At 34.8% G+C, this 70,662-nt stretch overlaps 7 protein-coding genes and 2 non-coding genes across 17 annotated transcripts in view; 5 read left to right on the forward strand and 4 right to left on the reverse strand.

The window, feature by feature from the left end:
* The window catches only part of LOC142614296 (aluminum-activated malate transporter 12-like), a 4,262-nt gene extending 2,675 nt beyond the window's left edge, over positions 1-1,587 (forward strand). The window contains exon 6 of the mRNA XM_075786886.1: positions 970-1,587. Within this exon, the coding sequence (XP_075643001.1) occupies positions 970-1,587 (618 nt within the window). The remainder of the gene's footprint in view (positions 1-969) is intronic.
* A 6,900-nt stretch (positions 1,588-8,487) lies between these two features.
* On the reverse strand, positions 8,488-8,559 carry TRNAC-GCA (transfer RNA cysteine (anticodon GCA)). Its single transcript has one exon. It is a non-coding gene; the product is annotated as a tRNA-Cys (tRNA).
* A 2,770-nt stretch (positions 8,560-11,329) lies between these two features.
* LOC142613051 (uncharacterized) lies at positions 11,330-12,830 on the forward strand. Its single transcript, XM_075785234.1, has 2 exons — positions 11,330-11,537; positions 12,127-12,830. Exons 1-2 carry the CDS (start codon positions 11,366-11,368, stop codon positions 12,645-12,647), a joined length of 693 nt encoding a protein of 230 aa, XP_075641349.1. The 5' UTR covers positions 11,330-11,365; the 3' UTR covers positions 12,648-12,830.
* Positions 12,831-15,165: 2,335 nt separating this feature from the next.
* On the reverse strand, positions 15,166-18,139 carry LOC142613962 (NAC domain-containing protein 71-like). Its single transcript, XM_075786485.1, has 4 exons — positions 17,326-18,139; positions 16,453-16,730; positions 16,008-16,328; positions 15,166-15,920 (listed from the first exon to the last, which is right to left on the reverse strand). Exons 1-4 carry the CDS (start codon positions 17,480-17,482, stop codon positions 15,639-15,641), a joined length of 1,038 nt encoding a protein of 345 aa, XP_075642600.1. The 5' UTR covers positions 17,483-18,139; the 3' UTR covers positions 15,166-15,638.
* Positions 18,140-32,510: 14,371 nt separating this feature from the next.
* Positions 32,511-39,608, forward strand: LOC142614031 (protein ABCI7, chloroplastic). Its single transcript, XM_075786554.1, has 4 exons — positions 32,511-32,578; positions 33,480-34,440; positions 38,368-38,627; positions 39,042-39,608. Exons 2-4 carry the CDS (start codon positions 33,568-33,570, stop codon positions 39,355-39,357), a joined length of 1,449 nt encoding a protein of 482 aa, XP_075642669.1. The 5' UTR covers positions 32,511-32,578; positions 33,480-33,567; the 3' UTR covers positions 39,358-39,608.
* A 5,882-nt stretch (positions 39,609-45,490) lies between these two features.
* Positions 45,491-54,175, reverse strand: LOC142613385 (signal peptidase complex subunit 1-like). 9 transcript variants are annotated; one of them, XM_075785728.1, is made up of 3 exons: positions 54,048-54,175; positions 52,725-53,006; positions 45,719-45,980 (listed from the first exon to the last, which is right to left on the reverse strand). In XM_075785728.1, the coding sequence occupies exon 2, from the start codon at positions 53,004-53,006 to the stop codon at positions 52,725-52,727; it is 282 nt and encodes a 93-aa protein (XP_075641843.1). In that variant the 5' UTR covers positions 54,048-54,175; the 3' UTR covers positions 45,719-45,980. The 9 variants fall into 9 exon arrangements, with proteins under 9 accessions (XP_075641836.1, XP_075641835.1, XP_075641843.1 ...); XM_075785723.1 differs by lacking the exon at positions 54,048-54,175 and adding an exon at positions 53,441-53,654; XM_075785724.1 differs by lacking the exon at positions 54,048-54,175 and adding an exon at positions 53,441-53,654 and having other exon boundaries at positions 45,722-45,972.
* Positions 54,176-56,325: 2,150 nt separating this feature from the next.
* Positions 56,326-56,457, forward strand: LOC142614341 (U6atac minor spliceosomal RNA). Its single transcript, XR_012840418.1, has one exon. It is a non-coding gene; the product is annotated as a U6atac minor spliceosomal RNA (small nuclear RNA).
* Positions 56,458-56,528: 71 nt separating this feature from the next.
* Positions 56,529-58,955, forward strand: LOC142613228 (pentatricopeptide repeat-containing protein At5g46580, chloroplastic). Its single transcript, XM_075785474.1, has one exon. It carries the CDS (start codon positions 56,603-56,605, stop codon positions 58,748-58,750), a length of 2,148 nt encoding a protein of 715 aa, XP_075641589.1. The 5' UTR covers positions 56,529-56,602; the 3' UTR covers positions 58,751-58,955.
* A 445-nt stretch (positions 58,956-59,400) lies between these two features.
* LOC142613227 (protein phosphatase 2C 29) lies at positions 59,401-67,515 on the reverse strand. Its single transcript, XM_075785473.1, has 4 exons — positions 65,469-67,515; positions 63,049-63,162; positions 61,712-61,976; positions 59,401-60,089 (listed from the first exon to the last, which is right to left on the reverse strand). The coding sequence occupies exons 1-4, from the start codon at positions 67,410-67,412 to the stop codon at positions 59,965-59,967; spliced, it is 2,448 nt and encodes an 815-aa protein (XP_075641588.1). The 5' UTR covers positions 67,413-67,515; the 3' UTR covers positions 59,401-59,964.
* Positions 67,516-70,662: the final 3,147 nt, after the last annotated feature.

The raw sequence follows: 70,662 nt of genomic DNA on the forward strand, positions 1-70,662 counted from the left end.
TCATTTTTTCTTCGTTTGTTAGTTGTTACTGATGTGTTACTTTTTTTTTCCTTAATTTTTTTTTCTTTGTTACTGACGTGATGGTTTTCATTTTTTTGTTTTTTTTTTTCTTCTTTTCTTTTGTCTGAACGTAGCTTCTTTTCTTTTCTTCTTTTTTATTTTCTTTGACTTTTTTTGGATGCGTAGGTTTTTTTTTCTCATATGTTTATTTTCTCATTATTTTTGGTTTTTTTTTAACATTTTGTTATGTTTTTTTATACTTTAATTAATGTCTATCTATACATATTTTTTTTTAAAAAAAATATAATTTGTTACCTTTTATTTTAATTAATAGGGACATGATGGTCAATTTATACAAATTTTATTTTCAACAAAACAAAAAAGTTTTTCATTTATCCACTTTTCCACCCTCCCAACCAAACACAAATGAGGGAAACTAAAATATTTTCTATTCTCTCTGCATTTTCTATACTCCTACTTTTTCATCCTCCCAACCAAACGGACCTTAAGTATAGTGTGTGAAGCTCTCTTCTAGAGACTTGAACTCTGTCTCTTACTTTCACACCCCACAAGTACTTATACTTGTAGAGTGACCATCACACTAAAACTATGCGGTGGTCATTTTAATTTATGTAATTTTAATTTCTAGAAAGAAGTTTTCATAAGGTTTCATTCTGTTATAACTAAAAACTTTGAATTACCTGTCGTATAGTTGTCAAAGATAGGAAAACATAAATTTACCCAAAAAATCTAATTGTATTGTATTTAATGTCTGACTGTCCATAACAAATATCTGATTATTTTGTTATATAAAGGCAACTCTTGTGGTGACAATAAATACGATCCCAACAATAACTGTGTTAAGAATTATGTTTGATATAATCAGGACAATTGATGTTTCTTTTTTCTATAATAATTGTGATTTCTTCTTAACTGATCTTTTTTTTTTGGTTTTGTTATTCTGGCTAGACCCCGCAATCCGCGCGAACCTTATTCAAAGACCCTTGCAATAGACTTGCAGGGGAGATATCAAAAGTGCTAATGGAACTTGCCAATAGCATAAGAAATCACCGCCACTGCTCTCCAGAAATACTCTCTGATCATCTCCATGAAGCCTTACAAGACCTTAATACCGCCATAAAATCCCAACCAAGGCTGTTCCTTGGATCCAACAAAAACCAAGCCACCAACATGCTCGCTTTAGCAGCTGCACAAGCTAGCCAAAAGCATGAAAAGGCCCCTGGAGTCTCATTATCAAGTGTGAAAACTGACAGTTCTGCATTGATGGAATGGAAATCCAGAAGGGCTTCTGATTCTAAGGAGGCTGAGAGGAAGGTCTTAAGGCCACAATTGAGTAAGATTGCAATGACTAGCCTTGAGTTTTCGGAGGCACTTCCTTTTGCTGCTTTTGCTTCTTTGCTAGTAGAGATGGTGGCAAAACTTGACAATGTTATTGAGGAAGTTGAAGGATTGGGGAGGGCAGCATGCTACAAAGAGTACCAGCCTTGTGACGAGGTTGTTGTGACTTGTGACAGGAAAAAAATAAATGTTTCTCAACATCATGTGCAACCCGATGGGGCAGATTAGTGGAAAATGTTTTAGGTGTTAATAAATTCTTATCGGTTGCTGCAGTTTTAGTGTTAAATGAAAAGATGTTCTAGATGTCTTTTTAAGATTTGATATTGACTCATATGAGAGCATGTTTGAGTCAAAATAATACAAACTTTTGATTTTTCAGTTTTACATTACCTAGTGATGATGATTTGAACTATGAAAAGACTTTCTTTTGTCAACTGTGCTTTCTTTTTCACTTTAAGACTCTAAACTTAGCATTGAAGTGAATACTCTTTTTTTAAATAAAATAAAATAAAAGCATTGAAATGAATACACCAAAATTAAAATTCCAGGTTTCTGATTATCAATAGATCCTTATTTTTTGTTTGGGGTCTTTTTCCAATTATCCATTTATTTGAACTTGATTAGGCTTTTTTGCTAACCCAGATTTAATTAGTTCGAAGATCCGAATTTGTGACTCACTTCCACGTGATGAGGGAGGCTAGCGGTGCATCTTGACAATATGTGGTGCTCCATAAACCTACAAAAAATAGGAAAAATTTGCAACCAGTTAAGGACGAAACCAGGATTTAAACTTAGAGGGGGTCAAAGTTCTTTGTTCAAAGATTTTAAAAAATTGAAATATCAATATTAGAAGTTGACAACAAGGTATTATTAGCATTAATTTTTTAATTATTTGAATTTTTTATTTTGAAAAAAATATAAAAATTGACAATTTATAATCAAGAGTTTTGTAAATTGTAATTTACAACTATGTTTTTTGTTGGCTTTAATTCTGTGTTAAATTTGATTGTAATTATGTTCAATCATTTCCCTGTATTTTTGTGGAATTTAGTGTAAGGATTGTGTGTGAGAGTTTGGTGAAGATTCTGTGAAAATGAGAATTTTGCAACTAGCTCGCGAATGTCAACCCACAAAATAGGCCATGCAAGAAACACATGTTGAAATTTGAAGAGTTTTTGACATGCTAGATTTCACAAATCTTTCATGACTTATGCCAACTTGCGAGTGAAATATTCAAACATTGTAGTGTACCATTAATGACAATCAAAATCAGGTAGTTCAATATCAAAATCAGGTAGTTTAATGTTCAAATATTGTAATTTCATTTCTTTATTAATGAAAATAATGGGGATGTTACTTTCATCAAGAAAGAAGAAAATAGCATAAAGCTGATTAAGAAGTAAATAGCGAGCATAGAAAAGCAAGGCAACGGAATTGTACCGTACCATGAGCAATAAATAAGGCTTATAAGTCTTAACCCAATGTAGCAGAAAGTCAATGACAAAGAAAAAGCCTTTTCCTAGGAAACTTGGGAAGCTAGCTGGCCACAAAATATTTGGTCGCAATTTGCTCTTCACAATCAAATAACACAGAGTTATGACTAAGCGGCTCATGTGTGATAAATGCATTATTTTTCTACCAAATATTAAAAGCAGTTTATTAGGAATGGAATCAAATTTAAACTTAGGCGTTGAAGTTCTTTGTTCAAGGATTTTGCAATATTGAAATATAAATATTAGAGGTTGAAACAATGCATTATTAGTATTCATATATTTTTTTTTTAAATCACAAATGACAATTTATAATCAAGAATTTTGTAAGTCGATGACACGTTCTAATATTTTCAAGGTCTGATCAAGATTAGTCCGATTCTTTATTCTATAGACATTATAAAAAATTATGTACTCTTTTCACATAATTCTATAACTAATAATTTCATAGTGCTATATATATAGTTAAAAGATTCTTTAAAAAAATATACAAAAAACTATAGTTAAAAGTTCAAATCTATGTCAAGGAAATAATATCATGCATTAATATTTAGCGTAAAAAGAGGTAATACAATTATTGGTGTCTTGGTAAGGTTGAGAGTTTTTCCTTTGAAAAATTGCAAGTTTAAAAAAATAGTAAAAAAAAATTAAAAAAAAATCTATTAAACAATCACGTGATAATGGACGGTAACTTTAAGTCTTTAATTAAGTAAATAATAAAAATTTTCTCGTCATTACATTAATTTAGTTAAGTCACAAAATTTATTACCAATAGACTAATCTCACACATGCTTTAGTGGCAATTTATGTAAAGCACAAAACAATAGATTGTTGTTGTTTCACACATGTATTACCATTTATGCATGCATGCCAAGTGTGTCCCAAAGTTAATAAAACCTTATAAAAAATTGACCATTTTAAAAAATAGATAAATTTTTTCCACTGCTTGAATTAAAGATACCAACTGATCCAAGTTGTTGGTGATTAATTGGTGTGTGGATGGAGCAATCAACAATATAAGAGTTGTTTCTATGTCTATAAGGTAAAGTCATTTGAGAGATGCATAGAGCTCTTAAATGAAAGGGAAAAATTAGGTAAAAGTTATGAGTTCAAATATTATGTCTCATCAATTGTGCTCTACTTCATGCTCCACCAATAAAACTTGAACAGCTGATCTCACTCATTAAATGAGATAACTCTGACTTTAACACTCACGTTACTCACGTTACTAGCGTTAACATTAGAATCCCTTTCTTTTTTTCTTTTTTTTCCACAGCTTTTGTTTCTTCTCTCTGTTTCCAGCTTTTGGTTTTTTTTTTTTTCTCTCTCTTCTCCATGTGGTTGACGTTAACAAGAAAGGGACTTTGAGTTTTGTCTCTTGCTGTAGCTTTTGTTTTTGATTTGGACTCTTCCCTTTTTTTTCTTTTTTCTTTTTTTGGTAAACTTTGGACTCTTGCTATAGCTTTCTCCCAAAGTTTTAGTCTACTGCCACAGAGGTACCTTTTTTTGAAATTCTTAAATGTTTTGTAATCTTAGTGACTAAAGTATTGGACTATTCTTTAGGCTTAATAAAGTATTGGACTATTCTTATTTGACTATTCTTGTTGGCGTTCAACTGTGACTATCTGAATACTCACAAACCTACTATACTTTGGCATCAAATCCGTCAAGCTCAATACCTTACCTTTTATCAGTAATTTTGATTCTAGTGGTTGTTTTTTTTTTTTTTTTTTTTTCCTTTAATACTATGAGTTTAAAGCATAATGTTTCTGTTTCTGTAGAATTGGTATGGTTTCCTTGTTTTTGTTTATGTAGAAACTGTTTTTCCTGCATATAATTTTTTGTTCCTGTAGAATAGGTCCGGTTTCATCAAAAAAAAAAAAATCTATTGAGACATATTTGAACTTATCTCAATTGAAACGCAAAACCAAAACATATTAGTTCGAGCATTCCCAGCAGATATCCATTAATCCAGTTAGTTCTTATCAAATAGAGTTTAATAAAATAATGAAATCCGAAATTTAAATAAAATGTTATCTATATATTCAAATCAAATTGTAATCTCTACAATAAGATATATACCAGAGAGCTTCTATGGAGGAACTTCCCGTCCCAGTCACTCATATAAGAATTTCAACAAACATTTAAGAATTCCAACAAAAAGTACCTCTGTGGTAGTGGAGTAAAACTTTGGGAGAAAGCTGTAGCAAGAGTCCAAAGTTTACCACAAAAAAAAAAAAAAAGGAAAGAGTCCAAATCAAAAACAAAAGCTGTGGCAAGAGACAAAACTCAAAGTCCCTTTCTTTCTAACGTCAACCATATGAAAAAAAAAAAAAAAAAAACCAAAAGCCGGAAATAGAGAGAAGAAATAAAAGCTGCAGAAGAAAAAAAAAGAAAAAAAAAGAAAGGGATTCTAACGTTAACGCCAATAAAGTGAGTAATGTGAGTTTTAAAGTCATAATTATCTCATTTAACAAGAGAAGTCAGTTGTTCAAATTTTATTGGTAGAGCATTAAGTGGAGCACAATTGATGAGACAGAAGATTTGGACTCAAAAGTTGGAGTCCAAATCTTTTGTCCCATTTTTCCTGCTCCATTCTATACTCCACGAATAAAAACTTGTCAAATGTTCACCTAAAAGTTATTGGGTTTTTGTGATTTGTTTTGCTAGGATTTGTAACTGATTTGTTGTTATTGTTTTTACTTAGACCAAATTTATGATTTGTCCAAAAAATATCTTATTATTTGGATATGTGTTTTTTTTTTTTAAAAGATTTTTCTTGTTATCTATTTTTTAGATTTATGGGTCATCTTGTCAATTTTTTGGGGGAGGGGGCCCAAGTATATAAATTTTAGAGCTAAAAATAAATTTTGAGTGTAAATATATATATTATGAGATTTTTTTTTCAAAGGCTGGGGGGAGGGGGGGCATGGCCCCCCTTAGGCCTAAGGCAGTTCAGTCCCTACAGCTAGTTCTTACAACTTGGAGAATTGGGTGTTGGCTTCAAAGTAAAAGGGAAAATGAGGTTTCCCATTTCAGGATAGTGTGATGAAGAAGAAAAGGCCATTCCTTTTTGTGCATTTCAGAACTCATATATGCATCTTAAACACCTACTGAATGTAACCAAAGTATTTTGGGTGTATGGGAACCAAGAAGTTTCAAATAAGTTAAGGAACACATTTTAGTCAACTAAGTTCAAATTCACTTACATCAATCCATGCAAAATTGTGTAAAAATATATGATTGATATAGTAACCATGTGTTTCTAAAAAAAAAAAAAAAAAAAAGAAGATATAGTAACCATGTAAATTTACACTATACATTTTGCATTTAGTTTTTTATTCTTTTTTTACATGTTTCGAGGATGAAAGAAGAGAATAGATGGAGATTGTTGTGAATGAAGAAAAAGAAAAAATTTTAAAAAAATCAAGAAAATTTGACATTTTAATGAAATATAGTTTAAAATAAATAATATGATGTAGGGTGTTTTGAAAAGTGAGTATGTAAAATAGAAAGAAAAAAAAAAGTAGGTTTTATGGTAAAATAAATGAAAATTTTTGCACAAACTAAAGCAAATTTACTTAAGTTTAGTTTTTAAGAAAATTCTAAGACCTCATAATAAATCACAACTCTTCCACAAATGTCTATGTGGCAGATTGTAAGTAGTAAATTAAAAGTAGTAAATCCATTAGGCACGGAGCTAGGATTTGGAGTTAGGGGGCGATTTTATTGTTAGCTATATGCAGTAGTTTCGACTTTTGGCTCTATTGCTTAGCCGGCGAAGGTTTTATTTTATTATTATTTTATGCGTGTGTAGAGTGTCTTTTGTTGGTAAGGACAAAATTATTTTGTTTAAAATTTTTTTAAAGGCAAAGTTATTTGTTTTTGGTAAAATTGGTTGATTAGTCTCAATTTTTTTAAAGCTTTGCTATTGCTTATTGATAATTTTTGTTGTTGGGCTAATATTTTGGGCTTGTTTTTTTTTTTTTTTAGATTTTAGATCTATAAATTTTTTTTATGAACTTTAAAAGGAGAAAAATACTAGATCTACAGATTTTTGTTGTGATTAGTGGTTATTAGTAAGTAAAAAAGTGATGTAAGTGGTAGATCCAGATGCATACTAGTAAGAATTTGCTACCTCAATAGTCTGTAAAAAAAAATTGTAATTGTAGCATTTCTCTTATAATGATAAAAAAAAGGGGTATAAAATGTAATTTTATTGAATGAAGTCACTAAAATTAGTACTTAAATATATACTTATATAATTATATTATTTAAAAAAATATAGGGGGGGGGCGGGGCATTGCCCCCAATCCATGAATGGCCCCGTCCATGAAATCCAGGTAAAAGTGACGTAGAGCTAGTTAAAATCTAGTCACATAAGATAATTGCCTACCACATGGGATAATCGCGACGACTCTAGTTTAAAACTTGGGAAAATTATACTTTGTCATCCTAAACTATGCACTAAATTACACTTTGTACTTTAAACTATTACACTTATCACACTTTGCATCCTAGTATTATTTTTGCTGTTATATTTAACAAAATCTTGCTGCATGTGACAAACACATGCTTCTTGCTTAGGTGGAATAAAGTTAAAAGACTGAAACACCCTTCCTCAAAATCAATTAAAACAAAACCCAAAATAACTTTGTTCCACCTAAGTAAGGAGCATGTGCTTGTCATATGCGGCAAGAATCTGTTAAATATAATAGCAAAAATAACATCAGAGTGCAGAGCGTGATAAGTGTGATAATTTAGGATGCAAAGTCTGCAATCGGATAGTTTAGGGTGCAAAGTGTAATCTAATACATAATTTAAGGTGGCAAAGTGTAATTTCTCCTTAAAACCTTGACTCAAATGAGTGGCCGACTAAAATGCCTTAAAAATTACTTTCATAAAAGGAAAGGTCCTCACTGGAATTTGCTGGAGCCAAAAGCTCCAGCAGCTCATTCTTAGGTGATACTTGAGTCTTGACTTGATGAAAGTAAAAAAAGATGTAACAGCAGGTAATGCTTGGTTTTCATGAGTTCTTTGTTTACACAATATAAGGATCCATCGGTCTCTCTTGCTAGACCTTTTAAGGATCCAAATTAATGTAGAATTACTCCTTTATGCCCTCCAATCACGCTTTTACCCTTTTCCTTTTGCTGATTGCTTTCCTTTTTGTGAGCTTTGGTTCACATGGTTACAAACTTTAGCTGACTTTCCTTTAATTTATTTCTGTTGAAGTAGTTTCAGTGAGCAACCACAGGTTGATTTTTTTTTTTTTTTTTGCCACTATGCATCTTTGGTGTAGTGGTCACTCTACAAGTATAAATACTTGTAAAATGTGGGGAGCAAGGGCTGGGATTCAAGTTTTCAGGAGAAAGCTTCACACACATATACACTTAGATTGGACTAGATTAGAAATTCTATATTGTATAAATAAAAAACTTGATTTTTTTTATTTTTTGCTTCTCATGTGTTAACATGTGTTTGTAGTCACGGGTTGGGCTTCAAAAAGAAGGGGTTTTGGTCTAATTTATGGGCCTTGGCCACGTTGCTCTACTGCCCTAAAACAAAGTCATACATGCAGAAATTCTAAGCAAGTCGCGTAAAAGAAATTAAAGAAAAACAATATTTACACAAATTTAGGGCCCAACCGGGTTCGAACCGGTGACCTCTTGATCTGCAGTCAAATGCTCTACCACTGAGCTATGGACCCGTCGGTATCAAGACTCCGCAAAGATTATATAAATTCTAAAGCCTATACGTGTCAACTCTATGGCAAGTGTTTCGGCTAAGGAAGAGTCCAGGATGACCCTGAACTTTGTAAAGCCCTAGCCACCAAATTATTAGAACAATACATCATGAAACAAGTTTATGAATATAAGAGTTTATTCAATCAAACATAGAGTATTGAAAAATTATTTTAAAAAAAAAAAAAAGTTACCAAAAAAACCACAATCTCAAAGCACAAAACAGAAACCAAAAGCATCAGAAGCTGCAGACAAACATAACAACAGCAAATGGAATTAAGCAACAATATCTCATCTTTCCAGGGCGTAGTCAGGACTTTTTACTTAGGTAAACCGAATTACATATTTATACGTTAGTTATAATTTATAAATATATGGTATACAAAATAATCTAATTTAAAATATAATAATATTATTTTTAAACTCAAATCAATGTATACAAATTGTCTAATTGGCTATAAACATGTACCAATTTTTTTAAAAAAGAGGAACTTAACATATCCTGTGAAAGTTATGCTTGATGTTGATCCGTCATAGTATAAAATTAATTCATTATTAATTCTATGTGAAATTTCTTAGCAAATTTCTTTTCAAACCTTAAAATAATAATAATAAATCTCATCTCTATGGCAACTTAAATTCTCTTCTAAAAATAAATCAAGGTTAGCGCAACTTATTAAGCACCTAAATCCAAAATTAAAGATAAAATTATTTGGAGAAAATATGAGATGATGAGAAAAAGATCACATATGAGATGATGGTCACTCTATGAGTATAAGTGCTTGTAAGGTGTGGGGAGCAAGAGCCGGGGTTCAAGCCTTTAGGAAGGAACTTCACATACATATACAATTAGATTAGGTTAGAGTAGAATTTCTATTTTGTATAAAAAAAAACTATGTCTTAGCATCAACCCATTCAATCCACCCAAAGCGTTCAACCCATTTTGTCCAGCGCCAACACATATGGATATGATATTGATTTCCAATCTAGTTGGATTATAAAAGAGAAGGGACGGGCTTGGTGGCTGGTTGAACGCCAAGACCCAACCCAATTTGTCTATGTTTATATTAATTGCTCTTTAGTCTTTATCTCATATATATATATATATGTATGTGTGTGTATAAATTTCAAGATTACACATGCTAATGTGAAAAATGAATGATATTGTCCCTCTATATTCGTAAACATACATAGTGACATGAATATGGTACTTATAGTTTCTTTATTTTTGTGGAAAAGAAGTTAGAAAATACTCATCAATTAAGCCGTGTTTATTTTGATCTATGGAAAAAATTTATCCAAAAATGGTAAAATAAATTCTAAATGTTAGTTTACAACACATAACTAAAATTAACCCCCTTTTTTAGAGAGTTTCAATCTATGGTGTCTACTTCTGATGATACATTTTTTATTATCAAATTAAAACATCAATCTGTTTTTAGTGTAGGCAGGGATTAAACTCTAAATATCGCATTCAACCATCAGAAACTTTACCAATTGAACTAATTGAAATCCACTAAAACTAACCCAATTAATCCACTGAGTGACAATTGCTCAAATTTTCAACCGACCTACCATTTTGGAAGTTGGTGGGTTGATGGAAATTTGGTTGAAATTTTTTCCTTCAACATGTTGAATTCGACCCACATATAATTTTTGTTAAAAATATATCTCTATTTTACCTAATATTTAAAAGTTTTTGAAATGAATGGTAATTTATTAAGTTAATTTATGGGCTTAAACTTGTAAGACCTATATCTATTGTTCATTTTTAAAAATATAATGGACAAAATTTAGTTATAAAATTGGTTATAGTCTAAAGTTATAATATTACTCAATATCTTTTTATTGGAGGTGAATTTTGACAAATTCACTATTAGATTACATCTTCTTCTGATATCCTTTATGCTTGCAAAATTTCTAGAAAATTAAAAATCAATAGCTATGTCATCAATAAATTGTTTAAATTACAAGTTTTTGTAATTTAAAATTATGCATAAAATATTAGTTTATACATCATATAATAAATAATATCTAAATGACACAAAATTTGAAATGTGTATAATGAGAGTAAAGAACATGCAATTCAACAGTTAGATGTTCAAAATATGTAATAATATTTATTTTATTGAGTAAAGTTGTAGTATTAGGTTACAACTAATTTTGTAGCTAAATTTTGTCCAAATATAATTATCATTTTTAATTAATTAAAAAATAAAAGAAAAAAAAAAAAAAAAAGCTCCAAAAGTACCTTTATTTTTGCTTAGGAAAATGGACACGGTTTGTCTCTAGTGTCCAATACTCCTCCCTAGGAAAACAACTGTAGAATTATTGGATGCGGGAACAATTAAAATGTGCTTAATTTTATCCCCGAGCATAGCACTATAAACTTAAATAAATCACTTATGAGATTGGGTTTTTGGAAAATCTTGATGGGTACAACAAAGTCAAGCTTGAACAAAATCAATTCACTGCTAAGCAAGTGTCATTTGCAAAATCTGTTAAAATAATGTATTGTGGCTTATTAGCCTAATCATAGGGCCCAATTAACATCAAGATTTTCATTATTATCTAGATTAGCACAACATAGGCAACATAATGGGACCTTTGGGCTCAAGGGTACCAGTTTGATCGAGCCAATAGCAAAGTGACATATGTCCTTAATGGGTGGACAAGGTTTAAGGATAAGATATTGCATTTGATGATGTGTTTTTTGAGGACCGTAAGTGGAAAGTGAGGTAAATGGATTAGTCATCTACAGTCTACAGATTGATGGCTTGTTGTTGCATCTCAAACACCATATGTTATGGGAGGAACAGAAGCCCATATAGCTTATTTGGTTGGAACATAGGCAAGAAAAATTTTGATGAGAGGCCACAGACCACGTACCATGATATCGATCTTCCTTTCTCACTTTCTTTGGTTGATAAAACATTCCTAAGGGGTACTCTCTCTCTCTCACAATTGCTATGCGCATGCATTACTAAGAACATAATAGATAAGTTTATCAAAAAAGAAAAGAACATATAGAGAATCTATTCATGTGCATCTGTTTTCATATTAGTAGTCTCAATCTTTATGTCCTTTCCCAGATAAATAAGGATTAGAGTAGAATTTTGATAAGACTTGGAATCATGAGGCGCATTAGAGAGTAAACTGATCAAATCACATTGTCTTGGCTTGTTCCCTGTTTTATTCTATATGTTTTGTATGAAAAGGTATTCTGAACCCTATTAGTAAATCTGGCAAAAAAGAAGACTATAAACTATGACAATTCTCAATTCTGCCACATATTTGGACAAAACTCAGTAAGCTAAAATGTTTAATACGCGTCCAAGAGTCTTGTAACTAAAATGTTTAATACACGTCAAGGGTCCTATAGCTTAATCAGCACCTTTTGATGTTTTTTACAAAGACCTTTAGGGTTCAAGTCACCCCACTTTTGCGATTATGGAACTATAAATTTTTTTTATTAAGAAAAAGTATTAATAAGCTACAATCACTGACCTAAATTTCTGATTGATTATGATCAGGGAGGGACCTCAAATGCTGCTACAAGGCCACCATTGATGGGTTTAGCGCGACTAGTTTCCACAGTTTTTGTGACTTTAAGGGACCATGTGTGATAATTGGGTACACAAACAAGTCCTTCAAGTTTGGTGCATTTAACCCTGAAGGTTATAGAAGCACAGATGATTATTATGATAGTTTTGATCCATTCCTATTCTATTGGGCGGACGATGAGAAAATTGAACCCATCATTCTACCAAAGATAGGAGGCAGTGGTGCAGCACTTTTTGATTATTCTCGGGGTGGGCCCCAATTCGGGGCCGATGGGCTGCTCATTGGGCCTCCTCTAGCCCCGGTTATGGGTGGCTTTGCAGGGCCAGACACCAATTCAGGCATTGGTGATCTGAGGCAAGCAAAATCTAGATTAGGATTGTCATATGCTAAAAGGGAAGATGGGAAGGAGTCTCTTTTTGGAGATGAGACTAAGGCTACCCTTGAAGAAGTTGAAGTTTTTTGCAGTCCTCAAATTGCAAGCTTATACTGAAGTGCATGGAACAAGAGTAAAAGTTTCTACAATTTTTTTTGTTGTTGTTAAAGCGTCCAGATTTCTTCTGAGTACTATTCTTAGGCTCTTGATTATAGGTACATGTTTCTTATGTAGCAGGTCATGTCTTGTAACATATATGGTCAATCAAAAATCATTTTAGCCACCTTATTCTTCTCAAAATATGTGAAAAGAGTTGTCAAGTATACCGAACACCTACATTACTACTTTTTAACTACATATGCATCAATAAACTTCCATGTCACACTTTTTTTCTTTCTTTGTTTCATTGTCAATAGAGCATAATCGTTAAAGGGGTTTTATTAATTACCAAATTATTTGTTTGCATAGTGAGGAAAAGCAACATACATATGCATTCTGTACTTTTAAAGCCAATAAGTAGGTGTCAAGGGTAAAAGTAGTAGGGGGCGGGAGAATATATGTCTTAGAGAATTGCATAGTGTTGCATGAAAAGAATGTGGACTGTGGGGCATATAGAAAGCAGTCACACAAGTCAAGATTCTTGCCAAAGTGAGGGAGGGGCGGGGAACAATTTACAAACTTTGGCTAAGAAATAAATTTTTATTGAATACTAGCTAGCTACCACTTTTTTATGGCCTTGTTGAAGCATTGCTGCTACACATTTGCCCTCTAAATTTGAGCAATGTTCATAATGTTAAAGAGTCACAATTCATTCATTTCATTGGTTATCCTTGCGACTGAGTATCAGTTTCTCAAAGAATGTTTTGTGTTAGTTTATTCCTAGAAGCAATTCAAGATAGAATCTAATAGAATGGATTACTTCAAGCTTCTTCTGCCTTTCTTTTCAAGTTTGGTAAGGAATAAACGTGGGAGTTTAAAAAGTTGGTACTTAGTCATGAAGCTCTTTGCCCCAGTAATTTAGGAGGGTTCTCTTCATAATGACATCAAATGTATAATTGTTTGAGGGTTTCTCTGTGAAAAAAAGTGGTTTCATTAACAAAATATACAAATGTACCAAGAACCAACAGTTACTAGAAAGTAGTATCTTCATTCTTACAAACATGACCCTGACATAACAGAAACACAAACCATAAACAAGAAGACAAATTTTCTTCTTCTTTTTCCTTTTTTCTTTCAGCCTTAAAATTAAACTGCATCAAACTACAATATATCGGCAAAGACTATCAAAGCTGAAGCTGCCAATTTGCACACAACTCTGTATTCACTCAGAGTCTTCATCTCAATCTCTGCTTGCAACTCATTTTATTTTCTGCAATAGGAATTGCTGCAATATGAATTTGGTCTTCAATGTTGTTTTCTTCTGGCCAAGAATCTTTTCTTGCCAAGTATGGCTAGCAAGCCAACAGCACTCCAGCTTACTTTGTTCTGATATGAAACAAAGTGAGTCTGATCAATCCAAATCATAGGCTTGAACAGGTTATTCTATCAAAGGCAAAACTCTTTTACAGATTTGTTCTGATATGAAACAACCAAAAAAGATGTGATCCCTTATCCCCAACTCCCTTTTGCAGAAGAGAGTCCCTCGGTAACCCCACTGGAGCTGTCTGTCTTTTATGGATAAGGGATAACTTGTTTTTTTATTATTAGCCTATCAATAATGCAATGCTTTTTTATAGCTTTAGAACACCAGACAAGATGGTTTTACTGTTCTATCACAAGAAGCCACCGCCTATTGCTTCCCATGTTTAAGAGATGCTAAAAGAGGGAAAGTTTCTGATGAATGCCTCATTTGATGCATCTTAATAGAAAATTAAAAGATAACTGGAATTTGATCTGTCTTGAGCAGCTTCCACTCAGTAGTGAAAGTTTTTAATAATCTACCAATATCTCAAGTGACCCCACTAAATTAATAGGAAACCAACAAAAAGCTCAAGAATGTGTCTAAAAGCAACTTCTAAATGGAATGGCTTATCAGCATGGATTTAAAAGTGAACTTTACCCTTAGCTTTAAAACTAAAGAGAACATTACATTTCAAAAAATTCAAGCAACTTGACAAACACAGTCATTAAAGAAAGCTACTTTGGCAATTGAAAGTTGTGACAGAAGCTCTCTTCAGTTCACATGCCCAACTGCCTTTTCATTTGTTCCTTGCAGTCTTGCAAAATTAAACATCTTCAGCTCATCAATCCTACTAAGTTAAATGGAGCAAACATTACGATCCAAATTAGAAGGAAACATCTAGGCATCAATGTCTAATATACACTGAAGCTATCCTCTCTAAGAATATCTGAACAAATTTGAACCACAGGGAACATACTATAGAGATGGTCACTTCAATATAAAGTATGTGTTCATTGCAACAGGAATACAGAACACTATGCATGTCCAAGCACAAAGATGAGTAGTTATTCCATTAGCATACAGTATTAGAAGGGAATTCCTGCATTAAGACGCTTCCATATGAACTAAGTAAAGAAAAAATGTAAGTGTTCTAACACGTGTGTGCATATATATATATATATATATATATATAGAGAGAGAGAGAGAGAGAGAGAGAGAGAGAGAGAGAGAGCATACACCAGAGAATAAGAAAAATTTATAAAACAGATTACTAAAAGTAAACCAACTTCCGGTGCAATCGATAAAAGTGATTATCACCAGGGGGTACTAGCTTACAACAGAAACAAGACATTGAGGACAGACATGCCTACTAAACCAACCCTGGTAAAAAGCATAAGGAGGACTTCTACAGCAAGCCCTTTCTGCTTAATATATAAGAAAGGGTTACACATTATTTTCCATTCCAAGAACCAACATTAAAAGGCGTTGTCTCAGATACCCTTCTAGATGATAAAAATGCAAGGTACTCATAGTTGATAAATCCTACCCAAGGCAGGTCCTGCGTAACAATCACCAAGTCATCCTCTTGCAACCATAGATCACTAAGTTCCCCCTAACTCCCAACTCCACTTGCTTGTCAGAAAATTGGAGCTTGGTCATTCTAATATTGCATTGAAAATAGAGCTGCTATGATCCTCCTATCCTTTTCAGTAAGGATGTGGATATCTTAGTGAATTGGTCTGGTCATAGCCTTCATATGGCATATGTTCATTGCCAAAAAGGTCCATGTAGTTTGCATGTCCAGAGTAAGGTGACATGCAGCCAATTCGACTCAGATCCTCAGCAACTTCAATTTCCCCTGTGAAATTTGAATATGATGAACTTGGAGAAATTTCTTTATATTCATATGGCAGCCAATTAGTTGTTGGGCCTGGAAACTGATACTGTGGAAAGTATTCAGATACAGCAACTTGTACTTGTGGATAATCCTGCAGTAAGCCAAGGTGATATGTTTCAAGAACTCTAAAAAATATGAAATAATTTACTGAAGTTCCTTTATTCCTAAAATGCAATACCTTTGATGAATCAAGAATTAGTTCAGGTGAGACCCAGAAACTTGTGGGATTGGTCTCCACCAAGGAAGGCTCATATTCTGCCATTGGAGTAACTTCATGTGGAGGGGTGATAGGGCTAGAATATTGACTCTCATTTTGCAGGTAACTTGCTTGAGACGAAATGTCATTGGAGATGCTGATGGGCTCATTCGAGGCTCTATTAGAGGTGAAATCCACATTGCTCGAACTGCTTCCAACCCTCTTAGCTTTTGGCTCTCCGTGATCATTCATCTTCTGTCCATTCTCATTCTTCTTTACAACACGGCACAAAGCAAAAGGTCCCTAGAGAGAATAACCAAATAGAATATAGGTCTCTCAGACTATATAAGGCAAAACAAGCACATTTTTCCAAACAAACTTGAGGCACATTTAAAGTTAAACCATTACACAAGTCCATAGATTTTACCTGAAAACTTGATGATCCTAGTGAAAGATCATCAGAGAGGCGATACTCATGCATTACCCAGTCTGATCGATCTCCTAAAGGAGCCCGTCCACGATAGAAAACTAGGGTCTTGCGATACCCAGTCACAGCATCCTGACAGACAACCTTCCGGTCTTTCCCAGTGGCTTTCCAGTAGCCAGCTTTGGTGGCTCTATTTGTTCTTGAGCCATTCGGGTACTTCCGATCCCGGGGACAGAAGAAGAACCACTCCATATCTCGTTTTGGAAGGAATGATTTCTCTGCAGTCCACAGCTTAGACATTAGATTTGAAACCTCTCAGAACAATCAAGTTAAAAGGAAAATGAAAGAGAAATCAATTGGAGGAATAATTGTTCTTTCAGTGCTTTCCTTTTCACCATATTCTTTGGAGATTAAAGAACTCCATATGAACCGGCTTTTAGAGGATAAAAGTTAAAGTCCCCATGAGAAAAAGAATTTTTATAACAGGATTTAGTCATAAAGAAGAATGATTAAAGAAATCAAATAAACAAAACAAACAGAAAAGTACTTTTCCAGCACTAAAGAATTCTCAGTTCACATTGGCATAAAGTTCAATATAATAAATCCATCACTAACCACATACACTCTACCCTGGGTAATTTCTAGAGCACCAATGTATAGGTTGATTTTGCATTGGTCCTAACTTGTCAACAATCTCCTACTCAAATCTAACTTTAATTCAAACCAATACAGATGGTTATAATGATTGTTTTCACATTCACTTTCAAATTCTCACTCATTAATGCTCATATTTTAAACAGAGATGATGACAACAAAATTGGTATAATGTAAAACTGTGAAACAAAACTTCAATTAGACTGATTTGAAGTGTACCTGGCAACTCCCATGGATCGAATTTGTACAAATCGACTACGGGAATAACTTCGAGCTCAATTTCAAGCCCCTCCACTTTTCTTCTCAGGTAATAGCCCACCAATTCCTCATCAGTTGGATGGAAACGAAATCCGGGTGGGAGTGATGCCCCTCCCATGATTACACTCCTCTAGACTATCAAATTCTCTAAAAGCAGCCAAGCTAGAAAAAATAACAGATGGCAAAGCTTGCAAATTTAGGCACAAATTCTCAGAACTTTGTTGTTATGTGCCTACACCTATTAAAAATCTGGAAGATCCAAAAATAAAAGCTTTTTTCAACAATAAATTTCTTGTCAAAAGCCGAGTAAAACGTCCATAGAATGCATCCGTTGAACAACGGAATCATTGTCTGTAGGATTCAAGCTTATGATGTGGTGCAATTGTAACCCCCACCAAACCCCTTAAATAGTACTCACAGAACAAAGTTGAAATGAACAAAAGCTTAAAACTTTAAGCAATACCCAGAAGCTGGAACTGCTTAAATTCAACAATTACACCTCCAATTCAAAGTTTTGAAACTGAGAATGATAAAGAACTTCTACCAAAAAAAAAAAAAAAAAAAAAAAACTAGTTAGAACTTCCAAAATTGGAACCTATTCAAAAACCCAGAAGCTAAAACCATTCAAAATAATTTTTTTTTTTTTAAAAAAAACAAAAAGGTGTTTTGAATGTGTGGGGACTACAATTGATGGAAAGTTCAGCAGTGTGTTCCAAGAAACAAAAAAGAAAAAGAAGAAGAAGAAGCGGAGGAGGAGGAAGAGGAAGAGTAGAGTAAAAACTTGAGGCAAATGGGGTGTGCTATATATAGCATATTGGGGGAACCAACAGTCCAAAAATACACACCGAAAGTTTTGAGATTGCTTGTCTCAAGCGCACCCAAAATTCCAAAGGTGTGGCCCCCATAACTCGAACTCAGTTCACACACAACAGTTTTAGTTACTTCGCGCCAAACCAATTTATGACCGTTGCTTCAATGGCTTGACTCTTGAGTCTAGTTTGTGTGTTTGGCTCTACAAGAAATTCTGATACATAAATACTACATTCTTCTAGCACCCATACTTTTTGTTTTTCTTTGGCTAGTAAAAGGGGTCAAAAGACAATATTTCATGAGTCACTTGTTCAATATTCCAAGTACTACATTTATGAAAAAGAAAAACAAATCATATAATGATGATCCTTTCTAAAACCAACCAAAATTTTCCCATGATTTTTTTATTGCCCACAGGTTATATAACAATGATGACCATCCAATGCAATTCAATTTTCTACTCCTTTTTGACACAAAAATTTGAATCCTTTCCTATTGAGCTTTTTTTTTCAATTCAATGATTGAGATTAAATGTCTGTAGTGTACTCTCCAATTCCACCATCAAAATACAAGGTATATGATATGATGGGCATATCATATCATATGCAAGAGATTTCTTACATAGAGAAGACTTCCAATTAAATTAAGGAATAATATTGTCATCTCATTGCAAATTAATTATGTGATCTCAAAATGATATTTATATATGATAACTCAATAATCACATATATTTACAATCAATTATATTAAATTAAAGTTAACTTAAGAGTTTTATAATTTAACCAGTTGACATATTTTGGTTTTTTAAGAGAGTTATCCAAAGTTTAAATCATTTATCTTTTATTGTAACTATCAAATTATAATTAAAGTTATGAACCAACTAAAGGTCTGTTTAGGATCCACTTATTTTATAGAAATTAAAATTTTTTTACTAAAAATAATATAGATAAAGATAAAAGTTAGCTGAAATAGTACGGTAGAATTATGAATAGTACCAAAAAGTACAGTGAGGTCCATAAATAATAGTAAAAATAAACTGAATAATAAAATAAACTGAATTTTTAAGTTAAAGCCAAACACATACTAAAAACTTTCATTAAACAATTATATTTCTTCTATTTTTCTCTTAATGAATACTTTGGTAAGCAAGATGAAGAGAGAGGCGATAGTATGAATATAACTTTGAGACTTGAGAGACCTCTGAGAGTATTAAGCGGTGAGTAGTCAAACGCGGCATTGATTGGGGAATTTGGGCTTTCTTGGTCATGGCCTCCAATATGAGCTCCTTCCACGTCATCTTGAGTAGGACAAAACACTTTTTTCTTTTTATTATCGAAGTGATGGTGTTATCAATCGGGCCCCTCTCTCCAAAAAGGAAAGGAGAGTCACGAAAAGTGTTTACTGAGTTTTTGAGGCTTCGTGGATTGGCCAAACGCACCTTAGTGAGTGGACACTTTTTAACCATTATTTTTTATTTTTTTTTATTTTTTTTGAATTCACAGCCATGTAAAGTATACCTCTTATTAATCCCCATTTAGTGGGACCAACTAACGTAATGCCTATCAAAGAATCTATTTGGGTGGTAATTAGGACACCTTTCTTCTACATTAGCAAAATGGAAAAAAGGTGTAATTAGAAGACTTGCTTTAGAAGTTAGGGTGGAGAACGTATGACCACATGGGGTATGGTTTGATGGTAAGAGTTCTTATCTTAGCACTTAGAGAAGAGCGGTTTAAGTGATAGTCTCAGCAAGGTCTTGTGTGATACACGTAATATTACCCATTGACATCACATGGTGTGAGATCGATAAGCCTACACCAGAGACCCCTTTTTTTTATTCAGCAAAAAAAAAAGAAAGGGTGGAGAATGTATGACTACACTTACATGTTTAATGGACAAACTTCCACCTAGGTTGTGATTAACTATTTAATGGAATTTAGTAAGAATTCTATTAGCTACTAGGACTTCTTACTTTTCATTACTTTAAGAATTAAGAATTAGGAAAAGTAAGTTGAAGTATGCATTCAACTCATCAATCATACGGTTCAATCTAATGTAATCTAACGCATTACCTTGGGTTAGTTTTTCATATATTAATGGGTTGGATTAAGTATATTTTTGTTTGTTTTATATAATTGGGTTGAGTTAGCTTATGTTCAAATTGAGAAAATTTCAATCCAAGTAACCCAACCTAACTCACGCTATTAATAATTTAAAAATATATGTATTTCAAGTAGAGTTTTTCACAAGTTGATTTGAGTCAATTTAGACTCAACCTAGACTTGATTTGATCACATCTGGTGGTAAAAGATGAAACTTGTCGTGAACCGAAGAGAAGCAATGGTTCGGTCTAGGTCGGTTGTCCATAGGTAGCAGTCGGTGGTCAAAACCAAATAAAAATAGAGAAGAGAAGCATTTCTTTGCCAATCTAGTCACGGATCTGGGAGATCTCCTCCAAATTTGGTCGAAGATTGTGAGATCTTAACCAAGTGGAAAAATAGACACTCAACCCATTTGAGGCTAGTTTCGAATTACTCAACCTGTCATTGACTGGCAATAGTCACTAAAACCACGAAATTTGAATAGGTCAGTTTGGGTTGAGTAGGTGTGTCAGTTTGGACACTCATTTGGAAAGCCCTAATTTTAAGTTTATTAGATTCTTACAAAATGGTCTCAACTTGATCATACAACCAACTTGAGGTTGAGTCAGGAATTTCTCAACTTTAGAGGTCACATTAGATGGGAGAGGTCTTACCTAAGTGGGCCTTTTACCACCTGCATTAGAACGGCTTGGGCTTGGAGAGAAAGAGACATTTTTTTGTTCATTGAGCATTCATATTGTTGTGCTTCTATTTCCTATGATCATTATTGTATACACCAAATTTTGTACCAGTTAAAACTCTTTATTCCTCAGCCCCAATGAGAGTCTTTGCATATGTTAAGCAAGGGTAACTAAAGTATTCTCAATAATTTAAAGGTAATCAAAACTCAAAAATGTTGAAAATGATGTTGAAAAATGGCATTTGCTCACTATTTTACCAATATCTTTTGAACCACAAAGAATTTTTGAATGAGGGTTTTTTTTTTTAATCCATTTGGAAAGTAAATATCCAAGACTTCAAAATGGACATGACTGTTTCTCAATTTGGATTTAAAATGAATAACTTATGGTTGTTTGAAGTTGGGGTAGTAGTGTTGTCGGAAAATTAAGGTTGTAGGCGAGGCCGCATATGCAACCTCAAAGCTGTGTATATATGCTTCAGGGTTGCGTATATAGAGCTACCCCAGCAACCCTAAGCTTCCATATTTGAGCCGCAAATACTTTAATCTTCAAGGGGGCACCACACAAACGTCTAGGAAGCTCTAAAACCCTCTATAAGGCCCCAACAACCCTAATTTCATTTTATAAATACTCACTTTGGGTTTGTTTGGATACTATTTATTGCTGAAAACTGAATACTGAAAATTGAAAACACTGTAGCAGAATAATTTTTAAATGTGTAAATAGTATCGTGGGACCCAATTTTAAAGTTAATTTTGCTTAAAAAAAGGTTTGTGGGTCCCATAAACAGTGCACAGGACCCACTTTTTAGGGACGCAAACACGCAAATGCTGGACGCAACGCTATCCAAACGTTCACTTTATGCCTCCATTTCAAATCACTTCAATAGAGAATGTCCTTTTGCTACTATGCTTACAAAAATATATTTATTTACTCTAATCTATCTATATTAGCACGTTTTTTATTCTCCAAAACCTCTCTCTAGGAGTCATTAGTAATCAAAAACTTGTTTTCAATTTCATTTTATAAAATCTTTTGTTCTTGAGTTGTGATAGCAGAGTTCTATAGTGTTCTTTAATTTTCCTTGCAATTTCAATCCAAATTTTTCGTTGTGGGAAGTGAGAAATCAGTTAAAAGCTTCGAAGCATTGATCCATAAGCAAGGCGAGTCTTCTCTTATATGATTTTTTGCTTTGCTAACTAAGATCCACATGAGTTTGATGTATTTTATTTTAATATTTATATTTGATTTATTTTATGACCATGCCTCTTTCCTTGTCATGTTGATCTAATATTGAGTTGATCATATTTAGATTTTAGGATTTCTCATGTTTTTCTTTAGTTTCATTATTAATTATTTTTTAGTTAATTCGATCTACCTTCTAAAATTCAAGTTGATTATTAAAAATAAAAATACTAAATTACAATTTTTGGTGATGCATAAGTAGGATTTCGATCCTACACATGCTTGATCAAGTATGAGTTTGAGCTCTGAACCCAAAATGGGTAGAAAATTGTGTTTTTGATTGATTGTCTCTAACATGTTTTGTGATTTTTTTTTACTCTGAATATTTAGGATTAGAATAGTTAAGTATTTGCCATAATTTTCTCTTTGAATTATTCCACATTTAATATTATCACATTTAGAATAGAATGTTTCTTTGTCAATGCGTGTTTTTTTTTTTAATTTTTTTTTTTATACAAGATAGAATTTCTACTCTAGCCTAATCTAAGTGTATATGTGTGTAAAAATCCCTCCTGGAGACTTGAACTCCCGACCCTTTCCCCCCACACCCCACAAGCACTTATACTTGTGGAGTGAACGTCACACCAAGGGTATGCGATGGTAATGCATGCTTATTTTTTTTTAACTTGAGTTGGTTTGATTTAGTTGTTGATTTTCCATATCCAAAAAATATCTTATTGATTTGAATTTCAAATGTTTCCTTCTTTACTTGATACAGGTATGAAAATATTTACTTATGTGTTTTAAGTGTGTGATGAGGATTAGAGCTCCATTAGTAATTTCTTTATTTAAATATGGCTTATCAACTCTAGTGGAGGCCAGTTAATTTGACTAGGTGGGCTTGAGTGTTTATTACCTTCCTAAGTATGTATCCTAATTATGAACCTAATGTCTGATGCGTAGGTCTTTACGAGGGACCCAAGTTGGTTCTTGAACCTAAACCAAGTGATGACTCTCACTGCTCTACCTCATGGCCCATTCAATTGAGGCACAGTCCTGAGGGAAAACCGTCACAATTATATCTTAAGAGACATGTCCAAGAGACTCAAAACACAATTGTGAGGAGAAAAATATGTTTTAAAGTAGTGTCAAACACTAACTGTGGGGGGATGATAATCCAAAATAGGTAAATAGGAAGGCAGGGTTATTTCCGAGAAGCTAAAATCCATAAAATGATCTGGGACGGGAATCCCATAACTTGAAAAGAGATTGAGGTAACTTGCTTGATTAAGATTCCGAGGACATACTTCGGACCTCAGAAGGACAAGCACTAGCTGTATAAAGGGTCACAGAATCGAGCCACCAAAAGGAAAGAAAACTAACTTGGCACAGAATGCGAGAAAGATGAAGAAAGAAAGGTATAATAGCTATCTCTTCCGCATTAAATACAAGACAATCACTTCTCTGATCGCATTAATGAAGAAGTGACCATGAACAATGGTAGCACAGCTAAGATTTTAGTGTAAAGCTTACTGGTATGATCCAGATGGGACAAGAATTCTAGGAGTCTGATTTTAACCCTCCAGGTGTAGGATTAAGATGCATTGAGATTGGATATATAAGGCAAGGTAAAACATTTGAAGGATGGGGGAAAGAGAAAGAAAGGAGAAAAAGAGAGAGTGATCATTTGTCTTTATAACATCTTCCTCAGAATAGACCCGAGGACCAACACTTATATTTTTTTTGTATTAACTTTCAAAGGAACATCAATAAGAAAAATATCATATCTTTCATATTCTTATGACATAAGCCTTCTTGATCCTTGTACAGAGTATTCAAAAATAGACTTGACTTCTCATCTCTAAAGAAAATTAATTGTATTAGCAAATAGCAAAACCACCCTCAAAAACTTAAATTTGTTCTTTTGCTTTTTGCCCGCCACACTAACCTTGATCATATCTCTACATTTTTCATTCTATACACATCTGGTTTGTGGGTATTTTAATTGTTTTACAGATTTCTTGTTTACATAATCTATTTGTTGTATTTTGTATACAAAATCTATTTATTTTTCTTCTTTAGAGAATCTGTTTGTATTATAATATTTGTTTGTTGTTCTTGTGAGGTCCAAAGCTAGAAAGCTCACACCCAAAGTTCACCTCTGTAAATCCTAAATTCAATTTAGGCGCCCTTACAAACATTGCGCTGGACTTTGACATGTATTCCAATTTTGTTTTTATTTAAACAATTAACCTCATGCATAATAGGTCTGTGAAAAATCAAACATTCCGAATCACATAATGTACACCTAGTAGGCTAGTAATAATGTTATTTCAAAATTATTGATGATGTAGTAGAAAGTAGAAAGACAGTGCGTAATTAAATCCATTAGACTTATAATATTAGTAAAATGTTTGATTTGTCACATATCTTATATGCAATAGTTGATTATTTAAATCAAAACTCTAAGAAACAAAATATACACGTACATTGAAAATCCGACAGTGATAATTTGCAAAAATCTATCTGTTCAATTTATCAGTCCTACTTGCAATTACTTTTTTTTTGTTTTTTATGAAAGGCTAGCCTATTTTACTTGCTAAAACAATGATCAAAGATCCATTACAATTTTTCTTTGGGTCAAGTGTAAGATAAGAGGATTAGACCACCGACACAAATTCTTCCAAAATGTCGAAACACTGTCGATCCATCAGGTTCATTTGCCACTAGACATAGCTATGTTTAGATGTGCCATTGTCAACTCGACATGAATTTTTTTTAAAAGAAAATGATGAGTTATAATTTTTTGCCCTTTTTTCCAACTCCGCGCAAGATTGAAAGTAAGATTTGTTCAAATTAACCCACCCCTTTTTAGGGTTAAAAATAAATAAATAAAAAACCCCACTCCACTTGTACTAAGCATGGCCCATGAACCCCTAGTCAATGACGGCAAGAGTTAAAGAGTGAACTTTTTTTTTTTTTTTTTTTTGGTCGAAAAGGGAGGTTTTATTTATATAAGTAAACTGTTTATATAGACAGAGCAAAATCAGCAGATGTATAGCACTCTGGGCCCTGGGGTGTCCAGGTACATTATTAAGTCTCACACGAAAAAGTAATACACAAAATAGAGACAGCTATTATATTCTTTACGCTCGGTTTGTTTAGACAAAAATATTTTCTAATTTTTTTAAAAAGTATTTTTTGTAAAACTATCTCATTCTTCTCAGATCTCTTATTCAACTATTAGAAATTTTACCAAAACTAATTGGTGTCTTGATCTAATGATAAAGAGTTATCATCAAGAGCAGACGCTATAGGTTGAAACTCTCTCTCAAAAAAAAAAATCACATTTTCCTATCTTTGGTAATTACCTTAAATGAGTTAAAAAATAATCTTCTAACTTCTCTTATTTAGCTCATTGTGAGGTAGAGTTGTTTTCCAAAAAAATTTAATGAAAAACAATCTCTCAATAAGTCATACTTTTTCTGTTGACCAAAAATAGTTTTCTTTTGACTTTTTTTTTTAATACTATCAAACACTGAAAAATACATAAAATTATCTTTGCAGAAAGTTTTCTATTGAAACAAACATGGCATTAATATTGTGACTTAAATTTTCAGCACTCTCATAGAGGGTCCAGGTACATTAAGTCCCATATAAAGTAGTTATACGCATAATATAGACAACTATCATATTCTTCAGCATTGTAACTTAAATTTTCAGTACAAAAAATCCACCACTCATTTTTACCCTTAACAACGGGAAGAATGATGTGTGATTACAAATTAGTCAGTAATTTTTCTATCCAATAATTCACAATTGGATGCGATAGCAATTCGCTGGAGACTGGAGTCTTAAAAAGTTAAAAAGAAGAAGAATAGCCTAGTAGTAACCACAAATTTTACTAACTAAAGCTAAAAAAGAAGAAAAAAAAGTTGAAAATGTAAACTTTAACATATGCCCAATCAACTTTCCACTAACTAAAATCTTTTGTCAAATTTTATTGTCCAAGAAAATACATAAGGAGAAAAATTGGTAGAAATGATTTCAAAGTGAAAAGGAGTTTTTTTGTGTGTGAAATGTAGTAGGGTTATCAGTTGTGTAAACCAAGAAGGAAAAAAAGGTTTTTGACGCCTTTGTTTGTGATGAGTTGGTTTACAATATGGTAATGGTAGCGCTGAAGTTGAAGTGTGAATGAAGTAAAAAAAAAGAAAGCAAAAAGATGGTCATAGTCTCATTTTTATTTTTGCTGAAATGGTCATAGTCACATTGGGCGTGAATGATAATAGAAGAAACATTGGGCTGAGTTTCTTTTTTTATGGGGAATTGGAAAATAGGAAGACCACCTTCCTTATCCTTGTCCTTGTTTGTCTACTGCTTTCGGTTCCCTTTGTCCCCCGGTGTGTCATTGTTGCATCAACTCCTCTAATCAACGGCAGTCTTTAAGTCTTTGCTCATAGAAACCAACACTAGAAAGAGAAATTTCCAAGATCAAATGGGGTTTGAATTAACTCCAAATTCAACCAAGTAATGGATGAGTTATGAGTATAATACAAATTTCTTTCGGTTAATTAACTCAAACCCAAATCATTTGCCTAGAGGATAGTATCAATTAATCAATTACACTCTTTTAAAAATGACCAAATTAAAAGCTTTCTTTTTAAAACTTTGTACTAATATAATATGGGTTATGCTAACGAGTGCGTTCAAGGCATTGGTTAACAATTTATTTTAAGAAAGTTTTAATACTATTTTTATGGGAAATGAAAAAAACTATCAAAATATTAATTTTTTTTTCTATAAAAACTTTCTTTAAATAGATTGTTAACTAATACCTTACAGTATTTGTTGGCATTTCTCATATAATATTAGGCATGTGACCAAGTAATGGATGAGTTATGAGTATAATACAAATATTCTTTCGGTTAATGAACTCAAAACCCAAATCATTCCCCAAGAGGATAGTATCAATTAATCAATTACATTCTTTTAAAAATGACCAAATTAAAAGCTTTTTTTTTTATAACTTTGTACTAATATAATATTGGGCATGTGAGAGAGAGAGAAGAAGGATGTGATGAGTTTCTTTCCCATATCGGTGGATGAGTTACAACAGAGAGGGATGGGTTTGAATAAATTCAACCAAGTAATGGATGAGTTATGATTATTAGTGTAATACAGATATATATTCTTTCGGTTGATGAAGTCAAAACCAACTGGCTTTTCCTAAGTTCAATTCTAAGATATATCTAATAATCAATTAACCTGTTTAAAAACGACCAAATAAAAAGCTTTCTTTTTTATTACTTCGTAAAATTTGCGCATAAAAGAGAGAGATATGGGGATTTGATGAGTTTCTTTCACGAATTTCTTTCCCACATCAGTGGGATAAGATTGTGGAAGATTTGAGTGATGCATAAAAAAAGGAAAAGTTCAAAACCATTTTGGCTGCATCTAGCAAAATTCATATTCCTACTGACGGAGGAGTACAAATCATTAGTCTCACTCTTATATTCCAATTAGTGTTCAAAACCATTAGTGTTCAATTTTATATTCCACTAATCATAATACATCATTTGATTGATTTTTTTTTCTATTTTAAATTTTGATTATTTTATAAAAAAAAGTCAAATAAATACATAGCATACTATGATTGATAAATCATAAAAAGAAAACACAAAGTACGACATAAAATTTGCACTCCGACCCAACCAAGTAAGTGAGCTTTTGAGTCATCTCCTCTAGCGGCATTTACCAAGTTGTGGATATGCAATAATTTGGTTAGTGAGAAAATTTTGGAAAAGCAGCCACCAAACACTATTTGCAAATAAAAAAAAATTAAAAAAAAAGCCGAAAAAAAAAAAAGGTAAGAACTGTGTCTGCAGTTAACGCACGCCACCTAACCATAAAATTACTCACAATCAACAACGTCTCATCTAATTATCATTATTTAATGTTAAAGATACCTACGGCCATTGAACCATGTAACACATTAAGCATTCATGTACCAGACATGTCCCGACATGGATCTGCATTAAAATGAATCCACCATGAAGAGCCTGCGGCGGCCTTGTTGTCTTGATGCTAATTCTATTTTGCATGATGATTATATTGAGTATAAATCTTGACCCTAAGATTTTGGATATATTCATGACTAATCTGGTTTTTTTTTTTTCACGAATTTTCTATTGTGCTCGTTTGACACGAGATGCAATTATGCAAGTATTATGCAAACATTTTGGTCAAACACTAACAATAGTACAATCACTAGTTTATGTGCGCAGTCATGCTGTGCTTATTCTGTATTATGATCTGTCCCTCGTGTTTCGCAATATTTTTGAATCTTTTCTCCTGTTTTGATATATTATGGAATCACCTTCTAAAGCTTTTTTTCAAGATTTTGTGAAGTGGGTACGTACGAACTTATCATATATGTATGCCGGTTTGAGCAATTGTTGGCTTTGTAGATACGCTTTTAAGCTTTATCTATTCTGTATCTTAAGTATGGATTAAAAAACAAAAAAAACAAAAAACAAAAAACAAGAGCCCTTTCTGTTGAATCAAGTTCAAGATGTTTATTCAAAATTTTGATTTACTATCCTACTGTAAATCTTCTTTTTCGTTTTTCTATTCTTTGCTTTCTTACTTTCAACCCTTCTAGTTCGCTTGGCAGCGTTACTTTTGCTTTCAGCTTTTTGCCTTTTGTTTCGATTTTTACCTTATCATTTATCTTATAAGATGTGATTACATCAAGTGGTTTTTTATTTTTTTATGCGACACTACGATCTCATTAATTGGCTAAAATTCTTTTTCCTAAGTCAAAATGAATCAATTGAAATCTTTTTCTATATATTTTGTAAAGCTTATGAGTTTTGAACTAAAAGAAAGATGACTAATTCTAATACAGTTTCTTGAAGGTGTTTGGAGGAACCTTCATTTTATTTTCATATGGCTTGGATTTTTTTTTTTTCAACGAAACTGCTATTAAGTATTAACTATGCCATTGATTTAACAAGGTAACTAATCATCAAAGAGGACTATCTAAAGTCATGTAACTCATGTAGGAAGTGTTTTCTTACCGGTTTAGTGTGACTTGATGCCAATTACCACTTTCATGCCAGACCACTTCTATCATATGACACTTTGTTGTTACTAAAAAAAAGTTGTGTTGAGCAATCTGAAGAATTCCCAAAAATTATTGTCACGGGATAATTAGTCAACAAATCAAAAAAAGGCAAAAATTGCAGCTACTATTCCAATTTATTGCCAAAATAATAACTTCCAAACAACTTTTTAATGCTCAATATAGATGCCTTTATAAATCACAATATGGCTAGGTGCCAAACTGCAAACTCAACATCAAATACAAGAGAACCAACAAGATAACCATGTACATCAAACCTGTCGGGACCCCAAACCACTTTTAGCTTCCGATGCTTCATGCTTGTTGCTTGGAATCGTCAAAAAAAAAAAACTTTCCTCCATTTTCTTCTTCTTGTTGCTCAAGATCTACATATTATATCATCATTTGAAGTTAGCTAAGCACATACTTCATCCATCTCTTCAAACATGTTCCAACAGTCAAAGCCTACATGTTTCATGGTCAAAAGATAGTTTTGAAAAATGGTTTTACTAGAACAATAATATTTAAAAGCTATTCAAACTTAGCTGTACAGGACTAAACCCCTAAGCCTAATTAAGTAAAGGACTGTTGAGACATGACTGTTTTGACTACCAAGGTTTAAAGCTAGGTTGACCCAAATTGTATAACAAACAAGCCTTGATGAAGTCGTAATTTGTTTGAGATTAGACAACCGTTCCTACCCAATTCATATATTCAATTATATGGGTACTGCATCAAGTCCTCGTGGCACCAGTTCTTAGAGTTTAGATGCATATAATATAATTTCAGCTCCTTGTCAATGAAGAACCCTGTAAAGGCGAATTAAACACACAGTAATTGCATGACAAAAAATTATGAATACTTTGCCATGACTGAGGAAAATGGGCAAGGACTCAGGATGCCTTGCAGCTTTGTCCAATCCTTTTAACTTGTTTAGGCAAGATCCTGGAAATAATACAGTGTCAACTCAATTGCAAAATGAAACAGTACTGTTACATCGGGTAGAGCAGAATGCTATTGCTAGCTGCTGGCTGCTACCTGTTACATCGGGTGCAAGCATTTCATATGCATCTCAACTATTGTCCACCATCAAATCCTAACCAATCAAAAGCAACAGCAAAACAAAAACATCAAATTTTCAGCACAACACTAACATCAACTCCCTGATTATCCAAATACAAAGCCACAGCAGGTCTGGACAAACTGAATCTCTATGAAGCAGTTTATTTTTTAGGCTGAATTTTTATGAAGCATTTTAGTCAGGACTTTTTGTGAAAGAAAAAAATCCTCACCCAAAAAAAGAAAAAGAAAAGAGACTACTATTGACTATTGACCATATATAAATGAGCTGAATATTAAAAATTCAGATTTAGTTATTTAATATTATTTTAAATATGAGTCAAATTCGAGCTCAATACCAAATAATATTACATATTCAAGTTTGGTTCATTTTCTTGTCGAACAAATTTGAGCTTGTTCATGAACTATTTAATTAACTTAATTTTTTCCCTTATATGTCAAAATTAGAACCATATCTAAAAAATTTATATGGAATTAACTAAAAGTTTTATTCCTTCATAAATCTATAAAATTCTATTATAAGCAAACTAATTATATTATCAATAAACTATAAATAATATTTTATATAATGTGGACCTATTTACAAACTTACACAATCTAATCTCAAGTCTATATAAATTTATTTTTACTTTTTAGAAAATATATATATATATATATAATATTAATTATTTAGTTAAATCGAGCCTCGTGTTTACAAGCTCATCCATGAACACATTATAATGTTTGAGTTTGGTTCATTTTATAATTGAGCCTATACTTAAACTTGATCTTACCTTGTTTGCTAAATAAACGAACTTAAACAAGTTTTTTTTTTTTTTTCTTCTGTGATGTGCTCGAAATTTTCACAAACAATTTGATTCATTTTAATAGTGGGGCCTAAACTTTTTTTTTTTATTTGCCTAAATTTCAAAACTCACTCCCTAAGTTTTACTAGTTTTCATTTTAATCTTCTAAATTTGCATTTTGTCATTTCAATTCTATAAGTTTCAAAACTCCTCATTCAATCTCCTTTTAACTTATCATACACTATTTCCATTAAATTCTCAAAATGACGTGGTTTTGCCCTTAATTTAATATTTAAATTTATTTTATTATTTATTTTTTAATTTATAAAAAAATGTTAGTTCAAAAAGTCCACAAAATAAAATAAACAAAAAAAAAAAAAAAAGCCTATCTATACGGTGGTGTCATCTCTCCTCCACCGTAAAATCAAAAAACTCACCCCCAATTCCCTACCCTAACTTGAAAACTGAGAGAGAGAGAGAGAAAGAACCCAAAAATAATTCAGTCTTAGCAACTCCAAGGAGGTATTTCCAGGCTACTTCGGCCACTGCTCGGCGACTTTGGCCAAAACTTTTGATTGGGTAAGTTCACAAAATTTTTAAATGGATAAACTATTATTTTGGTCTCTAAATTTTACCAAAACACTACAAAAAAGAAGGGTTATAGCCACATTTATAAAACGTGGCTATAGTTTGTTTTTTGTCTTTAAACTTTAGCCTCTGTTTGAATATCAATAAAAAATGAAAATTATTTCACTATTCAGCTTATTTTTGGTAGTATTTGTGGACCTTACTATACTTTTTGGTACTATTCATGACCCCACTGTACTATTTCAACTAATTTTTACTTTTATCTACAGTATTTTTAATAATAAGTTTTTAGTTTCAACAAAATAAGCAATATCTAAACAGACCCTTAAAGCTTGTTTTTCGTCTATAAACTTTAAAAAGTTCATATTTCATCTCTAAACTTTGTAAATAAATTTTTCAATATTTTAAAGACAAATTTGGATTAAAATTTTTTTTCAACTGTTTAGAGATGAAAAACAAATTTTTGGTCAAATTTAAAAACATAAATAAAATATTTTTAATAATTTAAAAACGAAAAATAAAATTTTCAATAGTTTAGAAACAAAAAAAAAAAAAAAAAAAAAAAAAAAGAAAAAAAAAAAAGAAAAGAAGAAGAAGATCTTCTTACCGTTTATGAATGAAAAATATACTTTTAATAAACTTTAAAGGTCAAAATAATATTTTACTTTTTTTTTTAATTTTTAGAATGATGTGGCAAACAACATTTTGTATTTAATGACGTGGCTGATTTCTATTGGTCAGGAGTACAAGATCAGCATGCTGAGTTGTACTCCGACACTATTCTATAATTTCCGCTAAACTCATCCGCATAATCCCAAGGGAAGAGAGAGCTAGTGAAGTCTGCGACCTGCGGTACGAGAGGTGAGTGTTTTTTCCCAAGTTGTTGGTTTGTTTGTTGTTGGGTTTGGAATAAATTATATGATTTTTGTTGGGTTACCATAATCAATCAATCATGGTGGGAACTTTGACTGAAGTCTGAGAATTTGTTGTTAGCTACTAAATAAGAAACAGTATTCGTTGCTTAAAGCTATTTGACTTTGGCCTGGCTTGGAATTGGAATTGGAATTGGGTTTTCATTCTTTGTGTTTATTAGTGCTTCTTGGTGCTTTCTCTTTGAAATGGGGGTTTGGGTTGATTTTTGAGTTTTAGAATATTTGGTTTTTGCTTGATTGTTGAATTTAAGTACTGGTTTTTTTTTTTTTTTTTTTTTTTTTTTTTTTTTTTTGTGTTTTAGTTGATTTTAGGTTCTTTGTGTTCATTAAGTCTAGTGTGCAAGTGAATTCTGGTGCTTTTTTGTAATTTTTTATTTATGGGGATTGGGTTGATTTTTTATTTTTGTGATATTTGGTTTTTCTTCATTGATGAATTTAAGTTTTGGGTTGTGATTGTTGGAATTTTATCTCAAGACTGGGTTGTGAAATCTTTCTTTCTGTATATGTAGGTTGATACAAATTTTCTCTCTTTTTATTTAGACCTTCCTCTTTCTTTCTTATTTTGCATTATTGGTTGAAACTTGCTGCCTCATTGTAATCTGTAGATAAATGCATCTTTAATATTTGTTCTATATGAAGAGGGAGAAGGCTCTTTTTATGCCTTTATCATGTACGTTATGATCGGAAATTTTGATGTTATACTATCTCTATCATCCTTATTATTGCCTTTTATAAGTGATTTGTGTCAAGATTTGTTTTTAATTAATGATTCTTTAACATATATTATGAAGAATGATTATTGATATTTTTTCATTTATTTTTTAAAACAGATTCTACAAAACCCTCTCACTGATCCTGTGTACAATTTCGATCTTGACAACCTCTGTGATCTGATTGGATTAAAGTGATCCTGTAACCATGGCTGCTTTGGCCTTCACACCCCATATTCAAAGACCCCCAATCCCACCACTTTCAACACCCACCAAAGCTCCCAAATCCAGAACCAAAACCAGGGTCTCTCTCCAACCTTCCCCAACCTTCTCTGACCCCTTTGTTCTCCAACTGGCAGAAACCCTTGAAGACTCGCTCCCCTCTTCTTCTTCACCACCATTACCTCTCCAAAAGCTCAGAGACACCTCCTCTGAGGCCCTTCTATCAACCCCTTGGCCCTCCCGCAAAGACGAGCCCTTTCGTTTTACAGACACCTCCTTCATTAGACACTCCCAAATCCACCCAATTCCACGCCCTCCTCACTCCTCAGCTCTCTCAGGCATTTCGTCAAACACCCAGTTCCCCAATCTTGTTGTAGCCGATGGCTATGTAGTAAATTCAGTGAATTTGTCCGAATTGCCAAATGGGGTTTTTGTTGGGAGCATGTTGGAGCTCTCTGAAGTGAGTATTTTGAAAAGGGTGAGTGAATTTGTGAGTAATTCAGATTGTGGTGACTTGTTTTGGTCTATTAATGGGATTGGTGCACCAGATTTGACAGTAGTGTATGTTCCTGTGGGGTGTAAGGTAGAGAATCCTGTTTGTTTAAGGTACATTTCAGTTGAGGGTTGCGACGAGGGGTCGAATGAATTGCCTGTATCAAATCCAAGGGTGCTTGTGTTGGTGGAGAGGGGAGGGGAGATTGGTATAATCGAGGAGTTTTTGGGTAAGGATGGACAGAGTAGATATTGGGCGAATTCGGTTTTGGAAGTGATGGTTGGAGAAGGGGGAAAGGTTAGGCATTCTTATATTCAGAGGCAGTCTTTGAATGCTGCTCATATAAAGTGGACATCGGTTATGCAGGTGAGTTCTGTTTCTTGGCTTCTTCTTTTTTTCTTGTTCTTTTTTAAATTATTAAAAGTAGTCTGCAGAGCTCATCTGTAATATCTATTTAGGAATGAGAATGGTGTTCATTTCTATGCCATCATCTATTGTATTTTGTTTCTTAAGTCATTAAACATGGGGCAAAACATGGATCATCAAGATGTACATATCTTTGTTTATATATGATTGAAATTGTGGTCTGTTAAAATGACTAGTTATTAACGTGTTCTTGAAAAGCCTTCTCATATGATTCTGGATGGCTTAAAACTGATAATTTCTTTGAGGAATTATGATAGGTATTGCTATAAATGGTTGAAGTTCAAATGAGATTGTAATGTGCTTAGGGAAAAAAAATAATTCTAAGTTAGGGCTAAAACTATATCATCAAGGTCATTGAAAAGAAACTGCAATATTAATAGAAAGAAAAAGGATTTGGACAAAATAAGAACTCCATTTAAATTGGGTCATCAATAGTTGAGAAGCCATTGCATTGGATTTTTGAACTATTTCTCGGTGGCTATGCAAGCATGTGCTCTGATTTGTGCACGCTGGCAGGCCCTCAAACAAAATGGTCCTTTTAGCAAGCACACAAGTATTTCAATTATTTGCTTCTTTTCTTCGACAAAGTTTATTTGGCAATTGGCATGCAAAATCTCCTATTACAATTGAGCACTAGTTTGGACTACGGATTACATATATATATATATATATATATACATATATATACATATGTAGATTATTTCTTTCTTAAAGCTGCAAGCTATAGACCTCATTTCGTCTTTCTTCTTCACCCTGTTGTCCTCTTTCTTCTCCATGGCTAATTTGGGTTTTGTTGATGTAGCTGATACTTTCTTCTTTTAAGGATTCATAGGCCTCCTCATATTTGCTTCTATGAATAATTTGGGAGAAAAGAAATAGGTGGTTTCTTGTAGCTAGCATGCTACTTTGATTTAATTGGTTGAAATTTTCAAATTAAAAAATAAAATAAAATACAATACAATTAAAGATTCAGGAGGAATCCCTATAAATTATTACTATTGCGAGGGATTTATACGGTACTAAGCTATTATATGTTGTTAGATTCAAAGCAATGGCTTTTTGTTTAGTGTTGGTATTGGACTCAGTATTAGGCTAGTAATGAACTTTGAGATGACTCATCATTTGATATGCAGATTGTAACTAGATAAATAATTGAGGTGCTTCTGATATTCAGAATTGCAAAATGGGAATGTTAAAATCTATAATAATGAGAAGAACAAATTGAAGCAGTAGAACTTTTAGAACAAATGTATGATGCAGAAATATGAGATATACAATAATACTTTACTCAAGTATAAGAAAAAAGGGTCAAGGGCCTTGTAGCTCAACTAGCATCTCCTAATGTTTCCAACGGAGATATCTAAGTTTTGAATCCCCCCTCCGTCATTATATCTATTGAATTATCAAAAAATTTGTATAAGAAAAGTGGGGAAATGTTTTAGAGAGTTCGATCTATCTTGCCTGAAGGTGATGCAACAGAAGCAACAGTTGCACCAGAGGGTTCCTATTTCCTAAGCTCATGTAAAACCTGTTCTTTTGAGATCTCTGAAAAAATATATTCCTGGGAGCTTGTTCTTGTAATATATTTCTCAAGTGGAATCTCTTGAATTTTGATGGCTAAATTGTGTATTGTTTTTCTTTTTCTTTTTTTGGTTGAAGGGTTGGAGGTCTATCATACATCCCAAACCATTGAAGCCTCTTTTTTGGGTTGCTTCCATTTTGTGCTTTTAAGAGAGCTGGATGCAACTGTGTGAAATTGGTACTTGCATCATAAACTTTGTCCTTTTTAGTAGAAAATAGCGTCTTCTTTCATCTCATCTTTTTCTTGGATTGAATTTGCAATGACTTCCCAATCTGCTGTGCTCAGTTCTACTAGTGATTATGTGGGCTATTTAACATATGTCTTATTGCAAAAGATTTAAAAAGCTTAAACTTTAGCCTATTATAGGGACTACTAGGGAAATGCTACTACAAGTATTCAGCTCTGGTTTAAGAAAATTTGCATCCACTTCATTTCCTCCGCTGTCTCATTTTTAGTGCAGTTGATATTTATGAAACAACCCTGGAGTTGATTTTGTAAAAAATGACTATGCTATGCGGATATAGGTTTTGAAAGTGCGCACCTCCACAGATGTGGATACGGTTGATATTTATTAAAAAAAACATGTAGATGTAGGTTTCAACAGTGACTTTTGGCTTGATTTCCTAGATCATGATAGGACTGACCATACATGACTTGGGCATATCGTCCAACAAAGTTTGTAAGATCACTTAGTTGATTGTGCACCTTTCTTTATTTCATATCGTCTCATGTGCATGTGCATTTGTGAATGTGTGCTTTTGTCAATCTCTGGTTTATACTTGTGTGTTTGTTTGTTTTAGAGTTATTAGCGTTTTTCCATTACCTCAAATGTGCTTTTGGAGACATAATATTTTATTTCATGAGCATAATAGGATTTTAGCATAATATACTCCACAAGAATATTGGGCTATAAAATATAAATTTTCTACAAGATGCTACATGGGTATGGAGGAGTCTGCTTATAGACTTAGAAATCTTGCTAGGCAGTTTCTAAAGCATAAAATTGGGCAAGGAGGATGACCCTTGCTTCCTAGCATGATTTTGGAATTATATATGATGCTGGATGCATGCAAGATCTAATGCTTTGGTTGAGATTCAGGCCGAAGCTCCAGGTTAGTCTTGCTAAGAAAGATTCTGTGGAGTTGTCTGCTGCTAGGTCTGGTATTTTTAGTTGTGCTAAAACTGGGGAGGCAATAAAATTCTGAGCTCCCAGTTGATGGAGGTTGGTTTGGCATTCATCTAATATACCAAGACATTCTTTTATCTGCTGGTTTCCTATCAGAGATAGATTGACTGCCTTGGATAGACTATTGAAATGGGGTTATCAAGGTGACTATATGTGTGTTTTCTGTAGGGGCTGTGTAAAAACCAGGGATCACATCTTCTTTGAATGCTCTTTCCCCATGAGGATATGGCTCCAGATTGAAGGATTCTTTGGTTAAGAAGGCAGACATGGTCTGAAACCCTTCAATGGGGTGTTTGGGCTTGAATGGAAAGTGTCTAAAATCTGTAATCTGCTAAGTTGCTTGGGCTGCTGCAATGTAATTTGGTTCCAAAGAAATGTGAGAATATTTAATGAAATCATCATGACTAAGAAAGCATTTTTTTCCCCTCCAAATTGGTAAGATACACGCATCCAATGGGCCTTGAACCCATGACCTGACCTGCCAACCAATTATTACAGGAGAAGGAAGTTCCAGTTGAGATATTCATGCTTTCAAATGGGATGTAAAGGCTAGGATTTGTTACTGCAGGAAGTTTACATGCTGCTTACAGAACAAAATTCTTTGCAACTTGTGGGGCATTCCTTGCTCAGTGTTAAAAGGGTAGGTGGGGCAGATTTTGCTATAGGCTGGCCTTGGTTTTAGTTTTTTTTTTGCTGGCTTGTATTTTTGTTTGTTTTTTGCTTGTATGTAGCTGTGTTCCTGCAGTTTTTGTTGGCTTTGCCTATTAACTGATTGTTGTATGGATTGTTGTGATTTATTAAAGGTTTTGGTCATTCATAAATAAATAAATAAAAAGGAAGTATTTCAGCAACTAGTATTAATATTTTATTTAATGCTTGCTAGATATGTTGCATTCTAATCTTGGTAAACTTCATGTTTATGAATTTCTCTGTAGGGTGTGACTTGAACAATGAGTTCCCAACCTTTGTAAATATCTACTGCTTATGTCACAAGTCTGTCAATTTGTTAAGCCCATTATATGTATCTCTTATAAGAATTATGTACGATTTAATTTCTCCAGCAATGGTAGATCAGTAATTCTAAGTTGATTGTTTACAGGAAGCAGCTAGTACATACGAGCTTGTAGAGGTGAGCAGTGGTGGAAAATTGAGCCGACACAATGTCCATATTCAGCAATTGGGCCCAGAGACAGTGACTGAGTTATCATCGTTGCATTTGTCTGTCAGTGATCAAACACAAGATCTACATAGTAGACTAGTCATGGACCATCCACGAGGTTATTCTCGACAACTACACAAGTGCATTGTGGCTCATTCTCAAGGACAAGCTGTATTTGATGGGAATATAAAAGTCAACAGGTAATTCTGTTTTAAATGATTGCTTAAATTATAATGAGTGCTTTTTCGTTTTTTTTTTCCCCCCATAATTGTTGCTGCTATATGCTATTACATCCATAGTGGCAATCATATTTAGTTCATAACAAGTGACTGTTGTCGAGAGCTATTGCCCCTCATTGTCTACTAGAAGTCTAAAACCCTAAAACTCTATGGGTTATCTTTTTTCTTTTTTCTTTTTTAAATTGAAGTTGACACTAAAATAACAGCTAATTATGTTACTGACTGGAGTAGCTTTGTGATTTAATTCATGTATGATCTAATGCTTTCATATCCAATTATCAGGTGCTTGCTGATAGATACAGGCTAATATGTGGAGTCAATAAAATTAGAGTTAAACATGCTATATATCAATTTTATTCTTGTTGTATCACGCAGATATGCACAACAAACAGATGCAGGACAATTAACAAGGAGCCTGCTCCTTGAACCTCGTGCAACTGTGAATATCAAACCCAATCTCCAAATAATTGCTGATGATGTCAAATGTTCCCATGGAGCTGCAATAAGTGACTTAGAAGAAAGCCAACTCTTCTACTTCTTGGCACGTGGCATTAACTTAGAGACAGCTAGAAAAGCTCTTCTCTTCTCGTTTGGAGCCGAGGTGGTAGAACGGCTGCCTAACCCTGTCAGAAAGGAAGTTGAGAGTCATATTAGAGAATTGCTGGATCCTACACTTAAAGGATCCTCATAATGAGAGATAATAGATGCTACGGTTATGTGTATCTAAATTTTGTAATGATTATTTGTTACATTGTTTAAGAGCCTAGTCATTGAAATTCTAGAAATTTTTGTCCTTTGATTTGTATGTATTCTGCCTAATGCTCCATTTGGTTTCTAAGCAAGAGGAAGAGAGAAGAAAGAAAAAGAGTATTTGTTTATTTATTCAGACGCACAGTAGTGTTTGTTTATTTTTTTAAAGAAAAATAATAGTAATTTCATTCACTTGGTGGATATTGTACAATCAATAGCAGAATGGCTGCCTCTTTGGGAACAGTTTATTTAATTTTTTACTGAAAATTTTTTGTTGAAAATGTACTAAAATATACTTATACCTTGAAAATTTTGGAAAAATTGGAAAAATGATTGAAAAAGTGAGGTTTTAAAAAGTTGTACATAAAATCTTAAAGATAAATGCTGAAAATGATGCCAAATAGGTTCAGAGTCTAGTTGCTAAAGAATCTGCATCCTATTCCCAACCAAACTCTGATTGCAATGAAACATTTAGGAAAAATCAATCCCATTTTGGGATTTTGTGGTGTTAGAAGTTGGAACTTGTGATTTTGAACTATGAACTTTATCGTTTGTTCATATATTAGGAATTTGGTACTTATTAATTTTGCATTTCAAAAGTAACTGGTGTCAAATTTTACTTTATCTTATTCTTTGACATATATTATGACTGGTCTTTATTTTTTTCGTTTTCTTTTAACAGAAGGTATACTCAATCTGATTATATGATTCAATCTAATTTTAAGAATCAATCCACAAGACCCTATTATCAATATTATCTTTCCCAGGAGTCCGGTCATTTGCTTAAAAAAATAATCCAAGAGTCTGTATATTATATATGTCTAAAAATGTCACAGGACAGAGCACCAAGTATGTTTACCACTTTAAAAACAGAGCAAGTTAAGAAGCCACAGGATTTGTTCTAATACACGCAAAGCAAACGATATGGTCAATGGCAACTGATCTGATCAAATCTCAGTATTAACAGCAAAAATTGAAGCTAAAATTACCAGGCTCATCACATGTCATTAGGAACAATTCCTAAACTCTTCATTGCTGTCAATCTCATTTGCTGCCTTACTTGCCTTCCACTTTCTCTCACTCATCGAACTCGAATTCTCAACCTTCTCAATTTCACCTTCAACCCAAAACACAATGGAAACAAAAATATGAGTCATGTTGGGAACAAAATTAAAATTTACAAAATTTCCAAATTAGTATTAAAAAAAATTATACTATCTCACATTGTGGTGGGCCTATACATGAGGTGATGGGCTATTTTAAGAATATTTTGAAATTGTTGTGAACTTTTGTTATCTTCCTAGTTTTATTTGACTGATTCACAAGCAGGAATTTTAAGCCCAATAATAACGAACGAATAAAGTTTATGTCTATAAACTCTCCTTATATTTCTTTAGTAGATGTGAAGTTTGACAAATTCAATATTAGACTGCATTTTCTTATTTTATCCTCCATACTTGCAAAATTTCAAGAAAATTAAAGATCAATAACATGTCATTAATACCACCATATACCATTGGCGTGATGATCACTCTACTAGTATGAGTGTTTGTGAGATTTCGGGGTAAGGACCAGAGTTCAAGTCTTTAGAAAGGAGTTTCAAACACATATATACTTAAATTATGCTATAATAAATTTTTAAAAAAAAAAAAACTTGTTATCAATCAAATATTTAAATTTCAAGTTTTTAGTATTAAATTATGCATAAAAAATTAGTTTAGGGATCAAATACTAAATAATATACAAGTTAGACGAAATTTGACATGCATGTTAAGAACATAAGGAATATGCAACTTAAGAGCATCAACAACGAAAAGGGGAAATGCTAAATGTAAGAGTATTTTAGCATTCAGGCCCAAAATGCTCACTCCATTAGAACTTGTAAGATGTAACTATTGCAAAAAAAAAAAAAAAAAAAAAATTGTGCTACAATGCGATTCTAAATGTAGAATCGCACTGCAGCTTAATTGTAAAAACAAATTTTTTTTTTTTTAATTAGTTTGGTTCTTCTCTCTCCTCTCTCATTATTTCATAAATTTTCATTATCTTTCTCTCTCTTTCTTTCTGCTCTTTCTTCTTCAAAGGCATGGAGGCAATAACGTGGAGGCTCGATCAGCTTTTGTGGGACTCATCACACACACACACACATCACACAATCAATCAAATTGGGGCATCACATAAACCTTTGGAGTTTATTCTTTAATTAGTTTTGTTAAGAATGGTGCATATGCCTGCAACTTGATAATTATCAAAGTTTTTGTTAGTCCTAAAAAGTGTACAAATTTATTGTATTAACGTGAATTATCTATAATGGATTTTCTGCCTATGAGCTATGGCTTAACTGGACAGAGCTATGCAATGAGGTGGGGGGCCATTTTGAATTTTTTTTTTAAATATATATAATTATTTTAATATTTTCAAAATTTAGTCTACAAAAATAAGAGTTGGCCCCCCTAAATATTTGAATTAGACCAATGATGCTTTTATAAAAAATAATTAGTCTAATAGTTATAGAGATATAACTTTATTTTTGCAATTCTATTTTTTATTGTAAAATGTGTTTTTATTTATGTTAAATGTTTAATAAAGTTTGGTACTAAATATGTTTGAATTTATCTTTTTTCAACCTGTTATGTGACGATTAACAATTAATTGACTCATTAAAAAAAATCTTGTCATTAAAACTACACATGAAATGTCTCTTTAGTTACCACATAATAGGTTAGAGTAAGATAGTTTCAAATATGTTTGGAGCTTAACTTATTCCTCCAAATTTTGGATCATTCATATTTTTGAAAATTTCATTAGTTTAATTAAAATATTTTTTTACTTACTTTAGTATAAAATTTGATAATTTGTATTGAAAATGATAAAAATAAATTTTATTTTATAAAGGATTGCCATCAAACATAATTTTAATTGAAAATACTAAGCTTTTTTTTTGTTGGGTTTATATATATATATATATATATATATATATATATATATATATATATATATATATAACTTATCAAATAAAAAGTGTGTATATGTAATAAAAACGTGTGTGTATACATATATGTATGTTTGAGGTTGTCTTGATAAATACTCTATTAGTGTCACAACTTGACCTCCCAAACAAAAATTTCTGACTCCGCTCCTGCTTCTTCCATAATAATGAGATGGAGGTTCAGATTGTTGGTTCAAGAAACATTGGGATTTGGGTGTGTGCATAACTTGCTACTATTAAAAAATAATAATAAAAAAAACACTAATGGATTTTCTATTATTTCTTTAGCCTTCTCTCTGGTAAACTCCCGCCAAAGTGTAATTCGTCTTGTACTTGTATTTCTGCTTGGTTGTTACTGGTATGTTAATACTTTTCACAAAGTTTACTAGTTTCGTTAGTTATTCCAAATGAATCATCTTGTTTGCAGGTTCAAGGTTGGAGAAATGGGTGTTAAGCAAGCGGAACCGCGTTTGGAGCCTAAGAAGCATAGGCGAAAATCTCGTAAGAACATCAACCAGTCAATACTAGATGGGTTGGATGAGCATGATGATGACGACAACTTAGATATGGAAAATGATCCGATTCTGAGGGCAATGAAGGAAAATCAGTAGGAAGTTAACTGCTGTACATCTTATACTGTAAATTATAAATTTCTTAACCCTTTTTCTCTTGGTGGTTAAACTGAATTTACCAGTACAGGCTAGTGAGAGACTAATTAGATTTCACTTTCTGATTAACTGGGGGCAAAATCTTTTTTGATGGCAGTTAATCAGATTTGACATGTAGAGCTAATCAACTAATGCAATGTTCACCTTTTCATGCTGATCTTTAATGCAGATCTTGCATCTGTCCAGTTCGTTGTATATGCATCTTTAAAGCCTTCTATATTTTCATGAACCGTTCTTGAACAAGTCTTGTTTGCAAAATTTCATGAGTCCAATGTTATGTTCTCCATGGATTTTTAACCTTTTGTCTTTTGGGGATAACAATTGCTATAACAGTTGGGGGGTTGGCATGGGCAAATGCCACTTTTTAACGTCACAGGCAATTATTTAGCTCCCCCCCCCCCCCCCCCCCCCTTTTTTTTTTTGGTAGGGTGATTGGGAAATTTATTATTGGCCCAAAATGCAAAAAAAATGCATGGATTTGGGTCAATTGCAAAAACACCCCTAGGGTTTTAATTCTTTCTTAGAACTCTTTAAAGTTTCCATATCTACCATATTGACACGAATCAATTGGTGAATCTTCTTAATGTGGTCATATAATGGTCATGTGAATTTTCTGTCTCAAAAGAAAACAAAAGTTAAAAGAGAACAAAAGTTAGTCACATGTCAATTTGGCAAATATAAAAATCTTATAAAGTTATAAAGAAAAATTGAAATCCTAAAGAGTGTTTTTGCAATTTGCCCTTTCTTATTGTGTAACCATGGCATGTAATATCAATCTTACATGAAAGTATACTCCCCACAAGTGCGGAACCCCTTACCAAGCGTGGGAATTTCGCATCTAACCCCTTAGTTGAGGGGGGCAATGTGCAGTTATATCAAGATTTTTGGACACACTTGCCTAGGATGTGAACAAGGACTTTAGTATGGATCGATGAATTTCATTCTTGCATGCAGTTCTTTCACAGGAGTCTTCGAAATAAAAGAGAAAACTCTGTCATCTGCGGATTACTAAATAGTAAAATATACTCCTTTGTGTTTGCATTGTGAAAGTATACGTATTCTGTTTGCATTGTGAAAGTTGGTTTTCAGGGATGTTAAGCAACATTCGTGAAGCCAATTTGCTGTGCATATAGGACCTCAGGCTGCGATAAAGTCCTCAAATTGCTTTAACAGCTTAGCCAATAAAATCTCGAAAATTGTCCTGTTCATGGCTGGAAATCAAAACCTGATATCCAAGGCTTGCAGGTGAAGCTCCTGGAATGTTCTGAAGCTGGCTGATATATCATATATGTTGTTTTAATAATTTTAAACGTCTTCGTACATCACAACACCAGGTTTAATCCCTTTAAATGTTCCTCACCTTACAAGATACAGTTCTCTTTATTTCAATTTAGTGCTTTTGCCCTTTGAAAGTTGCTAATTCCAGGCCTCATCAATAGCTTAAGGTACCAAAAGAAGGGGAGGAGATAAGCCCTCCGCAATGATTCATGGCTTTACGCTCCATACATATTTTAGTGGTGAACAAGTGTAATGGTTATCTGCAGCCTTGGGTCCTGTGGAATCTAAGGTAGACAATGGATTGACTGATTCGGGGTAAGAAGAATGAGAGGAAGATCTGAATAAGCTTATGACTGGTTTTCTTATTGATATTCATCACTTAGAGCATCAATATTGGTGGTGCAAAAATTTAACAATTTGGTATAACAAAAAACTAATTTTATCTATTTTACTACCTCACTTTACAAAACACCTAACATCATGCATTCAACATAATAAAATAATATAAACAACTTAATAAATTTTTTTTTTTTGTTTGTTTAACATTTGAGCTACGGTGCACATGCAATCTTTGCATGTGCATTTTAGCTCAACAACAAAAAATTTTGGCTTTTCCTCCACAATAATATAAACAACCTAAAAATATATTGTTTTTTCGTTTAACATTTGAGCTATAGTGCATACGTAATCTTTGCATGTGCATTGTAGCTCAACAACCAAAAATTTTGGCTTTTCCTCTAATGATGCACCCCACTTTTGTTATACTTGGCTGGTAAATTTAGCATTTTAGCAATTTGCCTCCACCAATACTAGTGTTCTTAGAGCATTAGTATTGGTGGTGCTAATTATCTAAATTGTTATTTTTAGCATCATATACAAAAAGTGTGCAACATTGGTGGTGATATAGGTAAAAATTTTACCCACTCAGTTACGGTGTGCATCCATCTATGGCTAAAATCAAATAATATTTTTTATTCCCACCTCTTATTAAAAGAATATATATTTTTTCTCTTTCTTTTTTCTTCCATTTCACCCATTTCAGTCATTCTCTCATTCTCACCAAAAAAAAAACACACACACACACATGAAAGGTACCTGAAATTGGCGGCAAGGAGGAGGAGCCTTGAGAGAGAACAAATAAAATCCGAGTGCCTGAGCCTGAGTTTTACGCTGCAGCAAATATTTTGACTTTTGAAGGTACGATTGATTTGGGTTTTATAGTAACAAAAAATTGGGCCATTCAGTTTCTGATATGGGCCTCATAGTTTTTTTTTGGGCCCATTTCCTCTCGCTGAAATTCCTAAAGATAAGGACACTGACAGACAGAGTACTCTTCAGCATTTTTTTGTAGTGCTATCCTTTTTCTTTTTTTCTTTTTTTTTGGTGAACAGAAGCTTTATTAACGAACTAAGAGGAAAAAACAGCCTCAATACAAAGTTTGTTAAGATACACCCCATTGAGGTCATCTTCAAAAACATCAACTAAGTCCACAGGCGGACTGTCAAAAGTAGAAAAATCAGCATCTAAACAATAGCTCATCCTAGCAAGATTATCCGCACATCTATTCGCCTGCCGGAAGCAATGCTTAATACATATCTGCGGAATGAGAGATATCAAAAGCCTGCAATCCTTCAACAAAGGAGAAATGATGTTATTTACATAAGAAGGATTTCCTAAGGCATCTACAATAGCCTTGGCATCAAGCTCAATCTCAAGAAAAGTAATGTTTAGGTTGTTGCACAGAAGAAGCCCCTCCCTTAATCCCCACAGCTCAGCAGCAAAACTGCTTGTCATGCCAATACGCCTACTAAAACCAACAACCCATCTTCCTGCATCATCCCTCACTACCCCTCCACAACCTGCCAAGCCAATATTACCACAAGAGGAGCCATCTGTGTTGAGTTTCCACCAGCCTTGGATCGGCTTCTCCCATCTAATCCTCATCAAAGTCTTTCGGGTCAGCAGCCTAGGGGAGGCGCAATGAACAAACTCTAAGGCTTGATTCACTATCACCACAGCTAGCTTCGGGTTCCTGCTCTTCCCATCAAAAACCAAATTGTTCCTACTCTTCCACACATTCCAAATAGCAAAAGGAAAAACAACTCTCCAAGGTGGGTGAGAAGCACCTAAACTGGAATTAAGTTTACTATTTAACATCAGCCATTCCTGAAGGTTACTCCTCCAAAAGGCTTGATTGGAAGATAACACCCCCAACTGGTTCCACAAACCTCTTAACATAGGACAGTCCTTAAGGGCATGCAGAATACTTTCAGCTCCTTCCTGACATATTGGACATGTAGTATCCTGAATAACACCCCTCCTCTCGGGGCAAACCTTAACTCCAATGCTATTATGGATGCATTTCCAAGGAAAGGTTCTAATTCTAGGAAGAGTACCCACTTTCCAAATCCAGTTAGCGGAAATCGGTTCTGAGCATTCAGCCCCCATGGCAATCCGATAAGCACTTTTCAAATCGAAAGTGCCTTGCGGAGACCCCGACCAAGCCAACTTATCCCCAACTCTACTCAAAAGCGCCAGGGGGGTTGCTTGAATCAACCTTTTAACTCCTAAGGGAAGCTCAAAAGGGATCTTTTCCCAATCACAACCCGTATCCATCATAAAGTCTTTAACTTGTAAAAGGCTAGCCTCCCTAGTAATTGGACCCTGGATCAGCCCTCTAAGAAAGCCTTCATATGTCCAATTATTTTGCCACACATTAAGCCCACTATCCCTACCAACCAGCCACCTGCTACCCTTATTGAAAGTATCCATACCTTTCTTCATTGCAGCCCATATGGAAGAACAAGGAAGTCTATTGGCATTGGCAGCAAATCTTCTTCTCTAATTACAATATTTCAGCTGCAAAACTCGAGCCCAAGGGGCCTTCTTTTCAGTATGAAACCACCAATTAAGCTTTGAAAGGAGAGCTATATTCTTGCCCTTAGCTAATTGCAACCCAAGTCCCCCTTCCTCCTTAGACTTTATCACCTTATCCCATCCAACCCAATGCATTTTTTTGAGTGAATCCAACGATCCCCAAAGGAAGTTTCAGTTAACTCTATCTAGCCCATTCAAAATTCTTCCGGGCAAATGGGTACATTGCATGACATATGAAGGTATAGCAGCCAAGGAAGCTTGGATAAGAACAGCCCTCCCCGCCAAAGAAAGCATATTTGCCTTCCAACCCGGGAGTTTTTGTTTCACTCTATCAAGAATGAAATTGTAATCCTAAGATGAAGAGCCAGGATGCTTTAGGGGAAAACCAAGATACTTCCCCAAATAAGGTAGAAGCAAAACCAAGAATGTCACAAAGTGATTCCCTTGTGTCTCTATCCACATTTAGAGAGAAATAAACTCTTGACTTAGCTTCACTTACTGATTGACCAGATATTTCACAAAACTCATCAAGAACATCTCTTATAGCGGAACAATTAACCCAATCAGCTTTGGCAAAGAATATGAGATCGTCCGCAAAGAGAAGATGAGAGAATGCAGGACCACTTTGAGAGGCTTTAACTGGCTGCCATGTCTTCATATTGCACTTCTCTTCTATTAATTGGCCAAGAAACTCCATGCAAATGATGAAGAGGTAAGGGGAGAGCGGGTCACCCTACCTTATCCCTCTAGAGGGCCAAATCAGGTCTAAGGCTTCACCATTAAATAAGATGAAAGTGGAGACCGTCGACACACAACTCATTATGACATCTATGAGCTTTGTGGGAAGATTAATCCTAATAAGCATATCTTGGATAAAACCCCACTCAAGTTTATCATAAGCCTTCTCCAAATCTCTCTTCAATGCCATGTACCCCGTCTTCCCTTTCTTTCTCCCAAGGGAATAAATTATCTCCTGAGCAATGATGACATTATCAATACCTTTTCTACCCGACACAAAGGCCGTTTGTAAAGGGGATATAAGCATATCCAAGAAAGGTCTCAACCTTGCCACAATAATCTTGGTAACCATTTTATACACCGTGTTACATAGGCTAATAGGCTTGTAATTGCCCAAAGTCTCAGGACCTTGGATCTTAGGAATCAAGGCAATAAGGGTTCTATTCAAATGCTGGGGCATCTTCCCGCTGCTAAAAATCTGCTTGACCTCATCAATCACTGAGCCCCCCACTACCGGCCAAAAATTTTGGAAAAAGCCCACATGCAGCCCATCCGGACCCGAGGTCTTAAAAGGTTTTAAAGACCACAAAGCAGCCTTAATTTCTTCTTCAGTTACCTCCCCACTGATGCTCTCTCTTTCCCCATCCGAGAGTCTAGCCTGCCAATGCAATATGATAGGATCATCCCTTGAAGCAAACTCATGAGATATTGAGTATATCCCATTGAAACCACTTCTAATAAACTCTTTAACGTCACTTTCCTCATGCATCCACTCCCCCACTGCATTTTTTATTGCTATAATCTGATTCCTTTTCCTCCTCACTAACGTCGAAACGTGGTAGAAAGCTGTATTTCGATCACCCTGGATCATCCAATTCACCCGAGATTTTAATGCCCACAACTCCTCCTCCTGATTGAGCACAAGGTCTAGATCCCTAAGGAGATCCTCTTCCAACTTAAGGAGAAAGCTTGAAGGCTTGATAGCAATAGCCCTCTAAATACCATTAATCCTAGCCAGCAGGTTTTTCTTCCTTGTAAAAATATTCCCGAATTGATTTTTATTCCAATCCGTAACATTTCTGGTGAAACTATTAACGGCCTCTACTAGATTATTTGCACCTCCCCATGCTTGAGAAATAACGTCAGGGAAGGTTGGGTCCAACAACCAGCACGTTTGAAACCTAAAAGGCCTCTTCTTACCACCGCTTGAACCATGTTGCATCTCTAACAGAACAAGGCAATGGTCAGAATGATATCTTGGGAGATGGGTAACTCTTGCATCCGGGTATAACAAGCACCAACTAGGATTCACAAAGAACCTATCTATCCTCTCCTGAATCAAAGCTTGAATTTCCTTTCTATTAGTCCAAGTGTACCGAGGCCCCAAAAACCCGATATCTATCATATTGCATTTATCTAAACACTCCTTAAACAAGAGAGACCTGTTGACACTCACCGCTCTACCTCCAAATTTATCATCATTAACCAAAGGCTCATTAAAGTCCCCTGCTATAACCCAAGGCATGTTATGGAGGTCTGCTACGTTCATGAGATTCTTCCACAAAATGTGCCTTTCAGCACTCCTAGGACTAGCATACACAGCAGAGAAAAGCCAAATGACATTAGAAACTCGTACCTTAATCGTGATGTGGATTTCCTGTTCAGTGCTGGACAGATGGGAAACATCAACTCTGTCTGAATTCCACAGCACCCATAACCCACCAGCAAACCCAATTGCGTCAGTGCGGATAGCTCCATCAAACGGAAGTCTATCAATGATTTCCCTTGCTCTGTTACCTCCAACTCGGGTTTTCATTACCACCAAAATAGCTGGATTATGAAATTGCACCAGCTCCCTAACACGATTCTGAAAGGAGGGCTTCAGAGCGCCCCTACAGTTCCAAATGATGATATTCATGAGAAATTGATAGACTAGAGTTGGACATTCATCAACAAGAAGAAGCCCCAACATCTCCTCCTCATTCGAATTCCATCCAGTCCGCTTCAGGGTCTCCTTCAACTGACCCCCTCCTAGAAACAACGTGACCATGCGCTGCCACACACCCATTTCCATCTTTCGAAGAGCAGTGAGCAGATTGGAAATCACAGCTGGCTGGAAGACCATCACCTCCTCTGTCACATTCTTCTCTGTTAGCGGGAAGAAAATCTTCTAATCCTTCCTGACCTTTGTCCTGAACCAGCCCAAAAACCGTGTTGAGTTTGCTCGAATCTTGGCCAAACCGATCCCCAGAAAATCCACCGCTGCTTCCTCTATTTTTCTGACCGGTCTCAGCCCCAACGGTGGCAGCGAACTTAAAATTACCAACAACTGTCGGCTCTGAAACTCCATACCCAAACTCACTGCCTTTCAATTTTAGAGCACTCGGCTCCTTACTTTGCCCCACAGCAACAACACTCATGTTTTCCTCCCCAACGGCGCTAGATAGATAAGTTTTTTGTGCCCTTGCACACGCAAAATCTTTCATGCTCTTTACAGAATTAGGCTTCCTCTAACAAAGAGCTAACGCATTATGGGCTATGTCAAATTTAGGCTCTTTTAGTTTCAGATTTTGGGCCGAGTTTGGTTGGGCTTGGATAATTGCTTCTTTCCTTAGTTTTTGGACCACCTGCTCCACTTGGGCTTTATCCAAAATCCTCAAGGGAGATAACTTTCTCTTAGTCTCCCTAGTCGACCTGTTGGGACCAGCAGCCCTCTCCACACCATCCCATTCCCTTTTGTAAGCTTCCTGGAAACCGTTACTCCTACGATCAAAAGCTGGCCCTTGGTCAGGTAAGGACCCACCACTCCTCTGAACCTTTGTCTTATTCTTCCTATGAGCCACTACCAGCCATGGGCCATACGATCCTTCATGCACGTCCTCAAGTATGACATCATGCTCCTTATCGTTTGGCCCCACCTCCACCTCAGTGTTGTCAGCAACATGCACACCTTGTAAGCTTGCTCCTCTCTCGCCTGTACCTCCCATCTCCGCTTCCTCACACGGCAGCACCAGTCTAACAACATACGGACAGGTCTCTCTTCTATGTCCCATTCTGCCACACTCAAAACATAATTTATGGATACCTTCATATGTAACCATTTGTTGAAGCTTTCCTATCATAACCGTAGTGATAAGTGGCTTATCCACATCAACCTGAATACACAACCTTGCAAACTTGCCTCCAGTTTCATTTGTAGTGAAAGTATCAATCCTTAAAACATTGCCAATAGCCTTCCCGATGTGCTGGAGTGCCTTAGCATTGTAGTATTCAATTGGTAACTCACTAAGTCTTATCCAGACTGCAATAGAAGACACATTGGCTAACGCAGGTTTGAAGTCTGGTTCCCATGGTCTGAGCGAGAGGAAATGCTCTCCTATAAACCAAGGACCTTTCTTCAGAACATTTTCAAAATCTTCTCTCAATGACAGCCTTATGAGGAAGAAACCATGTCCTAAGTCTACAACATCCAATCGCCCTGCTGGCTTCCACAAAGACAATAGCTTAGCTTGAAGGAAATTAAATCCTACAACTCTGCCATACACCTTCACAATCAAAGCCCTCGCCCATGGTCTCCTAATCTCCTATTTGAACTCCTTCGAAAACTTCACAGCTACCATACCTTGCCGAAGCGTTTCCACTTCTTCATCTGACTCGGCATCGTCATCCATGAGCTCCTCAAAGCTAAATGCCTGCATGTATGCACCTAGTATTTCGCCCATAAGTTTTTCTTTAAAGGAACCATTTTGGTTACTAGACCCCCCAGGGAAGCTAGGAGATGAGGAACCTGAGCTTTGGCCATCACAGTAGCCAGCATGATAAACATTTTTAACTTTCTTATTGCTGCGGGCAAGTTCCTCTTGTTCTTCACAGGAGAGGGAGCGTTCCATTCTCTCGGTTGTCACCTTTGGGTCATCATTGTTTACTTAAGGCTTCACTGCTTTTCTAAGTACCAAAAGGCACATATAGACATTCCACATCCTCCTATTAGATGCCTCATGATACCATCTTCTTACTAAACGACTCAATATCATTGAAAGCACAGCTTAAAGGGGGGCATTTCCTTTTGGAGAGTCAGACGCCCTATATTACACATGCATTTAGTGGATCCTAAATCCATAACCTAACCCTTCTCTATATTTGGCCATTTGCGTTAGAGCTCACTGGCAAGTTAAGACTCCCTATCAATAATTTACCAAGCTTCAATTTCAACAACAACAGAGCCTTGGTCCCCAATTTTGTGGGGTCAGCTATGCATCCTCAATAGATTAGTTAGGTTTAGTCACATATGTTATTGATAACAAACCCCAACATCCAAAGTCCATATTGAAAAATGAGTAGTCATATAAAATGTTATAACATGAAACCAACACAAATTAATTCAATAAGAGCCCATCATCATATTTCAACTACAATGGTGATCAAATCTTCAACGCCAGCTCGATCACACACATCACCATTCACATAGATATATCATCACTTGAGCAAATTTAAATTTTTCTCAGAAATTTGACTAAGAGGAAGGCAAAATAAAAAAGAGAAATAGTAGTAAATCAGCAAACATAAAAGACTAGCAAAGCTGATCAAAACCAAGAAAAGAAAATTCTTTCTACCCATTGTCTAAAGGTCCAAAATTCAGGGCAATCAAGTACACTGCATCATCCATATCAGGAAGGAAAAATAAACGCACAAAAATATCGATTTTTCAACCCCTGGCAAATTTGCTTATTTATACTAAGATAGATCAGTCGAACTGACCTACTTCTTAGTGGGTTTCTTCTTCGAACTCACGGCCTGCTGCTGTTGCGGCTTGGGATGCTTCTCGGCCACGCTGGGGTCCAACCACTTGAGCGGGTGGCGATTGAAAAAAGGCCAATTGGGGACTGTCACCAATGTGGTGAGAAACACACCGCCAGCGTATATTAGCATCATCATCTGGAAAGATCCCAATACATAGCCAGTCCCGAAAGAAACAGCAGCGAATGCCAATAGCAAAATCTGCACCAGCTGCTCCGCTAGCTTTTGCCCTTGCCAATCCATCTAAAACACAATCCACAAACAAGTTCAATTTTTCAATCAGAATTTATCAAATTTATGGAAACTTAACCCTAGATCATCAATCCAATCGATGAAACACCTAAAACTAAATAAATTTTTTAAGATAATAAATTGGAATTTGAAACCCTAGGTACCTGTTTGGTTACCGAGAAAAGGGACGGAAAATAAAGTTGAAGCCTTTGTGTTAAAAATGGCTCCACTTTAGTCGTTCAATAGTGGAAAACGTCAAAATTGAGTTAATTTTTCATTTCAACAGAACCAAACAAAGGATATGTAAAGAAAGATCGATTTCCCATGAACCAAACAGAAGCTAAATTACTCAGAAATGGTGGGAATTTATGAGTTTGGTATTAGGAAAAAGATTAACAAGACAAAGCCCTAATCCCAAGAAAAGAGAGAGGGAGAGAGAGATGTACCAGAGTGAGAATGTGAAGAATACAATTGTGTGAATGAGGAAGAGAATGGAGTATTTTATAGTTTCGGAAACTACTTTTATAGTGTAATATTTGGGGATTTGGTAACCTCAGGCTCAGGATTTATCATCAATCAAAAACGAGTTGAAACGCTTTTCTTTCTTTCTTTCTTTCTAGTCGAGTTTTTAAAACAACAATCGAAGGGTCGGAATAAGCATTTCCTGTTTCCATATGCCTAAAAATAAATAAAATTGGGTCAAATTATTTTTATTTATTTTTAATTAAATCTAAGTACTACTTATAATAAATAATTGAAACATAATCAAACATTATAACTACCCAATTGTCGTGATAATTCATAAGGTTGCAATCACTGAAAATATAACATTATAAATTGATTTACATCACATAAGTTGTAACTATTCAAAAAATTATTAAAAAACCAAAATACCCCTTACTTTGTTATTGATAATCTAGTTTTGTGTAAATAAATTTTTTAACAACCATCACAACATCAGTACAATTTTTTTTTTTTTTTTAAAGAAAATTTTTTTCAACTAACCCACCATCAAAATTGCAGCACAGATCAGAGTCTGAAGAGGATACTTACTTCAAGTAGATTAGAGGAGGCTTGTGGAGTTTGAGAGACTGTGAGTGCAATGAAAACTTTGAATACTGTGGAACCCCTGAGAATTTTCTGAAACAAAAGCCCAAGCCCATAAATATTGACCCAAATAAACTCAACTAAGACTAACGTTGGCATCTTAGTTTTTTTTTTTTTTTTTTTTTTTTTTTTTGAGAAACTACGTTGGCATCTTAGTTGAGTTTCTTTGCCCTTCAAGTCTTTGAAGAACTATTTTCTATTTTCAAAACTGAAAATAACAAAATGAATAAATAAGTTTGTTTAAAGCGTTTGAATGTAAGTTTGGATTATTTTTTGCTAAAATTTACTAATTAAAAGTTGACAAAAATACAATTGTACCTAAAAATAGTGATGCTTTAAAAATCAATATAGAAAATAAGTAACTAAGTTAGAATGCAAAAAGAAACCAGCTAATCAGAACTCAAATTATACTTTAAAAAAAAAAAAACAAATTATAAACCAGTACTCAAAAATATTTGTGTATTACAGTTTTTAGAAAACACCAAAATGATGTTTTTAAGGGTATTTTCTATTTTGTGTTTTCACAGTTGCAAACTTTTTGAATAGTGATACCCCCCCCCCCCCTTTTTTTTTTTTTGTTGTCTTTCTACCGACCCACCCAAACCTCCTTAAAAATATATATATTATTTTCTTCCTCTGCAAGTGGAACTTCCACTTTGTGGAAGAAAGTGGAGCTTAATTCAGGTGCGTTAATGGCATGAAGCGTGGCCAATGGTGGCAACTTGAGATTTGAAAGGTAGTAGCAACATCAACTTGAATGTGATCTTGATTTAGTGATGTGGCGTCATCGTAAAGGTGACGTGGATGTTGGGTTTCTTGGCTGACAACTTTGGAGTTGATTGAGTGTGATTTCTTAATTGATTTTTATTTTATTTTTTAAAACATGTTCTTAATTGATGTTGGCAAAAGTTAAGTGAGTAAAGGTGCTATAATTGAGCTTGAGTCTAGTATTTTGACGCATTGAATTCAATACAATAGGAATAAATGATTAATTTTAAACACTTGTGTTTATTCAGTGCTTTAGAGCACTCAACAAAAGTAAATAGAGTTAGTTGGTTTTGGTCATTATATATGATTTAAGGGTTTGGGTTGGTTTGGTTATTGTATATGATTTAGGAGTTTGGGTCATTCTTGACTAGGCATGAGTTCAATCTCATATAGGGGTTCATGAGTTTGATTTGGGCAATGAGCCTCGACTTGGTTTTGGGTGTAGATTTGGTTTTGGGGTGTAGTTTGTTGGAAAAATAGCATGGAGCGAATAAGAAATTAATGTTTTTATATTCACTTAAAGATGTTCTTAAAAGTGGTAAAAATCCTGAGTCCCACATAAAAAATGAAATAGATAATATATGAGTTTATAGGCTCATGGGTTGGACATTGGGTTGGACTTTTGGTATATGTGGACTGGGCCTACATGTCCAAATAATAATATTTTATTATTTTAATTTTTTGAGTCAGTTAGTCTGTGCACATCAGTTATTACTGAAACAGAGTATCTATTCAGTAATGTATAATTTTGCATAGTCTCTCATTCACAAAAAACTACTTTTCAGAAAAAACTCTCCAATGAGAATTTTTGTGCATTCATATTGTGTCAAAGAGAGAGCAAGAGACATTGAGTAGTTCGCAAAGCACGACCTTGGGTGTTTCGTTTTCGTGCTGTAAATCATTTTATCCTGGAAGGCAGACGTCCGTGAGTCTCAAAGCACCACCGTGTGTCAAACACAAGATTTAATCTGATTTGTTCATCATTCACGCATCTGGTTTGTGACTTTTTAATTATTTGTAGATTTCTTTATATATATATATATATATATATATATATATATATATATATATGTATATATATATTCAGTGTTTTTTTGTTATTGTTGCCTTGTACATATTTTGTGTTATTGTTTTTTCATAGATCTGTGTTGTATTCCTTTTGCTTTATCACAAAAATAAATTATTGATATATACCCAACATAGTTTTGGTTGGGGGTTCACTTTAGGCACATGAGTTTGACTAGGCAATTTGTAATATAAAACTATAAAAGGTAAATCGATTTTTGTTACGAATTATTCTCCCTATGTTGGAATAATAATTTTATGAATGTGTTATTCTTTTTTATTTATTTATAATTCCTGTAGTAATTTTATGACTAGGCGATTTCTAATCCCACATCGCAAACATCTAAGAAAGTTTGCTTCTTTATAACAATCCTATTCAATTAAATACAATGTGTTCGTAAAAAGGAGAGATGGTTGGCATCTCCCCTGACAGGGACGGGAACGGCTTTCAAGCTTACCTGTTACCTACACATCCGGTTAAGGCTTCCCACCCTTTGGGGTGGATCAATAACCCAATTTTTTTTTTTCGGGTCATAATTTTTTATCTTTTTTGGGTCATAAATTTAGGGTGCCTTCAATTCGGATAAGGTGAAAAATATCCTCAAATCTATGTTAAACTAAAAGGGGGATTTTTTTTTTCTTAAACCCTGTCTCTCTCTCTCTCTCTCATGGCTACTTCTCTGTCTTCAGTTCTGGATGTCCATTTTACAGTCCATCTCTCAGTCTCAGACACAAAGAAACCCAATATTATCTTCAACTCTCCATTCAGACAATACACAACAACCAAAAGAGGATTTACCATTTTGTGTAACTCTTCCAAGTCTTCCCCAAAACCCTCTCCAGAACCAACCCAGAAAAACCCAAATTTATCTGACCAACTCAGGCCTCTATCAACAACCACTCTCCCTAAACCCACCACTCACCAAAACCAGCTTTTGTCCAAGCCTAAGTCCACTTGGGTCAACCCCACCAAGCCCAAACGCTCTGTGCTCTCCCTTCAGAGGCACAAACGCTCTTCTTACTCATACAACCCTCAGGTCAGAGAACTCAAGCTCTTTGCCCACAGGCTCAATGACTGTGACAACTCTGAAGCTGCTTTCTTGTCTGTTCTTCAAGAAATCCCACATCCACCCACTAGAGAAAATGCACTTTTGATACTCAACAGCTTGAGGCCATGGCAGAAAGCTCGCCTGTTCTTGAAATGGATCAAGACCCAGAATTTGTTTCCCTTGGAAACTATATTCTACAATGTCACAATGAAGTCTTTGAAGTATGGGAGGCAGTTTGAGCTCATAGAGGAGCTTGCACGTGAGATGATAAACAATCAGATTGAGCTTGATAATATCACATACTGCACCCTTATTACTTGTGCCAAAAAGTGTAACCATTTTGATAAAGCTGTGGAGTGGTTTGAGAGGATGTATAAAACAAGTTTGATGCCTGATGAGGTGACGTACTCTGCTATTCTAGATGTGTATGCCAGATTGGGCAAGGTTGAGGAAGTGTTGAATCTGTATGAGAGAGCAAGGGGTAGTGGGTGGAAACCTGACCCCATTGCATTCTCTGTGTTAGGGAGGATGTTTGGTGAAGCTGGGGACTACGATGGTATTAGGTATGTCTTGCAAGAGATGAAGTCTCTTGATGTGCAGCCTAATTTGGTTGTGTATAATACATTGTTAGAGGCAATGGGTAAGGCTGGAAAGCCTGGTTTAGCTAGGAGTTTATTCCAGGAAATGGTGGAATCAGGGTTGACCCCGAATGAGAAAACGTTGACTGTACTTGTTAAGATTTATGGCAAGGCTAGGTGGTCTCGAGATGCTTTGGAATTGTGGAAACAAATGAGTTCGAAAGGTTGGCCGATGGATTTGATATTGTATAATACGTTGTTGAATATGTGTGCAGACCTTGCATTGGAGGCAGAGGCTGAGAGGCTGTTTGAGGACATGAAGGGGTCGGAGCGGTGTAGGCCAGATAGTTGGAGCTATACGGCAATGCTTAATATATATGGGAGTGGAGGGAATGTTGACAAAGCAGTGGAGTTGTTTGAAGAAATGTCTGAGTCAGGTGTTAAGCTCAATGTGATGGGGTGCACTTGTTTGATTCAGTGCTTAGGAAAGGCTAAGAGAATTGAAGACTTGGTTAGAGTTTTTGGTGTTTCGATTAAAAGAGGGGTCAAGCCAGATGATAGGCTTTGCGGATGCTTGCTATCTGTTGTGTCCTTGTGTGAGGAAAGTGAAGATGTTGATAAGGTCCTTGCTTGTTTGCAGCAAGCTAACCCAAAGTTGTTTGCCTTTGTGAAATTGGCAACAGAGGAAAAAACTAGTTTTGAAACTTTCAAGGAAGAGTTTAGGGGTATTCTCAGTGAAACTGCAGTCGAAGCACGGAGACCCTTCTGTAATTGCTTGATTGATATTTGTCGAAACAGAAAGCTTCATGAGAGAGCTCATGAATTGCTTTACTTAGGAACCCTATATGGGTTATACCCAGGTTTACACAACAAGACTGTACATGAGTGGTGCTTGGATGTTCGGTCATTGTCTGTTGGTGCAGCTCATACTGCACTGGAAGAGTGGATGGGGACTCTTTCCAAAATTGTTCAGCACAAAGAGGAATTGCCAGAGATGTTTTCGGCTCAAACAGGTTCAGGAACCCACAAATTCTCTCAAGGACTAGCCAATTCCTTTGCTTCTCATGTGAAGAAACTTGCAGCACCGTTTAGACAGAGTGAACAGAAAGTTGGTTGCTTTGTTGCAACTCGAGAAGATGTAGTATCTTGGGTGCAGTCAAGGCTTGCATCCTCTGCGGCTACAGCATAATTGATGAACCAAGTGTAATTACAAAGGCAATAGTTTTCACTTTTCATCATTGCTTTTTTCTTTTTTAGTCTTTTAAATATCATGGCATAAATATGTTGATAGATGTCATCCGTATTTGTTACATTAAATTGCACACTTTATTCTGCTTTAGATTTTTGAAATGTAACATTGATCTTGATATCAAAACAGAGAGGACTCTTTAATTGGCTTTGGTTGCAGTGAGAATACCCTCAATAATTATTGTTCTTCAAGCTGCAGCGCAAAGTAGTTTTGCTTTGGCACTGAAGATTATGAAAAATGTATTTTTCTACTCGTTTGGATGATAGTTTCCGTACAGGGTCAATCCAGCTTTATTTGTAAAGATAACACATTTTCTTTTTCTAGATTTATGTTGCCATCCAAGCAAATGGACCAAGATATGAAACTACTTCCTATCGCAGAGTACGTAGCTATTTGGTTTTCTTGGGGTTAATTGCACTCATGAACAAAGTTACCTATACACCAACTCGTTTCCCTTGTTGGTAGGCTTGGGATTATTCTTCCTTTCCCCATTGCTCTTTCACAGCTGATTTATGAACATGCTTTCTTTTGGAAAAATTGTGCTCAAAAGTGATTCTGCATTCTATTTCTACGGCTAAGCTACGCAAGGATTTGAAATAAATTTCCAACTCTTTTACCTGCAGTGGTGAAAATACCACTTCAAAATTACAGATGCTCATTTTGGATAAGGGAATGCTCAAGTTCAGTAAGTAAATTTGTAACCCCACCAATTTACAACCACATTTTCTTAGCTCTGAACAAAAAAGGGATGAGAAGCACAAATGAATGGAAAGAGCCTCCACCTATGCAAAATTTCTATTTTTTTCTTTTTAACCAAAAAAAAAAAAAGTCTAAAATCTTAAAAACAAGAAGATTTCTTTTCTTTTTCCCTACAAGAGCATTTCCCTACAACCCCAATCTACAAATTCCCATTTTCATCCTCAAAACCAATTTTTTTTGGCATCTAGTCGAAACCTTGATTATCTAAGATTAGCCTTTTTGCCATTATCTGCCAGGGTTCCTCTATAAGCTGTATTCTTATGCTGTGCAACAAAAAATACTAATGAGACCCAAGAAAAATGGGTCATTTACTTCTGATACCGCTTGCGAGTAGCTCAAGTTGAAAATTGAAACTGCTACTTCACTTGTATAAAGATCGCTTGTTTATGAAGGTTTCAGAGGTACTTTCCTGATGACTTCCAAATTCTTCCTTCAAGTGATACAACCATAACAGTAACATCATCATGATACTTTCTGCGATCTCCTTGCGGGATGTCCAATAATTCATGGAAGTCCATTCCTGCAAACAATACCACTTCAAATTTAACATTTGCAAGCCCACAAAATAGAAGTAGAATAGCAATGGATTAAGTTGAAATTGATGGGGCCAAATGAACACAAACTGAATGAAGTAACTATCCTAGATTGAGCTGACAATTTATTTCATAAGAGATATTTCTCTCTCCATTTAAAGAATCCAACAGACTACCAAGATAGCTGCAGATGCTACTGTTTCCCCTCCATTCAAGAATAAAGTAAGTGAAGTCAAGCCCCAAGCTGGTAGAGGAGAAGAAAAATGAGACAGATAAAGACGTTTAGCTCTTATCTTATTTTGGTAGCTACTATTTATGTGGGGAAAAAATAATTGGGCCCTGATATGGGTACATTTCCTAACCCATTTGTCTTAAAGAACCTCTAACATAAAACAGCACAAGAGAGACCAGTAACCACTAAAAGCATGTTTCCTACCTTACCAAAAAAAAATGTGTATGTTTCCTTCAAATGAGTTTCTTCTTATTTTGCAAAAAAAGGGAAGGGGGATGAACTCCAAGCACATGTATTTCTCAAAAGGGTTAAATAAGTTATAATTTCACTTAATCTTTTCGGTAAATAAAGAAAATTTTATAAATAAAAATAAGAGGGAGCAACTTAGGTACAGGCTGTATACTAAAGATTCTATCTTCAGAGATTTCAACCTTCCTTCAATCTTTTTAACAATGTTTTTAGCAAACTTTTAATATTGTAGAGAAATGTTTTTACCAAACTTGACAAGTCAAAAACTCTCTTTCTCCGTTCTAGTGAAAAATAAAATAATAATAATAATAATAACAACAACATAAAAGTACTTTTACTTTTTTATGGTATGATTAAAAATACAGATCCTCAAATTAACAGATCAGAATGATGATTTTGACCCTGATAAAATAAAATCCCTTGCAGCATAAATATTTGTTCATCAAATTTGATCCTAGGATGTCAGGCACAATTTATGATGGTAGGCCATAGCCAATTAGCCCTGATGCCCACTCTGATATCCAAAGTGGTAAGAACTGAGACTGACAAGGTTTCCATTCCAAAAAAATAAAAACAAAGACTGCCACAGCTTGAAAACTTTATGCAAACATGCAACTACACATAAAAGTATCCACTTAATTTGCAAGTATTTCCAATAAGAGAATCGCAAGTTAGGGTTAAGGCTTTAGTAGAGTTGTAAAAAGTCTTAATTTTGATATCCCACAATTTTTCTAATTATGCTTGCATCATTTGAGAAACCAGTTCTACATAATACATAATACATAATATATATATATTTGTGTGTGTGTGTGAATGAGTGTATTTATACACATTATGTATCCACACAGAGAGAAATACAGTTTACAAAGGCAAAATGATAATATCAAGATCAGTTTAGTTACTTCCCATGGAGAAGTACATGACCTGATCAGTGTCTTCCTAGACTAGAAACTTAAGTTGGGATTAAGGAGTAATTGAGTTGAGGTGAGTTGTAGTCTTATGCTGACATCACGTAATTTTTGTACTAATTCTTCCATCAATTCAGAAACGACATCTACAAATCATATATGGAGAACAGTGTGCATTATAAATGACATGATATCAAACAGTAGGAGAATGACTATTTACCAGCTTTCTTGGCAGCGCGGTAAAGAAGCTCCTCTATCAAATGTTGTGCAGGATCTCCATCAGGGAACTTCTCCATGAAACTCTCAACTTGCGAAACCACTTCCTGATTACTCAGATACTGATACAGACCATCAGATGAGAGAACTAAGAACTGGTCTCTAGGACAGAGTCTATGGTGGCGAAGAGAAGGCAAGCAGGATATGTAAGGTGCAGTGCCAATGTACTCGTTCCTAAACATTTCCAGCAGTGCATCATTCCATCTGGGCTGCACGAACATGGTTGTTGCATTATTATGTTAGTCTATATTCCTATAACATATGATGCATCCCAAAAAAAAACACCATACATGGAAAGCTTCATACAGTAGACAAAGCACAAAAACATAATTCTGATGGCAGTACTTGTAAGTTAGTACGCTTATACCACAAGGAAAATAACTTCTAATTTAATTTAATTGTATCATGAAATGCATAATTTTTCATGTGGAATGCACACAATGGATACATGCATAAGTAAGCCTGACCTCGTAAAACTTAAAGCAATTAAATCCCATTAATCAATAAACAGACTAGAGGACAAGCTTGCTAAAGATGGGTCACTCCACAAACAAAACAAGTTTGTTTCACACCACAACCTATCAGAAGATGTGGAAAACATCATGCATGAATAGCAGAACATATTCAGGAATAATTTCTGACACACTTTTTTGCATTCATACATTTTTTTATCTTCCATGCTCCATACCCATCTCCCCAAACCCCCACTCAAACCCACCTCCATGACAAGGAAAAAATTAATAGGTTCTTCATTCACATCATTCAATGATATTTAACACCTTGTCTTATTAAGAAATGCAAAAAAATGTCCAAAATGAAGTCCATCTTACTTAAAATATATATATTTTTTTTTCAAAGATCAAAAAAATTATTATCATTACACAAAGACTACAACTAAAAAGATGTAAACCGTTTGCATGTACTCAATTGAAAGAGTTTACCCTTCAAGGCTTTTATTCAACCTACTCAAGAGAAAAGGCGTGTGTGTGTGCCAATTAGCTGAATCTGTTTTAATTTTATTTCATACCAATAGTAGACTTATGGCCCATAAATTGCTTACATTTCCCTCTTTTGTAGAACCAAGTCTCATTTAGATGCCATGATGACCTCTAAAATGATGAATATTCAGTCATCTTTAAAATAAAAAAAAATCTGAGGAAGTACCAATCATTAACTGTTTGATGTTTCTATGACAACAGTGTGATGAGTTCTTGTACAATAGAATTAGTTTAGAAGGAAAAATTCTCAAGAAAAATTATGAGGAAGAACAATAAAGAGAACCTGTTTCAGAGATCCTGCCCCAAACGCTCTGGTGACCTTGAGACGACCTTTTACTCTATCATTGACAATGCACTGTTTATCATCTGGGTGCTCATTCTTGATTCTTATGACTTCCTGCACATTGAAGACAGTACTTTTTAGCAAATCTGAGCAACTACACATCAATCACATGACCAGGATGCTTAAGAAGACTAATACCAACCATAAGTACCAAAAAGGAAAACAACTAAACAGTCATCATTAATAAGAGAAAAATATGAGCGTGCAAGTGCACACATGGGTGTGACACAATTATCAAGTGTCTCAAAGCTCATGAAGGAACCAAAGTAATGGCTGACATGAATGTACAAAAGTATGGAAATCTGCAAAAAGCACAGGGCTGTCTCAATAATTGAAAACACTCCCATTGCTAAAACAGTCATGCATTAGGTCTGTACGAATTAGTATTGAGAAAAAGATAGAAGATGCTGTAAAATTTATCCCCCAAAAGACAGAACATATCTTAAAGACAACTTGTGAAGCAAAAAGAAGATAGGGAGTGAAAATTAACAACACAACCACCCCCCCCCCCCTTTTTTCCTTTAAAAAAAAAAACAGAATAAGAATAAGAAAGAGTAAAAATGCAACATTAGTAGCTTGCATATTTGCCCACGTAAATATGTATCATTCTTCTGAAAAAATGTATCAGCTAGAAGGCAAATGCACTGAAAGAAGATTCAGGCGGTTCAGCACAGAATAGCATAAACTTAAAAATGCGACAAGGTCTCTGAGTTCAGCAATTTTGATCTGATTGAAGCACAGAGAGGCAAACAAAGTTGTGCCAAACTAGAACTGATTAAACTCTTAAGCTAAGGTACAAGAAAAGCTCAATGAGATTGAAACTTCTCCTTGAAAAAGGCTGAGTCTCCAGGAAATGATCAGTTTTAAGCTATGCAATCCTGCTTGATCACTTCCTCAAAAGACATAGCTACAACCAAAAAGTTCTAAAACCATACAAAACCACATAAAGAAAGATCTAAAGAGAGTAAAAAAAGTTCGGCAGATCTTAAGAAACTACCAAAATATGTACATCATAGAGAATTTGACAAGGAATGATTTGCACACATAAATGCATCAAGTAGACATCAAGAAAGGTAACATCTGAATCCAAGATGATTTGATATGAAAAAAATGAAAAAGAAACTGATGAGGAAGCTTCTGCACATCTTCCTTGTTCACTTGCAAATAAAGGGTTTAGTGACAGCATGTGTCAAGACAAATGACAAAATGGGAAGTAAAGAAGGAACAAAGGAAAAGGAAGCTTCCTCATATCACCACTAAAAGACAACTAATAAAACACCAAATACAAGTCATTAATCTATAAGTTCAATATCTTTTTATTATTATTAGTGATACGGATTTCACTGCCCTTTAAGATGACATTGGAAGTTTTAGGACTACAGACATGTACAATTCTTCACTTTCATATATTCGCTTTAAAGGCAATAGAAAGGTTCTAGGTGGCAATTTCTAAGGTTCAGATTGAAGGCCATCATAAGAGAATTATAAATTATGAGGAATCACAATGAATCCATTTCGACCATATGCACTGCAGGCAGTATTTTGCACAACTTAAACATAGTAAGCACCTTATCAGGTTGACCTTTCTTTTCTCTCAGAGTCTATGCATTGAGGAAATACAGCACAAAATCTTAGAATACCTAATATGCATATTACTAAGACAGTAGAATGCACAATTAAGTGAGAAAATAATTATTTGGCCATATTAATCAAAGAAGATAAAACTGGCAACACGCAATTATGATTGCCAAAGATCTGAAATGGCAACAAATGCAGGTCAAACTTTTATTTCCTTTTTAAGCATCTAAATCTATATTTGCCAATAAGTTGAATTCAAAATAGTAATAAAAAGAGATTGACCTCTTAGATACTCTATTTCCTATTCAGTAAACCATACCCCAAAAAACTCACAAATCACTAATGGGGGGATATGGACAGTGGACCCATAATTCACAGACTCAACAAACTAATGGGACAAAGGCATGTGACTTCTGCCTAGATGGAAGGTCTTAGAAATTTTCTAATCCCAAATTTCCATCAATAGCTCTATCATATAACTCGTTCAAGCTATAAGTGCCATTCCAAATACAATCCTCTGTTCAAGGCAAAACAAGAGTCAGTACAATCCTCTAAAGGTCACTGGGCACTAAGTTTGTATGTCAATTTGGAAACAGAGCAAGTTATGAAGCCACATGATTTCTTTCCAATACATGCAAATTAAACAATATGTTCATGGAGAATTTCAATAGCAACTGATCAAATCTCAGTATGAACAGCAAAAAATGAAGCTAAAATTTCAAGGAACATGTCATTAGGAACAATTACTAAACTAAAGATTCTTTCCAAAATTCAAAACTTACCTCTTCAATGCTAGTGCTGTGATCAGTAGAAAGCTGCAATGCAGTCAATCTCATTGCTTGAGCCTGAGCCAGAGTCTCATTTGAGGCCTTAATTGCCTTTTCACCCACAGCTGAGGACTCCTCAGCAATACCCTCGATGCTTGACCCAATCATACTGGAACCAACCTCTTGCGGCTCATACTGCGCAACAATAGCCCTACTATCACCCACATTCATCACATACACATCCTCATCCCTCATCAACACAACCAACAAACACGAACCCATCAATGCAAGCTCTGGATTCGTATCAATAACCTTATCCGTCATATCCAAATACGCAAGCTCTGTCAGTTCCAGAGCCTGAGACAATGCCTTCAGAACCAATTGGTGATCCACGGGTCCCTCCTTCCGCTTCCTCCCACTCCTAGAAGACTTCTCCTCCACTCTATTCTCAACCTCAACCTTCTCTTTCTCCTCCAATCGAAAACTCCATGGAAACAACCTCCCACCATGACCCTCCTTGTGCTTCGACAACCCCTGCTTCAATTTCGACAGCAGCAGCCACCGTCTACTCACAGCCGAACCCGCATTGCTCACTCTAAGCGCATCATCCACCGAAAACGCAAACCTATCCGACCCAGAAAGATCTAGGCCATCTTCCGCATCATCCTCAGCCAAAAACTCCCAAAGCCGCCTCCTCCTCACCTCTATCCCCTCCTCCGATTGAAACGTCACTTTCTTCGGCACTGCCACCGTTCCTCTATCACCAGAAATTGAAATGAAATCATTCCCATTTCCACTTTCTAAAGCTACATTTACTGGGTTGTTGTTGTTCTCGTTATTAATGTTGTTACTATAAGCATCATCATTATTAATTACACTAATATTAATGTTATCACTAGGTAGCTCAGGCTCTTGTTCTTGCTGCTGTTGTTGTTGTTCAATTTCCCAAAACAAGCCTTGGAGTTGATTGTATACGGCACGATAGAGATTACCCATTAAGAATTCTGGGGCGTCGGGGCCGTTGAAGCCGTCGTATATTCCGACGAACAACCACCCTTGCTCCTCCGAGACCACCACGTGGACCCGGTCCTCGCCGGCTTTCCCCAGCGCCCACTGAACATTGTCCGACTCATTTCTGGCCTCCGAATCGTCCGCATTCGCATTCCCCGAACCGCCTTCCTTGCGGCCCACGAAATTGAGCACCGGCACTACCCACGGCCGCTTCTTCTCCCACGACAACGCCTTCCGAATCCCCGAAATGCCCTTCTTCTTCTTCCTCCTTACGTACATGCCGCCCAGCGGAGCTGAGAACGGAACGCCTCCGCTATCGGCGGCGCCGGCGGAGGATGCGTCCAGCGGGCCCGAGAGAGCGCCCCGCTCGATTGGACCCGAGAGGAAGAACCCGCCCCGCTCCATGACCGGGTCCATGCCGCCGCCACGTGGCACGGGCTGGAGCGGGAGAGCGCAAAACGACGAGGTGCTCTCGAAGCCGTTGACGATACTGCCCCTGACTCCGCCGCCGGAAGTGACACCGGTGGTGAGAACAGAGTCAGTGGCATCGTCGTAAATATTGTCAAGCTGGAGGACTGTTCTGGGAGTTGAGCTGTTAGCACTAACCGAAGCTCCGGAAATGGCCCGAAAGGTAGTCGTAGCAGTAGAAGCAGCAGGAGCAGTAGCAGCAGGCTCGGGTAAACCGGGTCGGGTCTTGGAAGAAGCAGGAACGGCGTCGTTGGAGTGAGAAGGAGAGAAGCGGAGAGAACTGGAAGGAGAGAGAAATCGATCGGAGTGAGTAGGAGAGAGAAAGCGAGCTGAAGATCGGACGTAGCAGAAAGAATGGCCTAGGGTTTCATCCAACGGCTCAGAAGCCGCGAAAACCACCTCCGGGTTCGGGTTATCGGTTTGGTCCACCTGGTTCCTTGCTTTGAAGCAGGAAAACAGGCTCGACACTCCGTTTCCCATCACATTTGACGAACTCTATCTCCGCCGTTTGGCTCCCGAGAAAATGGAAAAACAAAAACAAAAAAACAAAACAAAAAATTATTATGGAAAATGTCCTACTCCGGCAAAGTCCAAAGTAAAAGCAACTATAAGAAAAAATTTTAAAAAAATTAGTACTAGTGCAAGTACTAGTAGTAAAAAAAATAAACAGAGAGAGAAAAAGTGAGAGAGAGTGTTTGTTTATTTTATTGTTAGAAAGAGAGAAGACTGACTAACTGACCTGGTTTTGGTTTGTAAGAGAGAGAGAAACACTCGCACACTTTTTCTCTACTTACCAAAATAAATTTAAAAAAAATATTTTAATTAGTTTAATTAATAAAAAAATTTTGTTTACACCAAAAACCACTCTTCTCGTTAAAAAATTTTAAAATTCAAAATCTACCTACATCAAAAACTATAATCGAGCCGTTTCACAGAACGGACGCGATTGAAATTCTATCTTATCTATATTAAAAAAGAGAATTTTTAATTTGATTTTGGTTTGGGGTGTTTTTCATTTGTTATTTACTGTAGTGGTTGGCTTTGAGGGTTGACGGTTACACCTGGGGGACACGTTGGATGCCAGGTTGGTTAAATGTGGGTCCATGATGGGTGGTAAGCAGAGAGAGAGAGAGAGAGAGAGAAATTTGATTAGTTTGACAAATATGGGGGTGGAGTTTTGTGGAAATGACGGGTCAGTCCTTGTGGGTTGCTTTTGGGAAAGTTGGTGGGACTGGGGCAGACCGGGCAGGAAAAAGAGTCAATGAAGAAAATCGAGGAGGATGCATAGGGTTGTCTTATAGGAGATAGGGGTACTTTTGTCCTTTTTCTTTTCGGACTTTACCCGAAGGCCCGTTTAAATAGATAAGGCCCTATGGCCAACTTTGTCACAATTTGTCAATTCACCATTTTGTCCTTTTTTATAAATGTGTTTATATTATTCAAACTTCTTATTTTTATTTTATTGTTCAAAACAATAGTCCATAGAATTAGTTTCTCATTCAACCTTGCATTTCCTTAAAACTTATATAATCAAGCTAATTGATGGTTGGTTGTTGTTTAAGGAGTGATAAAACCCATACATTCCTAGTTTTTTTTATTACTTATTTGCTTAAAAGTGCAATAAAAAAAATCATAAGTTCATTTTTTTTTCAAAAAAAAAACTTGTTTTCATTAAAGGCAAACAAAGGACAAAACTTGGGAAACTAATTTATTGCCGCCAGTCGGAATCAAATGTCGTAGTTCATACGTTACTCTCTCGCTTCAATTTGTCTTACTTTATAAATTCTAGTAGTCTGTAGACCCTACCTAAAAAATCTATTATGGTAAAACTATAATAAAATAGTCAAATATCCGTTACTTTCCAAAAAATTTGTTCCAATCTACAATACAAGTAATGTCAAAAAATATTTATAAAAAAAAAAAAAAAACAGATTTTCATAATCTAGCTCATAGATTACTTTGCCACATCCTGATCCTATTTCTCCTTATAGACTCTGATGGACCTAGTCACATGATTTTATTTTGGTAAAACTATTATAAAAATACTAGATGTTCTTTTTCTTTTTTTTCCAAAAATTTTGTTTCACCATAAAATAAAGAGAGGCCAAAAGCTCTAGAAAAAATTGAGTGTTTTCCCATAATCTAGCTCATAGGTTAGTCTATTGCATTCTATCTTTCCTTATAAACTCTCATGGACCTGACTACATGATTCAATTTAGACAAACTATGATAAAAATAAAAGACGTTCGTCTATTTTCAAAAGTTGGTTTTACCCAACAATAAAGATCGTTCAAAAGCACAAAACAAATTTGAGTGTTTTTACAATCTAGCTCATAGGCTAGTCACTTACCACATCCTAACTTTCCTAATAAATTTTAGTGGACCTAAATCATAGTTTATACATTACTCTTTCACTCCAATCTATCTTTCCTTATAAACTTTAATGGACCCAACTACATAATTCTATTTTGGTAAAACCATAATAAAATGTTCGTTTCTTTTCAAAATTTAGGTTTTACGCTACAAGAAAGAAAGGTCAAAAGCTCTAAAAAAAATTGAGTGTTTTTCCACAATCTAGCTCATAGATTACTCACTTACCGCAACCTAACATCCCTTATAAATTCTAGTGGACTAAACATGGTGTACTGAAAACATTGAAAGTTGATCTATTTCTCTAAAAAAAATTTCGTCCTACATAAACTTAGGTTTAAATACCCATTTAAAAGCAAGGGCATCAGGAAAATCCTTCAAGACTCGCCAACTACAAACTAATGAAGAATAATATGCTTACTTAAAAATATTATTGTGTTAAATTGGACTACATCTGTAAATGTTTAAACCTCTAGTATCAATTCAAGACATGTTTGTGAGTGATTATTAATTCACAAATTTTTCCTTGATTTATAAATTGTTCACGTTATTGAAATTTTTTTCTTTCAAATCTTGAGTATTTATTTTAAAACCTAGCTCATAGATTTGACTCCCACTCCACCTTAGCTTTCCTGAAAACTTACAAGAAAACTAATTGATGGTTCTTTAATGTTTAAGGAATAATAAAACACTGATAAAAATAAATAAATAAACAGAGTGTATTTTCTCAGAGTTTATTTTTCTTTATAGTAAAAGATAATAAAACCTTGCTCATAAGACATAGTTCATACCTTAGTCTCTTGCCCCAATCTATCTTTCTTTATAAACTCTAGTGAACCCGACTACGTGATTCTATTTTGGTAAAATTATAATAAGAATACCAGATGTCAACTTTTCTTTTTATAATTTAGGATTTACCTTACAATAAAAAGAGGTCAAGAGCTTGAAAGAAAAGTCTTTTTTAGCTTTTTTCAATAATCTAGCTCATAGGTTAGTCACTTACCACATCCTAACATCCCTTATAAATTCTAGTGGACCTAACATGATGGTTCTTTCTTAAAAGGTGTATGGAAAAACATTAAAAGTCTAATTCTTTGAAATTTTCCCTCCCATATTAACCTAGGTTAAAAGCTCCATTTAAAAATCAGGGCATCAGTAAATTCCCTCTAGACTCATCGACTACAATTATTAATGAAGAATAATGTCAATAAACATAATTATTCTTGTGCTAAATAGGACTATATCTAATAAAACCTAGTATTCTAAAACGTTTGACCTTTCTTTATTAGTACATCTAAAAAAATAACACTAGATACGATTCTTTTTACTTTTCTTTCTTTTCTTTATAAGGTGCTTTTGA

Source organism: Castanea sativa, chromosome 10 (genome assembly GCF_040712315.1).
Source record: "Castanea sativa cultivar Marrone di Chiusa Pesio chromosome 10, ASM4071231v1".
Lineage (NCBI taxonomy): Eukaryota > Viridiplantae > Streptophyta > Magnoliopsida > Fagales > Fagaceae > Castanea > Castanea sativa.

What these genes read in the sequence shown, in the direction of transcription:
- LOC142613227 (XM_075785473.1), bottom strand. Translation starts at nt 67,412, where the DNA reads ATGGGAAACGGAGTGTCGAGCCTGTTTTCCTGCTTCAAAGCAAGGAAC. An exon ending in ACAGCACTAGCATTGAAGAG is followed by an intron (nt 63,163 to 65,468) that starts GTAAGTTTTGAA and finishes TTCAATGTGCAG; the next exon opens with GAAGTCATAAGAATCAAGAA. An exon ending in GGGCAGGATCTCTGAAACAG is followed by an intron (nt 61,977 to 63,048) that starts GTTCTCTTTATT and finishes ATGTTCGTGCAG; the next exon opens with CCCAGATGGAATGATGCACT.
- LOC142613962 (XM_075786485.1), bottom strand. Translation starts at nt 17,482, where the DNA reads ATGGGAGGGGCATCACTCCCACCCGGATTTCGTTTCCATCCAACTGAT. An exon ending in CGATCCATGGGAGTTGCCAG is followed by an intron (nt 16,731 to 17,325) that starts GTACACTTCAAA and finishes TGTGGACTGCAG; the next exon opens with AGAAATCATTCCTTCCAAAA. An exon ending in TAATTCTTGATTCATCAAAG is followed by an intron (nt 15,921 to 16,007) that starts GTATTGCATTTT and finishes GGCTTACTGCAG; the next exon opens with GATTATCCACAAGTACAAGT.
- LOC142613228 (XM_075785474.1), top strand. Translation starts at nt 56,603, where the DNA reads ATGGCTACTTCTCTGTCTTCAGTTCTGGATGTCCATTTTACAGTCCAT.
- LOC142613385 (XM_075785720.1), bottom strand. Translation starts at nt 50,091, where the DNA reads ATGGTCTTCCAGCCAGCTGTGATTTCCAATCTGCTCACTGCTCTTCGA. An exon ending in AAATCCACATCACGATTAAG is followed by an intron (nt 45,981 to 49,602) that starts GTACGAGTTTCT and finishes CCTTTGTTGAAG; the next exon opens with GATTGCAGGCTTTTGATATC.
- LOC142613051 (XM_075785234.1), top strand. Translation starts at nt 11,366, where the DNA reads ATGGCTTGTTGTTGCATCTCAAACACCATATGTTATGGGAGGAACAGA. An exon ending in TGATAAAACATTCCTAAGGG is followed by an intron (nt 11,538 to 12,126) that starts GTACTCTCTCTC and finishes GATTATGATCAG; the next exon opens with GGAGGGACCTCAAATGCTGC.
- LOC142614031 (XM_075786554.1), top strand. Translation starts at nt 33,568, where the DNA reads ATGGCTGCTTTGGCCTTCACACCCCATATTCAAAGACCCCCAATCCCA. An exon ending in AGTGGACATCGGTTATGCAG is followed by an intron (nt 34,441 to 38,367) that starts GTGAGTTCTGTT and finishes GATTGTTTACAG; the next exon opens with GAAGCAGCTAGTACATACGA. An exon ending in GGGAATATAAAAGTCAACAG is followed by an intron (nt 38,628 to 39,041) that starts GTAATTCTGTTT and finishes TGTATCACGCAG; the next exon opens with ATATGCACAACAAACAGATG.